This window comes from Oncorhynchus mykiss, chromosome 9, assembly GCF_013265735.2.
Source record: "Oncorhynchus mykiss isolate Arlee chromosome 9, USDA_OmykA_1.1, whole genome shotgun sequence".
Taxonomy (NCBI): domain Eukaryota; kingdom Metazoa; phylum Chordata; class Actinopteri; order Salmoniformes; family Salmonidae; genus Oncorhynchus; species Oncorhynchus mykiss.
In genome coordinates this window covers 55,155,003-55,225,763 of record NC_048573.1, presented here as the reverse complement: position 1 = coordinate 55,225,763, position 70,761 = coordinate 55,155,003, and the positions used below count along the sequence as shown (strand labels likewise).

Genomic DNA, 70,761 nt, shown 5'->3' with positions numbered 1-70,761 from the left:
GGCCAGCATCGCTTTGGAACACTTTTGACACCTTGTAGAGTCCATGTCCGACAAATTTAGGCTGTTCTGAGGGCAAAAGGGAGTGCGACTCAAATTAGGAAGCTGTTCCTAATGTTTTGTACACTCAGTGAAGTAAAATAACACATTAAAACTCAGTGACATTTCAATTATGTATATCTTGAACCAGGGATTGAGATTAAATTCTGAAAGGCACTTGCCGATCAAGCAAATCAGGATTCTTTTTTTGCTTGCCTGATTTTAATCATAATTTACCCAAAAATGTAAATTAGTTATGTACACGCAGAAGTGCCATATATTGCCATATACAGTGAGGTCCAGAATTATTGGCACCCTTGATAAAGATGAGCAGAAAAGACTGTATAAAATAATACAAATACTGAGCTACAAGGCATTTTGTTTAACAAGTAATATTTTTCTCTCTCAAAGAGGGGTAAAAAATGATTGCCACCTATTTTCAATACCTTTCAATAACTCACCTTGAGAGAATAACTGCACTGAGCCTTTTTCTAAAAATGTATACATTTAGAGAACACATTTGGAAGGATCTTTACACCATTCCTCAATGCAGAATCTTTCCAGATCCTTGAAATCCTTTGTCTGCTCTTATGGACTGCCCTCTTCAATTCAAACCGCAGGTCTTCAATGGGGTTCAAGTCCAGAGACTAATATTACATTAGACATTTTGGATAAAATGTCCTGGTACAGGGTAAAGTTCATGATGTTTGTTGACCTTAAGGGCCCCATGAACAGTGGAAGCAAATGAAGCTTCCACTGGTCCTGGATCTTCCACCAAAACAATAACCCAAGTCGAAAAATATCTGCCGCTATTGTTGCAACTCCTATTACTAGCCTGTTTAACCTCTCTTTCGTATCATCTGAGATCCCTAAAGATTGGAAAGCTGCCGCAGTCATCCCCCTCTTCAAAGGGAGAGACACTCTAGACCCAAACTGTTACAGACCCATATCTATCCTGCCCCGCCTTTCTAACGACTTCAAATGCCAAGTTAACAAACCGTTTTGAATCCCACCGTACCTTCTCCGCTACACAATCTGGTTTCCGAGCTGCTCATGGGTGCACCTCAGCAACGCTCAAGGTCCGAAACGATACCATAACCGCCATCGATAAAAGACAGTATTGTGCAGCCGTCTTAATCGACCTGGCCAATCAGAAAGATCAGTATTGGAATTCTTTGTATTTTGTTTGTAAAAATAGACGCAGGTTCAACTTGCCCGACAGTCAAATTGTCTGTCTTTCACTTATTAAACAACGGGATGGAACTAGAAATATCTGTTTTACGCTAATGGAAATCTTTGCAGTTTGTTTTCACCTTATTTTTATCATCATCATCATCATCATCAACTACCCCATATAGCAATGTTTTTATTCTTCAAAAAAACAAATTTGATACAAAAGACATGCTTGATAAACCACTCGGACTGGTACAAGTAATTATTTTCACCACTGAATTTGTGGAAAAAAAAGCTCATTTTGTAATGTTGCTACAAAACAAAGTGCTGAACAACATGAAATTGACTGCAGAGTTAAATTCCCTTAAGCACTTTTAACACAGTGGCTGAAATCTCAAGTACAGTAAGTAGCCTGACAGCCCCAAATAGTAGTAATCCACAATTTACTGTTAGGAAATGCAAATGTAACACTTTCATTCAAAAACCTCAATTATAGACACAGAATAACACCTGAATTGCATCCATCCAACACTTTTATGTTGTTGTTGTAAGGCACTGCATACGACCTGCAGAAAAGGAGCTGTGATAAGGTTCATGATAATGACAAACTGTGATATAATGTATGACTGACAATCAACCAAATGTAAAGCCTGGTAAAACAATATTCAAACTGTAGATCAATATGGACAGGTTTTAAAAGAGATCATATTTTCTTATTGGTAATTATATTACCAAACAGATCTAATCAATGTTAAAGGAAATGTTTGAATGTTTGAATATGTTTTTGTGCATCTCAAGATTGAAAAGACAATAGCTTAGATAGACATGAAAACATGAAAGGACCCCAGGAATCGATAGAACATCGCTCAGAGATGCACAAAAACGATATAACATTCAAAATGGGTGAATCTTTCCTTTAAGGTACTGGTTCTCAATCCTGGTCCTGGGGACCAGGATGATTTGAATCAGGTGTGTAGTGCTAGGGCAAAAACAAAAATGTGCACCCCTTTGGGTTCCCAGGACCAGGAATGAGAACCACTGCTTTAAGGCATGGCATCCCAACCCCCATCCCAAACTTCATCTATAAAAGGTCTCTTAACCTACATAGGCTATATCCTGCCATTACCATTGGCCAACATACTGTAAGACTTCTTAAAATGCATCTGAAACCCAACTCTTAGCGGAAAAGTCTGACTCTTCCTTACACCTGAGACTATGGCAAAAATGCCTACCTAATATAACAAATTCAGTATTAGCTTCCAAGCTGATAAGTCCATATCCCACAAGTACACCTTCTCAAGCCACTTAGGGGAAGAAAAAAAAAAACATTCTTGGTACAAAAACATTATCTGTGTAGAAATAAATTAAATAGCCATCTAAAGCTAACCTCTTGCTAGACGACTTAAGTGCCATTACTGTCTGTGCTGAACAATTCTGTATTTTATCCACGTGGGAATACTTTTCTGAGGGGAAAAGGGTGTGTATTTCCATAGAGATACAACCTCATTCTTGTTCTGTGGGTGTTTCTCTCCACCCCAACTCTAGTGGGGTGAAGTCTCCAAAGTCAGAGTCAAACAGTTCAGTGATGCCCTCATGCTCCTCTAGGCCAAAGTGGTAGCTGTGGCTTTGTGGAGGGGACAGGTTGATGAACCCATCCAGTGGGTTACCAAGGCCCTCCCCACTGAGGAAGTCAGAGGATGACAAGGGTGAAAGGTCCAATTCTGGCAGCACTCCCAAGTTAGTGAACGGGTAACATTCCAGGACTGCTCCTGTAAAAAATAAAATAAAAATAAAAATGGAAATGCAGTTTTAGTGACCACAGCCAATAGCCATTGAGGAATGTTAAAGAGCGACTGAATGCACTGATTCTGTATGGGTTTCTCTGTTGCTCATTAAGAAAAACAAGATTTCAGTCTTTGGGGGTGTGGTTCAATGTGGCAGTTACTGATGTTTGTCCCCCATGAGACACAATAGGAACAAAGCCAGTATCACTTCCTCAAAATAGTCAGAATGAATCGACAGTGCATTTGGAATGTATTCAGACGCCTTGACTTTTTCCACATTTTGTTACAGCCCTATTCTAAAGTTGATTCAATAGTCGTCGTCGTCCCCTCAAATCTCCAGAAAATACCCCATAATGACAAAACAAAATGTATTCAAAATAAAACTGAAAAATCACATTTACATAAGTATTCAGACACTTTACTCAGTACTTTGTTGAAGCACCTTTGGCAGAGATTACAGCCTCGAGTCTTCTTGGGCAGGACGCTACACGCTTGGCCCACCTGTATTTGGGGAGTTTCTCCCATTCTTCTCTGCAAATCCTCTCAGGCTCTGTCAAGTTGAATGGGGAGCATCGCTGCACACTTATTTTCAGGTCTCTCCAAAGATGTTAGATCGGGTTCAAGTACAGGACATTCATCGACTTGCCCCGAAGCCACTCCTGCGTCATCTTGGCTGTGTGCTTAGGGTCGTGGTCCTATTGGAAGGTGAACCTTTGCCCCGGTCTAAGGTCCTGAGCACTTTGGAATAGGTTGTCATCAAGGATCTCTCTGTACTCTGCTCCGTTCATCTTTCCCTCGGTCCCAAATAGTCTCCCAGCAACTGCCGCTGAAAAACATCACCACGGCATGATGCTGCCACCATCACGCTTTACCGTAGTGATCGTGCCAGGTTATCTCCAGACGTGACGCTTGGCATTCAGGCCAAATAGTTTCATCTTGGTTTCATCAGACCAGAGAGTCTTGTTTCTCATGGTCAGAGTCCTTTAGGTGCCTTTTGGCAAACTCCAAGCGGGCCGTCATGTGCCTTTTACTGAGGAGTGGCTTCCTTCTGGCCACTCTACCAGAAAGGGCTGATTGGTGGAGTGCTACAGAGATGGTTGTGCTACACAAAGGTTGTCCCATCTGCACAGAAGAATTCTGGAGATCAGAGTGACCATTGGGTTCTTGGTCACCTCCCTGATCAAGGCCCTTTTCCCCCCCGATTGCTCAGTTTGGCTGGGCGGACAGCTCTAGGAAGAGTCATTTAATAATGATGGAGGCCACTGTTCTTGGAAAACTTCAATGCTGAAGACGTTTTTTTGGTACCCTTCCCCAGAATTGTGAGTCGACACAATCCTGTCTCTGAGCTCTACGAACAATTCCTTTGACCTCATGGCTTGGTTTTTGCTCTGACATGCACTGTCAACTGTGGGATCATAGACCGGTGTGCCTTTCCAAGTCATGTCCAATCAATTGAATTTACCACAGGTGAACTCCAATCAAGTTGTAGAAACATCTCATGGATGATCAAAGGAAACAGGATGCAACTGAGCTCAATTTCCAGTCTCATAGCAAATGCTTATGTAAATAAGGTATTTCAGTTTTGCATTTTTTATACATTTGCAAAAATGTCTAAAAACCTGTTTTTGCTTTGTCATTTTGGGGCATTGATGAGGGAAAAATAATATTCAATTTCAGGAATGGTAACGGGAAATAGGCTGTAAGGTCCTGGTAACGGGAATAAGGCTGTAAGGTCCTGGTAACGGGGAATAAGGCTGTAACGTAACAAAATGCACTGTAAGACAACTCAAGAGATCTGTAATTAACTGACATTATTGCATAGGTTTTGGTCGGGCAATTTAAATCTACCTAAGGTGTTTGGTGCAGTATTTCTCTTGTAAAAAAATGCGACGTGTGGTCTTATGTAAACAAAGTACAATACGCTACGCTGCTGGGTAGTCTGTCTCACCTTGTGTTTCGGACCAATATTGATTCCCATAAGCTGTTTTCTATCAGATAGGTTCAAGAATGTCAGGGATTTCTTTCAATAAATCCATTAAAGCACAACTCAAGGCAATAAACAACCTATCAGGGTGACAGTGTGACACTAGTGAGAGCAGCTTACCCGCTTCACGAAACAATGGCAGTGGAGAGGAGTTCTGTTGGGACGCAGCTGTTGACAATGTCATTTCCTGTGTGGAACTGCACTGTGGTTGTTCTGCAGGCTGGGGCATTATCTGGTATGTGGCCTTAGAAGGGCTGATGCCTGTCACTGGGCTGCAGACACCAGAAATATCCTCTGGGCACAGGAAGACATCAATGGGACCCTGGGTGCTCTTCAGGGAGACCTGATAGCCCTGCCAGAAGACAACAAAGGAATAATTTATTGAAACAGAGAGGATACAATTCAATAGTTGTGGTTGGTATGTAAACCACATTAGCTGGAATACAGTATTTGGTCCAGAAGAGAGTCTTGAGCAAGCGTCCATTGGTCTATTATCCTCCACATACCTCACTGGGCTCTGACACTTGCATCTGGGTCTCTGGAGGGGCTCTGATGACCATCACCAGCTGGTCAGGAGAGTCAAAAGTCTTCCGTAGATCCTGGCACATCAAATAACCCAGCGTGCAATTATGTTAAAGAAAAAACACTGACCTATAATGCATATTCAAATACATACAGTAGATAGAAAAGGCACAGAAACACAAACAGAAAGACAGACAAGACACAAGAGGATATTTCTTGTTCTGGGTATCCTCAGTGAGGAGTCTGAGCTGGAGGTTACACTTGGTAATAAGCTCATCCAGTTTCTCCTCAGCCTGTGTCAAATCAGAGACCTCTTTCTGTAGGTCCTGGTAACGGGAAACAGACGCTCCATCAATGTGGTTCCCCCTGTGACAAACAGAATGTTAGGATACTGTTTTTTTTGTGTTTTTTTTTAGCTAATACACATATCCTGTGGAATCACTGATGATGGTTTATTGTATGTATTAAATAATATCTGTAGAGGCACGCACAATAAGGATTATAAGCCAGGAAGGCCAGAACACACTTTTGATATTGTCATACTGTACAGTACGAGAATCCAGACTTACAGCCATTGTATGTTGTTCTTTGATTTCTTGGAGATGAGCTGGATACCCTCCAAGACATTGGTGATGTCATAGATGCGTCTCTTCTGCACTTCCAGGACCTGTGAGGCCCAGTTGAGGTCCACCACCCCGTCAGGAGACTGGGCTAGCAGGTCTAAGAAGCGCTTGGTGGTCAGGTTCAAAGATGTGTCATAGCGAGACTTCTCTGTCGAAGGCTTTGGAACTGAGAACAGGACACAATAATGAAAATACTTTTAATTATTGTCTTTGGCCAAAATTATAATAGTTTCAACTGAATTCAAATGAATAGTTCTATTTGAATTGTGAACCGGGGGTCTGTACCTCTGGGTGGTGCTGGTGTGGACGTTGGGGCCCTCCCAAGAGAAGGTGGGCGAGAGGTGCTGACATACTGGTGATCACTGTCCAAGTCCAGCTTCCTCTTCACCTGAAACAAGTTATTGGGGGGGGGGGGGGAGGGGAGGGAGACAAAGGTAAAAAGTTAGTGTGGATGCTACAGATCATTCTTTCTCACACATGCACACTTTCTGTAGTCATTGTACAGGGATACATTTACATCATATTCCCACCCCAGCCAACACCCATATGAAAATGGTCAACTAGCTACCTACCGGAGGTCGTCCCAGAGTTGGCCGTCGCTGGTCCTGGACCACATCCGCAGGGCCTTGGGGGGTAGCGAACAGGAGGATCTCTCCAGTGTTGCTGGGTACAGCTGAGTTTAAGCCCACATTGCCGGGGGTAGAAATTATGACTATCTGGTGGTTCTCTGATAAGTCAATACTCCCAGCATTCAAAAGAGACTCAAAGTCTGCCAAAAGGTCCTCCGACGTCTGACCTGATACGAGTGCCTCTGACATGGCACACACAGCCGGGGTGCTCTAGTCCCCTAAATTGTCTTTTGTGGCAAAATTCAAGTCCAAAGGCTTGATATGCTACTTTCAGCACCTTCTGACACAAGTAATCTCTAATTTGGGAGAATAATAGTGCAAACGTATTAGAAGAGTTGGTTTACAAATACTGAGGTTAAGCATGTCTAATATTAACATTAGCTTACTGACAGTCAAGCTTCAACAACTAAAACTCACAAAATCAAAAATGCATGGTAATGCTTCCTCACAATTAGCCAGCTATACAATAACCTTAGAGACTGTTGTTGCGCTTTCTGACAGCTGCAGACTGTAGTTACAGTCCGTAGCTATACAAGATAAATCGTTATATTGAATAATTTATCTATAGTTTACAAAAGTGAAATAAACATGCATCAATGTTAGCTAGCGTGCTAACTCGCTGCTAGCTTTTCTATGCAATCTATTGTTTTCATCTTTACAATGAGTGCGGTGAGGCCTGGCCACATCTATCAACTACTTTCCCTTTGTTAATTGCTAATTCGCTACCTAACGTTGGTAGACATCCAAATAACGTTCGTTTGGTACAGTTTGTAAACACAACTCATAATTTGCTTACTGTGTTGCTAGCAAGCAGAGTTCCTTGAATACTGCAACGACCTAGAAAAACTTAGCTACTCTAGTTAGCTACCTAGCTGGTATTGTTAGCCAAGAAAAGTGGTTGTGTTCGCTTCAGGGTTAGGATGGGACAGAAGACACAAGCCAATTCAGTTTCAGACTAAATGTACCAGCAACATATTAGCTACAAACAAATCAGGAACCTAAATAGTTTGTATTCTTCCTAACGCAATATTGCACTAACCTGAACTTTTAGTTCAGCTACCTTGGACGAATAACTGGATTTATTACGCATCCTTTCAAATGACAATTAGGGCACCTTAGAATGCTAGCTAAGCTTGCTGCAGTAACGTTACCAGCCAACTCAGTTCTTCACCATCTCGTTTGGTCAGCATACCGAGGAACCAATCCGACAAAACCAAAATAATGACAAATAATTCCACTACAAAAAAATCTACATATCCTATAAACAAATTATATGGATCATCTTGTTGATCACCTTGACTGAAGTCCATCCATAAAAGTTATAATCTGAGCGCCAAACCGACTGTGTTATTGTTGTTATTGTTCCAGCTGATCAGAACAAGTGTTAAGGTTTACGCGCCAAATATTTTTGCCGCGAAACATGCACGTGCATGAAAATCACGATTTCAATTGGTTGGGCGAATGCGTCCCTCTAACGTCAGAATTTCCGAGACTTGTCATTGGCTCCCATGAAATGCCACTCTCTGTGATGCCACGCTTTTCATTGTTATGAATGGGAAAACATGTTTTTGGCTTATAGATAAACTGTGAGAAAGTGTACCTTTGAATATGTCATAAGTGATTTGATTAGCTTATTCTTTGGTAACTATTTTGTGAAGCAAATCGAGAGGGGTGATGAATGAGTTAACGTCTGACTTGGGATCAGCCTTTCCTACCCGAATCCAAAACCAAAAACATGACAAAAACTGTTGAAACTGGCCCTGGACCAGCTGTTGGGCAGAGAGAATCCGCCTACAGAACTTTATCGGCTACGCAGTCATATTCATCGAAAGCCTACACACAGAAGAACTACAAGATGGCGCAGGCTATATTTGAAGTCCTGGAAGGTATCGACACGTTGATCATATACCACGCTTTTAATTTAACAACATATGAATGTGTTGTAAGACAACTTTTTCTCGAAAAAGTGAGGTTATTTTGGGTTATCTGGGAGGTGTAATTATGGTAATGTATATGGTAAAGCACAATTTGTATTATAATAATCGATGCCAGAGAGCTAGCTAGTTAGCATTTCGTTGAGTAAATTTGGATAATTTTGCATTTGTTCTTTAAATTTGCTTATGGTGATGTATAGCTATTTCTTTTGTTTGGGGATTTTTTTGAGAAGAGGGAGTATGTCGCATTGAAACAACAGCCACTTGCGCTAGCTTCAACCCACTGAGAGGCTGCTTGTTGTCAAAATAGCAGTAGCGCACCAATCCTATTTTATTTTGTTCCTGTCGTACTATGGTATATCATCACCATGATCTGCACCGTTCTGACCTCCAGATCTATTATTATCTTCTAGGGATGGACAACCAGACAGTCCTGGCTGTCCAGTCTCTGTTGGATGGCCAGGGAGGTGTCCCTGACCCAAACAACCAGAACATCTCAGGCTCATCTACCATTCAGGCAATGGGTGTGTACTTCCCTTTTATCCACTTAATTGTTGTCTCACTGCAATTTCTATTGTGTTGATCGGAGAACTAGGTACTACAGTAACTCAAAACAAGGACCCATTCTGTATCTCCACTGATTGCAGTTTAAATATGGAAGGGTGGATACAGTGCCTTCAGAAATTATTCATACTCTTGATTCCACATTTTGTTGTGTTAAAGCTTGAATTCAAAGTATATGTTTTGTCTCACTCATCTACACACAAAACCCCATAATGACAGTGAAAATGAAATACAGAAATCTAATTTTACATAAGTATTCAGAGTCAATACATGTTAGAATCACATTTGGCAGTGTTTACAGCTGAGTCTTTCTGGGTAAGTCTTTAAGAGCTTTGCACACCTGGATTGTACAATATTTGCACATTATTCTTTAAAAAATTCTTCAAGCTCTGCCAAGTTGGTTGCTAGACATCTGTTTTCAATTCTTGCCATAGATTATTCAAGAAGATTTTAAGTCAAAACTGTAACTAGGCTCCTCTGGGACATTTAGTGTAATCTCCAGTTTATAATTAGCCTTGTATTTTAGGTTATTGTCTACCAATGTCTGTTGGAAAGTAAATTGAACCAGCTATTCCTCTAGGATTTTGCCTGTGCTTAGCTCTTCTGTTTCTTTTTAGCATAAAAAACTCCCTAGTTCTTGCCGGTAACAAGCATACCTATTACATGATGCAGCCACTACCATGAAAATATGGAGATTGGTACTCGTTGTGTTGGATTTGCCCCAAACATAATGCTTTGTATTCAGGACAAAGTTAATTTCTTGGCCAATTTTTTTCCAGTTTTACTTTAGTGCCCTATTGCAAACAGGATGTATGTTTCGGAATCTTTTTTTATTCTGTATGTAACAGTATAGCTTCCGTCCCTCTCCTCGCCCCTATCTGGGCTCGAACCAGCCACCCTCGAAGCATTCTTACCCATCGCTCCACAAAAGCCACGGCCCTTGCAGAGCAAGGGGAACAACTACTTCAAGGTCTCAGAGCGAGTGACGTCACCGATTGAAACGCTATTAGCGCGCACCACCGCTAACTAGCTAGCCATTTCGCATCGGTTACTTGTACACACTTCCATATTTTCACTCTGTCATTTAGGTTAGTATTGTGGAGTAACTACAATGTTGTTGATCCATCCTCAATTTTCTTCTATCACAGCCATTAAACTCTAACTGTTTTATAATCCCTGAGCGGGTTCCTTTTTCTCCAGCAACTGAGTTAGGAAGGACGCCTGTATCTTTGTAGTGACTGGGTGTATTGATACACCATCCAAAATGTAATTAATAACTTTACCATGCTCAAAGAGATATTAAATGTCGGGTTTATATATATATATTTATTCATTTATATATTTATTAATTCATTCATTCATACATACATACATACATACATACATACATACATACATACATACATATACACACATCCACCAATAGGTGTGAGGCTTTGGCAAACCACCCTGGTCTTTGTGGTTGAATCTGTGTTTGAAATTCACTGCTTGACTGGGGGACCTTACAGATAGTTAGTTATATGTGTGGGGTACAGAGATGAGGTAGTCATTCAAATCATGTTAAACAATATTATTGCACACATTGAGTCCGTGCAACTTGTTATGTGACTTGTTAATCATATTTTTACTCCGGGACATAATTCCACTTTGACATTATGGGGTATAGTGTGTAGGCTAGTGTCTTAACATCTACATTTAATCCATTTTAAATTCAGGCTGTAATGTATCAAAATATGGAGAAAGTCAAGGGGTGTGGATACTTTCTGAAGGTACTGTATATTCCCAATTGTCCTCTACAGATGATGAAGATGTCTTTCTTTGTGGGAAGTGCAAGAAACAGTTCAACTCATTGCCTGCCTTTATGACCCACAAGCGAGAGCAGTGCCAGTCCAATGCCCCTTCCCTGTCTACAGTATCACTGGCATCTAGTAACGCCTACACCCCTGTGCCCTCCATTACCTCTGTGCCACAGACCCCCAACAGACAGGTGGGTACAGCACTACTGGCTTATGACGTATGGTTTTGATTGATAACTAAGATGTTTTTTGTTGTCGATCACTTAGTCTTTTCCCACACCATGAGTCTGGCAAGATAAACTAGTTACCTATCTCCTGTACTTACTCCCCAGCCCATACAGTATCATAGCATGCACCAGAACAATAATTCACTTGCAATGTAAATGCAATAATGCAGCCTTCCTTTTTTCTTTGTTTTGCTATCCACATCAGGTATCCACATACACCACAGTGCCTCCATCTCCTCTTACTCACACACTGGTCCAAGGCAATGTTTTAGTGAGCGACGATGTTCTGATGTCTGCCATCTCCGCCTTCACATCCATTGACCAACCCATGGCAGCAATGCAGCCACCTATTCAGGTAAGTTGTTTTCATTCAATTAAGTATAGGGTTGCACAATTCCAGTAACTTTCCCAAGATTCCCTGGTTTTCCAGAAATCCCGTTTTGGAGGATTCTGGATTTCCTTGCTTATTGCCTAACTTGGATGGGAAGCTTTCCGGAATTGTTAATGGAACTTTGCATCCCGAATTAAGCTATTCTTCTCAATAAGTATATTCCTTTATTCACTGCATATCATGTTTATCTTTCCTTCTCAGAGCAACCTGAGTATGCACACAGGTGCAGCCTACCTTCAGCACCATCAGCAGTCCTCCCACTCTCTCCCACCCGGACAGTCTCAGCCTCTGTCTTCCCAGGTGCCACCCAGTATCAGCAACTCAGTGGTCCAGGTCTACAGCACAATGCCTCAAATGTCTGGGAGTGGTAATGCAGAGATTCACACCTTGGGCTTGCAGCTGTTCCAATCTGTACAGGTGAGCTTTAACTAATGCAATCTGTGATTTGCAGAGAATGAGGAGGATGACAGACTTGTACTCTGCAGTCTTTGGGCAACTTCCTAAAGAGTTTGGCTCAGTAGTTCACTAACACTATACATTTTTTCTGCCCACAGGTCCCGAGTCAGTGTGTGGAGAGCCAGTCATTCAACACTCCTCCAATATACAGCCCTGGGAAGCAAGGCACCAAGACCAAAACCTGCAGCATCACTGGAAACCTAACTGGGCTTGAGGAGTTTGACAAAGTGATCATTCCTAAACGACCCAAAAATGGAAAGAAAGGCCAGGATGGAGCAGTGGGTATGATTTTGAAAACAAATGTCAATATACAGTACATATTGGTCTGACCCTAACAATATATATTTTTACATTGTTTTCTCATCATTGGCTAAATAAAATAATGTTGTCCATTGTTAATATTCATTGGCTCTTCAGCAGAACAAATGAAAGGAAAGTCCCAGAAGCTGAAGTGCAATTTCTGTGACAAAGTCTTCTCCAAAAACTTTGATCTCCAGCAACATATCAGAAGGTGAGCTTAACAAACCAAATGTACCATTCAGCCCAAACAGAAAAGCAATATCCATATGCGTTGACATCTTTGATGTCTCTACAGTCATACAGGGGAGAAGCCTTTCCAGTGCATCGTATGTGGCCGGGCCTTTGCCCAGAAGTCTAATGTGAAGAAGCACATGCAGACACACAAAGTGTGGCCCTCGGGCGTGGCCAGTACAGTGTCCAGACTGCCCATCACAGTTAAGGTGGTCCCACTGTGTGCAGAGGAGGTCATGGAGCAACAGGAGGAACAGCAGCATGAGGAGGAGGAGCAGCCAGGTAATCATCTCACTGTGGAATATTTTTCTCTATAGGCCATTCAGACCTTTTGTGGATGACATAGTGGTAATGATATCCAAAATCAATGAAGTATGTCATAATGAATGTATTATTAAGGGCCTAAGTATGTATTATAAATGTAGATTGTGTGTTCAGAAGCCCCAGGTAAGCCTGAGGAGAGAGACTGTGACTCCCAGACTGATGTAGACAGCCTGGTTGATGGTGAAGGCAAGCACAATGGCCAGCAGGCTCAGACCAAGCAGATAATCCTGATCGACAGCTCTTACCAGTGCCAGTTCTGTGCTGGCAAGTTCAGCACCTACTTCCAGCTCAAATCTCACATGACCCAGCACAAAGGAGAGCAGGTGAGTCCACATGGCCAGAGGGAAGGATCTACCCAGAACAATAATGAAGAACGAGCATTATTAAGCACAGGGGGCAATCGGTGTTCATATTATTTGGAAAACCTTTTTGTTCTCCTTTGAACAGGTATTCAAATATAAATGTTATTCTGTCAGATGTCTTCCTTAAGAGCTCTGTCCTCACCACTCATCCTTCTAATGTTCCTTCCCGCTGTGTTTCAGGTATATAAGTGTGTGGTGAAGACCTGTTCCCAGACGTTCCAGAAGCTAGATCTGTTCCTGGAGCACACCCGGATGCACCAGGAGCAGCTCACCTACCGCTGCCACCTGTGTAGCAAGGTGTTCCCCTCGCTGTTTGAGCTGGGGGTGCACCAGTACTCCCACTGCTTCTGTCCCCAGCAGAACCCACGCAAGGAGACAACTTTCTATAGGTTAGCGTCACAAACTCCAGTCTCCTAATTAGGTCATACTAATGCTTACAAAGTTCAGTCAGTTGCTTTCTTTTCAGTGTGATCACAGCTTCTCTCTGTGTTTTATATGGCCTTTAGTTTGACCCCACGGTTACGGGTTTCACCAGTGTTTCTGTCACACTCAGGTGCATGAAATGCCAAAGCCGGTACTCTACGCAAGAGGCCTTGGAGCAGCATTTGTTAACCGCCTCACATAACTTCCCCTGCCCACATTGCCAAAAGGTATGCTCTAGAAAAAATGAATGTCACTCGCTGCTATGTTAGAATTAAGTCACTCTAAATAATGCATTTATTTTTAACAGGTTTTTCCTTGTGAGAGGTATTTCCGGCGGCACCTGCCCACACATGGTATCGGAGGAAGGTTCAAATGTCAGATATGTACAAAGTTCTTCAAAACAGAGCACTACCTCAAACTGCACACTCGCATCCACTCAGGTGAGGCATGCAGACACATTACCCTATGGTGCAAATAACTTTCACTCGATTCTCTCTGCTGTGCTTATGGCAACACTGTCATTTCATTGCAGGAGAAAAGCCATACCAATGTTCTGTTTGTGAGGCCATGTTCAACAGGAAGGACAAGGTGAAGAGGCACATGCTCATTCATGAGCCCTTTAAGAAATACAAATGTCCATTTAGGTAAGTGAGGTGTATATTTATCTAACAGATCATATGTGAGCCTATTTGGAAACCTGAGCCACAAAAGATTCCAATAAAAACCTGGGGATATGTCAATGTAACAGAAAGTTGGGTTTTTATTGGTGTATTCAAAGCATTGTTTTGTGCTTTCAGGACACATGTTGGCTGCATTAAAGAGTTTAACAGACCAGACAAGCTGAAGGCACACATACTGTCTCATTCTGGTGAGTATTTCCTGTCTATTGTAGTAAATTATTAATATACCAGTCACAACTGTAAACATAATTTACCTTGTTGCAGCTCTTGAAGGCCATTTAAAGTGATGATTCAAAACCATTTAGAGCCATACTTTTGTTTCTGTTGTCTCAAGGTATCAAGCCCTATAAATGTGGGTACTGCCAGAAAGCTTTCAGCAGAAGAGCCCACATGCTTGAGCACCAACGCTCCCACACAAACAACTATCGTTTCCGATGTGCCACCTGCAAAAAGGGCTTCACCCGACAGAAGTATTACAGTGACCACAAGTGCCCCATGGCAGGGGCTGTGGTGGAGAAGGACAGGGCGGAGAAAAGAGTGACGAGGCAGGGACACGGAACAGAGGGGTCAAAGGGGAACGAGGAGTCAGATATGGAACAGAGCAGGGGAGAGGTGGATGAAAAGGAGGGCGACGAGGAGGATGATGATGAAGAGGAGAGGATCGAGGACCCTCAGGCAGTCAGTTGTCCCAGTTGAGGATCTGAGGCAGAGCTAGAGGAACACTTTGGAGACTGCTGAGTGAGACTGGCTGGTTACAGCAGAGCACCCATGTTCATAGAGACAGTGGATTGAGGCCTGAGTTAGCCTAGGTCTGTTTAGCTAACATTCCACACCATGTCTCCTTGTCAAATGCCAAAGTTTTGCATGACAGGAGTAGAATGATAGCTAAACAGACTGGTGCCAAGACTAGGCCTGAGTTATTCAAGCAGAATCTTGAAAAGATTGTCCTGAGACTACCTTTGCATATGGAAGGGATTTGAATCTCACTATATCCCTCCAATTAAATTAAAGGGGGTTTATTTGTTTTATATTAAAACATTGAAGCTTGGCACTTTCTTTCATTGATGATTGTTATTCAGAACAGTGAGTTAGTGTCTTCAGAAAGTATACACACCCCTTGACCTTTTCCATATTGTGTTACAGCTTGAGTTTAAAATGGTAAAAAAAAAAAAATTGACTGACCTACACACAATACCCCATGTTGTCAAAGTGGATTTTTTTTTAAATGAAAAGCTAAAATGTCTTTAGTTAATAAGTATTCAACCCCTTTGTATGGCAAGCCTAAATAAGTTCAGGAGTAAAAATGTGCTTAAGTCAAGTTCCATGGACTAACTCTGTGCAATAAGTGTTTAACATGAGGTTGTCATACAAAAAAAATCTCTTTACCCCACACATAGATAATTGTAAGGTCGAGCAGTGAATTTCAATCACAGAATTGCAAAATTATTCAGCCCCTTTACTTTCAGTGCAGCAAACTCTCTCCAGAAGTTCAGTGAGGATCTCTGAATGATCCAATGTTGACCTAAATGACTAATGATGATAAATACAATCCACCTGTGTGTAATCAAGTCTCCGTATAAATGCACCTGCACTGTGATAGTCTCAGAGGTCCGTTAAAAGCGCATGAAGAACAAGGAACACACCAGGCAGGTCCGAGATACTGTTGTGAAGAAGTTTAAAGCCGGATTTGGACACAAAAAGATTTCCCAAGCTTTAAACATCCCAAGGAGCACTGTGCAAGCGATAATATTGAAATGGAAGGAGTATCAGACCACTGCAAATCTACCAAGACCTGGCCGTCCCTCAACTTTCAGCTCATACAAGGAGAAGACTGATCAGAGATGCAGCCAAGAGGCCCATGATCACTCTGGATAAACTGCAGAGATCTACAGCTGAGGTGGGAGACTCTGTCCATAGGACAACAATCAGTCGTATATTGCACAAATCTGGCCTTTATGGAAGAGTGGCAAGAAGAAAGACATTTCTTAAAGATATCCATAAAAAGTGTCATTTAAAGTTTGCCACAAGCCACCTGGGAGACACACCAAACATGTGGAAGAAGGTGCTCTGGTCAGATGAAACCAAAATTGAACTTTTTGGCAACAATGCAAAACGTTATGTTTGGCGTAAAAGCAACACAGCTGAACACACCATCCCCACTGTCAAACATGGTGGTGGCAGCATCATGGTTTGGGCCTGCTTTTCTTCAGCAGGGACAGGGAAGATGGTTAAAATTGATGGGAAGATGGATGGAGCCAAATACAGGACCATTCTGGAAGAAAACCTGATGGAGTCTGCAAAAGACCTGAGACTGGGACGGAGATTTGTCTTCCAACAAGACAATGATCCAAAACATAAAGCAAAATCTACAATGGAATGGTTCAAAAATAAACATATCCAGGTGTTAGAATGGCCAAGTCAAAGTCCAGACCTGAATCCAATCGAGAATCTGTGGAAAGAACTGAAAACTGCTGTTCACAAATGCTCTCCATCCAACCTCACTGAGCTCGAGCTGTTTTGCAAGGAGGAATGGGAAAAAATTTCAGTCTCTCAATGTGCAAAACTGATAGACATACCCCAAGCAACTTACAGCTGTAATCGCAGCAAAAGGTGGCGCTACAAAGTATTAACTTAAGGGGGCTGAATAATTTTGCACGCCCACTTTTTCAGTTTTTGATTTGTTAAAAAAGTTTGAAATATCCAATAAATGTCATTCCACTTCATGATTGTGTCCCACTTGTTGTTGATTCTTCACAAAAAATACAGTTTTATATCTTCATGTTTGAAGCCTGAAATGTGGCAAAAGGTCGCAAAGTTCAAGGGGGCCGAATACTTTCGCAAGGCACTGTAATTGACAGTGAAAAGGAAGCCTGTACAGAATACAAATATTACAAAACATGAATGCTTCCTGCAACAAGGCACTAAAGTAATACTGCATAAAAATTGTCAATAATTCATTGAATATAAAGTGGTATGTTTGAGGTAAATCAAATAACACATTACTGAGTATCACTCAGCTGCACGTTATGTGTATGTGTTTGAGTTTCAGGATTAAAAAGACAGAATGGAGCTTAGCACTGGCAAAATCCTAGATTCAGTCTGCTTTCCAAGACACTGGAAGATGAATTCACCTTTCAGCAGGATAACCTAAACACACATGGCCAAATCTACACTTGAGTTTCTTACCAAGAAGACAGAGAATGTTGAGTGGCTGAGTTACAATTGACTTAAATCTACTCGAAAATATATGGCAAGACCTGGAAATGTTTGTATAGCAATGATCAATAACCATTTTGACGGAGCTTGAAGTATGTTGAAAAGAATAATGGGCAAACGCTGCACAATCATGTGTGAAAAGCTCTTAATGTCTTACCCAGAAAGACTCCGCTATAATCACTGCTAAAGGTGCTTCTACAAAGTAATGACTTAGTGGTCTGAATACTTAGGTCATTTTGATTTTTCGGTATTTCATTTTTAATAAATTAGGAAAAATCTATAAAAACATGTTTTTACTTTGTCATGGGGTATTGTATGTAGATGCGTAAGAAAAACATTCGACCCATTTTGAATTCAGGCTGTAACACAAAATGTGGTAAAGTCAAGGGGTATAAATACTTTCTGAAGGCACTGCATCTCATCCATGGGCAGATGTTTTCTTTCACCTGCCGCATGTACAGTAAATCTATCGTGCAGATTCCTGACTTCCTTTGGAGGTAACAATTCTATTTTTGTATATAACATTCTATGAATGAATCTTAAGGCATGCACTCTATGATACACTGCATTTAGCTAAAATGAAAATGAAACTATTCAAAATGGATAGCCATGATTTGAAGCCCTTTCACTCGTTTAACTAGATGGTTTAGATTTCTTCACTGACGTCACTACCACAGTAACGCCACAAAAGGAAAAACACTAAACCCATTGAATTAATTTGATATTTTTTTTTTATATATATATTTTTTTTTTACACAAATTCATAATGTACATAAATCAAAACAGGGGAAAAATCTTTCAAATGGCGTTTCACAACACACCCCTTATTACTAAACACTTTATTTTACAAAATGAAATTAATTTGTTATTAACACAATTTACAACATGGTTTCATATACAGGGAGAGCAGTTTAAGTTGCATTAAGGATACATCTGGAGACAAAAATAGGAGCCAACTTTTTATTTTCAATGCACCATAAATCATTATTTACACATTAACTACCCTAGGATTTCCATTCAAAATCAACCCAGAAAAACAAACTAAATGTATTCTCACCGACGTTCCCATGCCTTTGCCACGGCTAGAAAAACATCTCCCATTAATATAAAATGGATAAATCAGTTTGTTAAAAATCTCTTTTAAAAGCTACCTGTTTAGTCTTCACAGGCACAACCTCAGCACACAACTTGGTTAAATCGCAAATCAGCCAAGACATCAAGGCAATATTCTGGACACAAACATTTCACACTTCCTATTCCCCAGAATACTTAAAGAGATTACATTTTATCATGTCACAATGCCCTATAAAACTAGGGTCATAGTAGAGCCACATCCATGTACCTTTATAAATATAGGGGCCAATATTGTCCCGTGCAATATTTTATTGATTCACAGATAAATGCTAAGGAACCTTGAACAGAAGAACTGTTCTATTTTAAAGCATGTGCAGTGAACCTTCTTGATCTGGCCATTGTCTTATCAGACGTAACAATTTTCCTTAAAGTCAGTGTTGGGATAGTCAGAAATAGTGTTGGGACCGATGCTGCTGATAACCCTGTCCCATATATGATATGATGTTATTGAGGGTGAGTTTCCAGCGTTAATACATGATGGGGGGAGGGGCACACATTCTATGAGACAGGAGCAGTTTACTCTTGTGGATCAATAACCACCTCTAATATGCTTCCAATATTTTAGAGCAAGGTCTCTCCCTTCAACAGCACGCACGCACAAACACGCTTACACAGATGCCAGTCTTCGAGATGCTCCCTGGCTTAAACACTGACAAACGAAGACCACACTCCTGTGTCTATCGATCAGTTGCTAGATCACTCCTGCCCAAAGCCCTCAGTCTCTTCAATCGCAAACATCAATTTCTCCTTCAGCTGCTCATAGCTTTTGTAAGGAGGCAGATCCAATCGATTGAAGCTAGAAAAGGGGGAAAGAGGGGCAGGTTCGTTATCTGTCGAATGAAGCCTTTACTCTGTTTTAACCTTGACTCTTCCATACAGTACTCACCAGGTGTGACTTCTGGGCAGCCAGTTCTCCTTTCCCACCTTCTCAATGCAGAACTTCTGCGGGCCATTGCTCCCTACAAAACCAAATATGGAAGTCACTAACCCATCTACTTACAGGTAAAAAGGGCACAATGTTATGTTTCATTATCTTTTACCTCTACAGATTGCATTTGTCATCCACCCATGAGGGGAAGGAACAGCCTCAAACTTACCCAATAGGTCAGAAAAGCCTCCAACGGGAAGGCGACAGGTGCCTGTGACGAACTGGAGGAGTCTCATCCGCTTCTCGTTGTCCATCTCTTTGATGAGCTGGAAGGAAAGTACAGGAGGGTACAGTATGTCCAGGCATGTTCTTTAGTGCGTGATCTGAATGGAATGATACTGAGGAGATGTGGCATCTGACTGTAGCACAGATGAGGAGTAACACTGACCTGCCAGAACCAGAGGACCTGCTTGCTGCTGCGTGCGTAGTGTCTGTAGATGGTGTTCCTCTGCCAGTCTGTCAGGTCAATCTCCTGCATCCCACACAGCATCACCTGCAGGAAGTGGACATGTCACAATTGGTTCAATAGAACAACTGATCTTTACCAGAGTGAATATTGGGAATCTGGTGTAAATAAGTATGCTAAACTAAGACTCATACCTCCAGTTCTTTGGCGTCAAAGTACTGCAGGTACTGCTGTGGGAGGACCTCGTTGAAACCCTCAAAGAAGGCCTGGGTCTGCTCCTCCACACCTCTGGACAACCTCCACTCTGCTACAAGCCTGGGGGAGAAACACAGACCATCAAGGCACCACACACCAGGACAGTAGTGAAAAGGGGTCAGAGGTACCAAGAGGGGAGAAGGCGGCCATACGCTGAGACAGACCTAATATACTCCCCCTTGTTCTCCTCAGTGACCAGGACCTCGCCACCGTCCGGCTTGAGCTCATGAGTGGTGATTTCACCCAGAATCTCTTTGTCCACAGAGAAGTACATCTCCAGGCCACACTCCTCAATGTCATTCTCCCTAAAGTATACAAAAAGATGACAAAGACGTGTCAGCGACTTAATGAAAGTTGTTGTTTTCTGTGTTAAGAAAAATGGGACCAAAATACTGAACAAACATTAACATCCGTTACAACCAAAGTTAATATCAGTACAGCTTCCGCAGAAGACTCACTTAATCCAGATAAGAGAATTGTAGAATTCTGTGTCAATGGACTCAAGATCTTTCAGTGCCCATGGCTTGTTCAGCATGCGCTTGTAGAACGGCAGCGAGAAGCCTGTGTCAATGAACTTCCCATGGAAAAGAGCCTGGGAAAAGAGATCAGGAGGTTAACATCTAAAAAATATAGAACTGCATCAGATCTTTGCACTTGCAAACATATCACATTGCAGTAAAAGTTGAACTTAATGACTCAAAATAGTTACCATAGCGATGAAGCGTCCAATGAATTTAAAGTATTTAAGGTGGTCAGGGTTGATGTATGAGGCAGGGTTGATCTGCAGGCAGTAGTTGTCCTTCCCAGCATATTCAAATAGGCAGTACATGGGGTTCAGCACCTCGTGAGACAGCAGGAAAAACCACTCCCTACAGAGGAAGAAATTGATAACTCATCACAATACCTCTCTGCAAGCATCCAACGAACACCATACTTTATAACGTGGTCAAATAACTGGTAGACAACCACTTATCTAGGATATGTTACAAGGCAATTCAAAAAGCTGAAACCTTGACCAAAGGCAACTTCATCACTACGACGACATATGATTTATTGGAGTGCAATGACTGTACAAGAGCACAGAGTTTTACCTTGCCACCCCACCATAGTCGAGGCCTTCTTCCCCAGGGAATATGATCCATAGTCTCCTGCGGAGGTCCTGTGCATTGAAGCTCATTATCTACAACGGAAAGAGTCAAATTAATATGGACAACATGTCAGTGTCAGCATGATAATTTGGGAGGATGTTTACTCACTTGTTGGAACGAGTCCTCAAACAGGGTTTTGCGGGTGACAGTGATCTTGATGTGCTGAGGCATTGACAATTGCTGGACAAGAAGAAGAGGAAATCATAAGTGATTTTGAAGCATGTGACTTTTTTCAGAATGGGCCAACAGAAATAACAAGTCATCATTTTCATTTAATTGGGTCACTGTATTGGAATTCATGTGGTTCTGTTGATCATAAAAACAATGACAATGTTTAACCACTCAAACTCAGAAGGCATGACACCTACCTGGCACCAGAATCTGAAGTACTGGACTTTGGCTTTAAAGTCTCGAACGTAAGTAATCTGGGGCCCATTTTCACTGTTTTATAGTAAGCGGGAAGGAACAAGGCACACATTGTCACACATCATGGCCAAAACACAAATCAGCCTTGTCAGATTACCTGGCTTTTACTATAGTTAATGAGAAATACACAATACTGTCAAATCATAGACCCCAGACAGACAATGGTATGTGTTCACTACTCTTCAGAAATAATAAATGGCTAGATAATGACAATTGTTTCAGCCAAAACATGCTACATGTGAGCAGACAAACAGCTAGAGGGGAAATATCAATAACCTCAGTCCTGTGAAAAGGCACCAAACAGGTAATTCCTGTTAGTTGGGGAATAGAGGTAAGCAAAGTCACTGCCTCACAGAGAACAGTCATGTTGACAGTACACCATCATCCTTCAGGTGTGGCTCATTACAATACTAAAAGATAGACAGTACAGTATCGGTTCAGCCCATTTTAGTCATCCTTATTTGACATTTTTAGAACATAAAGGGCTGTTATTAGTAGCAACACTTCCATCACCAGTCTGTTTTAGGTCAAAACTAGTCTCAAACAGAACCGTGTTTGCTACATACAGTCTAGTTTTATTCTAAAATATGGCCTCAAGAAAAATGATTTAGTCAGAGTGGGAGCCCAATGCTTTTATATCAAGTGAATGGAATGTTGTGACGTACAGTGAGGATGTTCCAGTGCGAGGGTCGATGTATGTAGTGGCTCTCCTGTTGTGGTCCACAAAGTACGGGATGCCGTCGACAGTGAACCTCATCTCCCAGCCCTCTGGAAGAGGCTTTTCATTCAGCAGCCTGAGAGAGAGTGTGTCTGTCATTACTTGGACCAAGAGTCAGACACAGATCTGCACAATGTCTGAATTAACACTTCAGTTCCAGCACATGGGCATGTGGAGAGTACTAGAACCAGGGGCTGAGCTAATCTTGCAAGGATAGCCCCCACGGAGGTTAAAAGTAGCTGTTAGAATACATATCTGCACTAAGAGTAGCACAGATGAACTTCTCACCCCTGAGTGCGAGGGTCCTCCCACTGTGTAGTCCGTGTGGTGTGTTGGACAAAGTACACTCTCTCGTTGCTGTCAGTTCTTTTCTCTGAGGACGTAAAGCAATTCATGAAAAATTCTAGAAAACATTTAATGAATCTGTGCGATGTGAGGTAGTGAGATATTACCCCATCCATGTGGCAGCGGGCCCAGGGGATCAAACTGCTTATTCTCAGTGGCTGGAACCTGGTCCTGGAGCTTCAGTGCACCAGAGAAAATAAGGAATAATATTTGAACAAAGTTTTAAAAATTCAACTGATCAAGATTGGTTAAATATCACCAACTGAAAGAGGGGAAACTGTTTACAGCACAATATGTAAAGAATTAAGAGAAGCAGACAAACTGATAAGGCTGACAAACACTAATAGATTGTCTGGACACAACAGCAAGGCCCAATTAATTACATTTCATAGTTAGAGCAGTTATAGGAAGATAATATCATGTCTGGCTTGCCAGCTAGCTCATTTGGCTAAATAAAGCCAGGGGTGGGGTAGCATCCTCCTTTAGTTCTTTAGTTCCTAATAAACTTCCTGTAAATTACCCAATCCATTTGATGGCATTATCATTTCACAGAGTGCAAATAGCAGATTTCCCCATTTATTTAAAATCTTCATCTCTTGAGTGTTTCACAACTGTTCAGTACTGTTATTGAAGGAACTGAGCACTTGATTTGACCAGTCAGAGTTCCCACTTACCCCATTCACCCCAAATATGAAGCGCTGGTTGAACTGCTGCATGGCACCCTGTAGCTGGTTGCGTTGGTGCTGCCACTGTTCATAGTTCCGTACCGTCTCCATGGTGGGCCGTTGCCAGGTGGTAGTTCTGGTGATGTGGTCTACAAAGTAGACCCTGCCCATGGGGTCCACTCGCCGCTCCCACCTACACACAGGGCAAAGAGGAACAGGGGAGACCAGTATAAGAGCTTTGGCCATTTAGTATCTTCTAGTAACAAAGACACCATTCTCTGTGTTAGTATAGAGGTAGGAAAAATGCATTTGAATACTGTATGTAGAATGTATATTGTAGTTGGAGTATCAGTTGAGTATGAAGATACAGGATATGTAAGGGGAGTTACCCAGAAGGTAGAGGCTCAGGCCGCTCCCACGTCGTTCTCTTTTCCACATGATCTACAAAATACAGCCTTCCGTTCTGATCCACCCTCTGCTCCCATCTTCACAGCAACACAAAGAAAATGTTTACACTTAAAAAAAACAGTCCACCAGCTAAAAAAGCTAGAATCCAAATCACATCAGGTAGTGTGGAGTTACAGTATAAAAATGATGAGACTAAGTAACCCTGGAGCAATAGTAACAGGTAATTGCAGTTGGTAAGCAGTCGCAGCAGACATATTTCAAACAGCTCGCTTGCTCACATCTTCAGTTTAACAGAACATGTCAGATGAACTCCTGAGTTGTATTGACACCACTAACTGAGAGTTACTGCCAGACCGATCAACATGGATGGCTTGACCCTTACCCAGGAAGCAGTGGGCCTGCAGCGACAGTGGGGACTCTGGGGGGGCCTGGAGCAACACTGGCTGCTTGTCTGGCTGCTATTGCTTGGCTCTGGTCGTGTGTAGGGGGTGGGGCATTGGGGTCTGCGGCTGGTACTGCAGGTGCAGGCATACGGACTGGGGTTTCTGAGCTGGGGCCATCGCTTCCTTCAGTTGGTATGGAACTATTAGAGGATGCTGCCGAAAACCAGTGAATGAGAAAAAAGATTGGATGAGTTTGAGAAAACGACACTAAATGGTTGTTTTCTGCCACATTATCTGACAAATGCATACAAAACTAAGCCATCGCAAAACTGGGGCCATCGCTTCCTTCAGTTGGTATGGAACTATTAGAGGATGCTGCCGAGGATGCTGCATAAAGCAAAACACCATGCCATAAAATCCCCAGGAGCATTAGTGTTGGTTTAAGATGGGCTAAGAGGTTGACCCACTCACCTGGAGAGGAGGTTGGTCTGCGTGGGGTGGGTGGTGGGGGTCGGGAGGGCCTGGGGGGCCGTAGAGGATTCCCCTTGGAGCCACCTGCTGACAGAGCGGGAGACCCTGTGCCGTTCACTGCGACCACACGCCCAGTTGGGGAAGCTCTGTGCTCCAAACCATCCACAGAAGGAGAGCCATCTCTACTCCTCCTGCCACAAGGTCAACTATTAACTCTGTTCATAAGCAAGAACATCATTACCACAGTAACCAGGAATAATAGGCTTACCTCACATCATGATCCCCGTTGTGTTGCGATTCCCCATTTGACATACCTGAGATCAGAAACACAAACAGAGTTGTGAACTGAACATACTGACGGGAAGCTGGAGCTTATTTTCTGGGCAGGTTGGGAAAACCATAACTCTCCCATAAATCAATACAGATAACAGTGCGGATAACATTGCACAGAGCAGACGCACTTCGGCTGTTGGCCTCGACAGCAGAGGCAAACATCTCTGGGTCGACCTGCATGCCGTCCAGACAGACAGACAGGTCCCCCACCACATCGGTCTGGTCTTTGTCTGTACTCAGCTGCAGGGTCTGCACCACCTCAGAGACTGAAGGGAAAACACCATGGAACAAAATCATTGGTTATCAGAGATGGGGGAAAGAACCTAGTTACAAATCAGGATATTATTTTTCACAAAATATCATATTGTCAATAAGCTGAATATTATGTTTGCGCTAGTTGGCTGTATCTGCACCAAAACTATAGTATTTTTCCTTCATAGCTTGTTCTCCATCTTCTTTTTAAATAGGGAGCCAATTTGTTTTCAGGACTTTAATTTCCATAACTGATCAAAACTTATTTTCTCATGTCTCTCTCTCTTGTCCCTCTGCATCAGACATATAGTGAGCAATATGTTTGGAACATCGAGTTGCAATAAAATCACATTATCCAATCGCAATACATATATCAGCACCTAAGTATCACGATAATGTCGTATCGTGAGGTCCCTGGCAATTCCCAGCACTATTGGTTATGTAATAAAAAGCTTCCTTCCACTCAGTTCCTTGTCTGTCAAAAGCCTTTATCAGCACTTTGAGTCATCCTGCCACTTTGCACCAGGATGATAACCTTGAGTTTGAGACACAAGAGGGACATTAACGAACTGCTTGGATAGTATACCGCATAGGCTATGATCAATGATTATCTCGGTTGTCACCTTATGAAATATATCTTCAACAAACTAGTGGGAAAAAAAGTCATGGAGAGATCATTCCCGTAAAAGGAATACAAGGAGAGTCAAACAAATATACAGCCATAAGAAACAGAGTAATTACCCTACTCTAAAACTAAGCTGTCATTGTTTACTGCTTTGTCAAAATAGGAGACTGAACATATCACACCAATCTAGTTTGTCTTAAACTGTATTTGGCAAAATTGGCAGGGGACTGAATGAACTCTTTATGAAGGGGAAGTAATCTCATCTGCCTCTTATCTGTGACATCACACAGTCAAAGCAGAGGGAGGTGCTTGTGGCTGTGTTATGTAAGAGAGAGAGAGCACAGACACAGTACAGGCCCTTATCACACAGCCAAGCAAGGTATGCATAACATGATACAAGGAAGGCACTCACTATTCATGTCGTTGGATTTGAGTGTGTCGCTGACCTCCAGAGTTGCCATGCCTAACAATACGTCCGACTTCAAGGTCTGGTGACTCCATACCCGGAAGATGAGCTTGCTGAAAGGAGTGACAATTCTATTGCCGAGATAAAAGAAAAACATACAATGAAGATTACATTGGTTAATTCACTGGGAATATAGCATACATTTTAGGTGAGAGTTGATCAGACACGAAATAGTCAAAGATAATTATGATCAAATATCTGAAGACAAAACAAACAGCGTTAGCATGGAGGCAAATAGAAGCAAGTGTCCATGCCCACTATTACAGCTGCCTATTTAAACACTAAATATTTGCATGAAAAGACAGTTATGGAAGCGCATCAGCTTACTCAACCATAGTATAACTGCTCTGAATTCTCCACACCAAGACATACTGAAATTGGAGAGGGACTTTAAATTAAGAAGGGACTGCAGAGTAAGACTCCAGAGCTATATAAAGAAGGGATTGATTGTGTGGATGTGTTGGCACTTGGCACTACTAAATCATGAGTGGATCCTCAGTCAACCCTATACACTTGCGAGAGAATTTGTACTCGTTAAATTAATAGGCGGCTGTTCCTTGTGCTCAACAATAACACGATGACAACTTACACAGTGAGCAGCTGCTTCCATTTGGGACTGTGGGTGTTGTTGCATTTTTCGGTCTTTTTGGACTGGCCGTCAACTGCAACTTCAACATATGGACTGGGGCCAAACCAGTTCTTCTTGTTCTCTTTCAGTTTTGCTGATAGCACTGAGGAGATGAAGAGTGTTGTGAATTAGGGCAGAGCTAGAAGGAAAACTGACTGTTGGAAGTTTGACAGCAGCTCAGTTAGTAGTCGCGATGCTTGCAATGCCTGGGTAGTGGGTTCGATTTCGCCACCCATACATAACAATGTATGCACACATGACTAAATTACATATTTTACTATATTATAGGGCACTTCAGGTCAATTCTGTTTTATGAACATCGCCCACACCCTGAGAGAGCATTTCCTATGTTTGGTATGGACTAAGCCCTTCAACACTCAAAATAAATGACAAGGATCAGGATTAAGAACCTACCCATAATTTGCAGTTGTGCCTTCATGGGGTAGCCATTCCCAGGGCCTGGTTTAGCAATGCTGGAGGCCATGACATACCTGCAACAAAACACCACACTCAGTCAACCATTCAATGGACCAACGCACATTCCATGCAATGCAAGTTACAGCCTTTCTATCCTCTGTCTCACTGCATTGTGAGAGACGCTTTATGATATTACAGTGAGCTTATCTAAATGTGATGTTATCTGATTGTAATGAAACAAAATATCATGGTCAGCATTCTGTTAGTTACACTATTACCACCCAGCAACTAACACAGACCTCTTTTGAATGGTAATGAAATCTTATTGCTATTAGTTAAAAGGTGTAATACGGTTATGCTTGTACCTACCATTCTCTGACGAGGCTAGACTTCTCTATAAGTACATGGAAGTCGGTGTCAAACTTACCGAGCTCAGATGTATATTTATACGATTCTTAAGAGTCATTTAGGTAATTCCACAGTAACAGAGTGACAGATTCAGATGTGTCACTTTAAAATGCATGTCAAACAAAAACAATTGCAAAGTTAAAGAAACCATACAAATCCATGCACAAGGACTACTTTGAACAGTGCAGATCCAAATGTTCTTAACAGAATGAAGGTTTGTGCTGTTTGTGTCCTCATTCTATTACCCACCTTTGCATCTGCACTGTTCTTGAAGTGAATGTGTTTTTGTAAGAATCTCAGTGGAAATTGTTGAAGCTAGTCCTTATGCATAGTATGGTTTGTATAACTTGGCAATCATTGGTTTGTTTGAAATGTATTTTAAAGTGAAAAAGTCCCAGTGTCAGTCTGTTACTGTGGAATTGCCCATTTACAAATAACTGTTCTCTGGAAAATGCCTCGAGTGTGATACCATCCCACAAGTAACTTTCTAGGGAAAATCAAATTGGTGAAAGTAGCACCAAGAATCATAGCCTAGTCCTCATTCCTGGTTCTCATTGTGCATAATGTACACTAAAGTGCATTCAGACCCCTTGGCTTTTTTCATATTGCTACATTACAGCCTTATTCTTAAAGTGAAAAAACGATTTTATTTCCTCTTCAATCTACACACAATACCCCATAATGACAACACATAAACAGTTGTTTTAAACATTTTTTGTTGCAGATTAACTAAAAATAAAAAACAGTAATACCTTATTTACATTTGCTATGAGACTCGAAATTGAGCTCAGGCGCATCATGTTTCCATTAAACATCCTTGAGATTTTTCTCAGAGTCCAACTCTGGTAAATTCAATTGATTGGACATTATTTGGAAAGGCACACCTGTCTATATAAAAAGGTCCCACAGTTGACAGGATTGTGTTGAGGCACAGATTTGGGGAAGGTTACCAAAACATTTCTGCAGCATTGATGGTGACCAAGAACACAGTGGCCTCCATCATTCTGAAATGGAAGAGATTTGGAACCACCAAGACTCGTCCTAGACCTGGCTGGTCCGGCCAAACTGAGCAATCGGGGGAGAAGGGCCTTGGTCAGGGAGGTGACCAAGAACTGTCCCTCCTCTGTGGAGATGGGAGAACCTTCCATCTCTGCAACACTCCACCAATCAGGCCTTTAGGGTAGAGTGGCCAGACGGAAGCCACTCCACGGTAAAAGGCACATGACAGCCCCCTTGAAGTTTTTAAAACAAACGAGGAGAAAACAAGTTTCTCTGGTCTGATGAAACCAAGATTGAACTATTTGGCCTGAATGCCAAGCGTCTGGAGGAAACCTGGCTCCATCCCTACGATGAAGCATGGAGGCAGTAGGGATGTTTTCAGTGGCAGGGATTGGGAAACTAGTCACGATTGAGGGAAAGATGAACACTCCAGAGCGCTCAGGACAGTAGACCGGGGCAAAGGTTCCCCTTCCAACAGGACATAGACCCTAAGCACACAGCAAAGACAAGGCAGGAGTGGCTCTGGGACAAGTCTTAATGTCCTTGAGTGCCTGAGCCAGAGCCCAGACTTGAACACGATCCAACATCTTTGGAGAGACCTGAAAATAGCTGTGCGGTGACGCTTCTCATCGAACCTGACAGAGCTTGAGAGGATCTGCAGAGAAGCATTGGAGAAACTCCCCAAATACAGGTGCTAATCTTGTAGCGTCATATCCAAAAAGACTCGGGGTGTAATTGCTGCCAAAGGTGCTTTAACAAAGTACTGAGTAAAGGGTCTGAATACTTATGTAAATGTTTTATTTCAACATTTTGAATAAGTCGAGGGGTCTAAATACTTACCAAATGCACAGTACATGACCAAAAGTATGTGGACACCTGCTCGAACATATCATTCCAAAATTATGGCCGATTAGACCTGGCTCACAGTCGGCGTACCAATTCATCCCAACGGTGTTTGATGGGGTTGAGGTCAAAGCTCTGTGCAGGCCATTCCAAGTTCTTCCACACCGATCAACAAACCATTTCTGTATGGAACTTGTGTTGTGTACAGGGGCATTGTCATGCTGAAACAGGAAAGGGACTTCCCCAAACTGTTGCCACAAAGTTGGAAGCACAGAATCGTCTAGAATGTCATTGTATGCTTTAGCGTTAAGATTTCCCTTAATTGGAACTAAGGGGCCTAGGCCGAACCATGAAAAACAGCCCCAGACCATTATTCCTCCTCCCAAACTTTACAGTTGGCACTATGCATTGGGGCAGGTAGGGTTCTCCTGACATCCGCCAAACCCAGATTTGTCCTTCGGACTGCCAGATGGTGAAGCGTGATTCATCACTCCAGAGAACGCATTTCCACTGCTCCAGAGTCCAATGGCGGCAAGCTTTACATCACTCCAGCCGACACTTGGCATTGTGCATGGTGATCTTAGGCTTGTGTGCGGCTGCTCGGCCATGGAAGCCCAATTCATAAAGCTCCTGACAAAACAGTTATTATGCTGATGTAGCTTCCAGGGGCAGTTTGGAACTTGGTAGTGAGTGTTGTAAACGAGGACAGACAATTTTTACGCGCATCAGCACTCGCAGTTACCGTTCTGTGAGCTTCTGTGGCCTAACACTTCGCGGATGAGCCGATGTTGCCATTGGACGTTTTCACATCACAATAACAGCACTTACAGTTGACCGGGGCAGAAATTTTACAAACCGATGAAAGTTGACAGTGCCACGTTGAAAGTCACTGAGCTCTTCAGTAAGGCCATTCTACTGTTGATGTTTGTCTATGGAGATTGCATGGCTACGTGCTCAATTTTATACACCTGTCAGCAACAGGTGCAGCTGAAATAGCAGAATCCACTCATTTGAAGCAGTGTCTACATACACTATATTACACAAAGGTATGTTCCTTGCCTTTCTCCCCTATGCAAATGAGAGGAAAAGGCTCTTGACCAACTAACTTTGGTTGTACCCGGAGTCAATAATTTATTACTGCTGATCCTGGGCATACAGTGAGCGACTGCTTTTCTGACTAGTGAGTCACAAACTCATCAGCTACGACCAGGATCAGACTCACCTTAAGGCAATGATTACATCCCTCAGCTAAATATCAGATAATGCACAAATGAATAAAAAAAGTGGAAACACAGCCAAGGCTATTAGAGTTGATTACAGGTAACATTTGTAATGTTTCAATCTAGTCCTGCTTCAGGGCTAGAAGTAGGCTAGCGGATGGCAGTAGTCAAGTCAATAAACCATGAATCCTAATCAAGTATCAAGTCCCTAGGTTTCAAGTACGAGTCAGTCCTTTATACTCGAGTCACAAGGCCCTTGTCAGTGTTAAAAGCTGCAGTTCAACCATTTTTGTATCTACATTATGTTACATTGTTACACAATGCAAGACTAACTGGATAATACAGCTATGTAACATTTGCTGTTGTAGCTGGTATGTTGAATTATTCAAAAGAGAGATTTTCTAACAACAAAAGTCTTCTAAACTCCCATGGCTAGTTGCAGGGGGAAAGTTAGAAATTAGAAAATGCTCCTTAATTAAATTCAAATCCTTTTTTCTCCATGAAATAATCCAACAAGGTATACACCGCCATCTAGTCTTGTTGGATTACTTCATGCAGCAAAAACATATTTAATTTAATAACTGAGCATAAATAAATTCCAACTTTCCCCCTAAAGCTAGCCTTGGGAGTTTAGATACCGGTGACGTCCAAATCGAGAACGAATTAAGTATTGCCAAGGTTAGACGAAAAGATCCTGACTGAAGGCTAAATAGCAGCTTAAGCATCTGTACACGACCTCAGGAAAGCTCTGCCGCTGAGGTTCTTGTTGACAAGGCTAGTAGGCTACTATCTTTCCACATAAACTACTGTTTGGGTTAGGTTATGTCTTTGGGTTTAACTAACGCACTACCAAGTTAATAGTTAACATAAGAACTGACAAAATCAACTATACTGTACACAAATATAATTGTTGGTCCCATGTTTCATGGGCTGAAATAAAATATTTGTTTTAGAGAATTTGGCAGTACGTCCAACTAGCCTCACAACCGCAGACCACTTGTAACCACGCAAGCCCAGGACCTACCGATATGGCTTCTTCACTTGCGGGATCGTCTGAGACCTGCCACACGCCAGCTGATGAAACTGAGAAATATTTCTGTCTGTAATAAATGCCCTTTTGTGGAGGGGGGAAAAAAAACTAATTCTGATTGGCTGGGCTTAGATCCCCAGTGGGTGGGCCTATGCCCACCCAGGCCTCACCCCTGCCCAGTCATGTGAAATCCATAGATGAGGTCCTAATGGATGTATTTCAATTGAATGACTTCCTTTTATGAACTGTAACTCAGTAAAATCTTTTAAATTGTTGAATTTATATTGTTGTTCCGTATAATATTACACACAGGCATGTTTAACTTGTTTTTAAAGTATTGGTTAGAGTGCAACATTCCAGGAAGAGCTTTGTTTCTTGAAGAATACAACTTATAAATGCCAAACAACTTGCTTACCAATCATTACCCACAATGCATTGAGAAAGGTTAGCTACATTTACCCAGCCCCACCCCTCAGTTCAAACAAATTGGAGGGGTGGGGTTGTTGAAATTACAGTATGCTTTATGAACACATGTGACTGGATGACAGCAAGAGAACCCAACGTCATTTTACGCAATAACAATATGTCTGGAGAACATAAACATAGCTAACTTTGATAGCATTTTGTTTGCCATCGCTAGGATTAGATGTTAACCATCAGTCGCATGACATTAGCAAAAGGCAAAGTGTAGGTATCTCCGACATGTTTGACAATGAAGAAGGCTAACGCGTTTAGCCTAGTTAGCTGAGTGGCTAAATTAGATGTAGTCTTAACTCAAAACGAGTGAAATTACAACCTTGAAACTCCGCTATCTGGTAGCTAGCGAAATGTTATTTACGTTCTGCTCCGGGATACAGAGCTTGGATGCAATATTTGTGTTGTTTACGTGTTACATATCAGCTGGCAACTTATGAAGTTATACCATCTATGAATGGGTTACTCACAACTGCTCGTGACAACACAAGAGCACGAAATACAAAAAAATACATTAAATTAAAAGCTGGCAGGTTAGCCTGTGTCGTGGCTGGCTGACCCAGTGTTTAGGCTAAATATTGTGGTTGAGGACCTCCCACCTCGGATGTTATGCTTACCCGAATCCAAGGGCAGAAGAAGTTCAAGACGTGACAGGCAACTTTCCTTAATATCCCGGTCTGTTTTGGTTCTTTTGCGGCTTCACTTCAAGAAATACACTTCCACCATATTCGTAATCGTCTCACGTGACCGAAACAAGGTGGTGCGCACGCATACTTTTTCTGTGGTGTTTATCTGCGGTTGGCATCAAACTTTATGGTTTATTACCGCCACCTACTGTACTGGAATGTGGGCCAGAGACAGGGAGGTGGTAAATCCGTAGTTCCGGTTCTCTTAAAAATGTTGACACTCTTAATATGTTTTACTCCACATCCTTTCTCCTAAAGGTCTGTTTAGCTAGCACATCTACTTCCTCATTTCCTTTCACCCCCACATGGGCTGGGACCCAAGCAAAAACTTCTGGACACCCATCTGTCTCACCCGTGCATGAATTGGAGTACCGCATTTAGCTATATGAGCTAAGTGTTTGCATACTCATCAGCACAGTACATGAATCAGAGCATATATCTATTATGTTTGTCTTGACTTCCACCACTAACTGCAAGGCCAACAATACAGCCATCAGTTTTGCAATGCATACAGCCAGGTGGTCTGTAATAAGTTTCCTTACTGCAAAACCATTTCCCTGTACAGCAAAGGCTGACCCAGTGTGACATGTCCATGGATCTTTTGATCCATCTGTATATATGAGCATAAAATCTTGAAATACAGTGCCTTCGGAAAGTATTCAGACCCCTTGACTTTTTCCACATTTATTCTAAAATGGATTCAAATCAATCTACACACAATACCCCATAATGATGACGCAAAAAACAGGTTTTTAGACAATTTTGCAAATGTATAAAAAAATTATAACTGAAATACCTTATTTACTGTACATGTATTCAGACACTTTGCTTTGAGTCCTGAAATTGAGCTACGGTGCATCCTGTTTCCATTGATCATCCTTGAGATGTTTTCTAACTTGATTGGAGTCCACCTGTGGTAAATAAAATTGATTGGACATGATTTGGAAAGGCAAACACCTGTCTATATAAGGTCCCACGGTTTATGTCAGAGCAAAAACCAAGCCATGAGGTTGAAGGAATTGTCCGTAGAGCTCCGAGACAGAATTGTGTCGAGGCACAGATCTGGGGAAGGGTACCAAAAAATGTCTGCAGCATTGAAGGTCCCCAAGAACACAGTGGCCTCCATTATTCTTAAATGGAAGAAGTTTGGAACCCCCAAGACTTTTCCTAGAGCTGGCCGCCCCAGCCAAACTGAGCAATTGGGGGAGAAGGGCCTTGGTCAAGGAAGTGACCAAGAACTTGATGGTCACAGAGCTCTAGAGTTCCTCTGTGGAGATGATCCTCTGTGGAGATGGGAGAACCTTTCAGAAGGACAACCATCTATGCAGCACTCCAACAAATTAGGCCTTCATTGTAGAGTGGCCAGACGGAAGCCATTCCTCAGTAAAAGTCACATGACAGCCTGCTTGGTTTTTGCCAAAAAGGTAGCTAAAGACTCTCAGACCATGACAAACAAGATTCTCTGGTCTGATGAAACCAAGATAGAACTCTTTGGTCTGAATGCCAAGCGTCACGTCTGGAGGAAACCTGGCACCATCCCTATGGTGAATCATGGTGGTGGCAGCATCATGCGACTTGTCCGGATCGAGGCAAAGATGAATGGAGCAAAGTACAGAGAGATCCTTGATGAAAATCTGCTCCAGGTGACTCAGGACCTCAGACTGGGGTGAAGTTTCACCTTACAACAGGACAACGACCCTAAACACACACCCAAGACAACGCAGGAGTAGCTTCTCTGAACGTCCTTGATTGACACAGCCATAGAACGAACTTAAACCTGATCGAACATCTCTGGAGACCTGAGACCTAGATGTGCAGAGACGCTCCTCATCCAACCTGACAGAATTGAGAGGATCTGCAGAGAAAAATAGGAGAAACTTCCCAAATCAAAATGTGCTGACTACAACATCACCTTACAGTGAAATGCTTACTTACAAGCCCTAACCAACAAAGCAATTTAAAAACAAATAAAAATAGCTAAAAAAGAATAAGTAATAATAAAAAATTATATACAGGGGGTACCGATACAAAGCCAATGTCCAGGGGCACTTGTTAGTTGAGGTAATTGAGATCAAGTCTGGGTATACATTTGATTAGATGTTCAGGAGTCTTATGGATTGGGGGTAGAAGCTGTTTATGAGCCTCTTGGACCTAGACATGGCACTCCGGTACCTCTTGTCATGCGATAGCAGAGAGAACAGTCTATGACTAGGGTGGCTGGAGTCTTTGACAATTTTTAGGGCCTTCCTCTGATAACGCCTGGTGTGGAGGTCCAGCATGGCAGGAATATTTTTTTTAAATATTTTTTGTGCCCTCCTCACGACTTTCTTGGTGTGCTTGGACCATGTTAGTTTGTTGGTGATGTGGACACCAAGGAACTTGAAGCTCTCAACGTGCTCCACTACAGCCCCGTCGATGAGAATGGAGGCGTGCGCAGTCTTCTTTTTCCAATAGTCCAAGATCATCTCCTTTGTCTTGATCACATTGAGGGAGAGGTTGTTGTCCTGGCACCACACGGCCAGGACTCTGACCTCCTCCCTATAGGCTGTCTCCTCGTTGAAAGTCATCAGGCCTTACGTTGTGTCATCGGCAAACTTAATGGTGATGTTGGAGTTGTGCCTTGCCGCACAGTCATGCGTGAACAGGGAGTACAAGAGGGGTTTGAGCACGCACCACTGAGGGGCCCCAATGTTGAGGATAATCGTGGCGGATGTGTTGTTACCTACCCTTACCACCTGGGGCAGCCAGTCAGGAAGGCCAGGATCCAGTTACAGAGGGAGGTGTTTAGTCCCAGGGTCCTTAGCTTATCGATGAGCTTTTTTATTTTTATTTTTTTATTTTACCTTTATTTAACCAGGCAAGTCAGTTAAGAACAAATTCTTATTTTCAATGACGGCCTGGGAACAGTGGGTTAACTGCCTGTTCAGGGGCAGAACGACAGATTTGTACCTTGTCAGCTCGGGGGTTTGAACTCACAACCTTCCGGTTACTAGTCCAACGCTCTAACCACTAGGCTACCCTGCCGCCCCTTTGAGGGCACTTTGAGGGCACTATGGTGCTGAATGCCCATTTGGCCCATTCCTCCTGACAGAGCTGGTGTAACTGAGTCAGATTTGTAGGCCTCCTTGCTTGCACACGCTTTTTCAGTTCTGCCCACATATTTTCTATGGGATTGAGGTCAGGGCTTTGTGATGGTCACTCCAATAGCTTGACTTTGTTGTCCTTAATATATTTTTCCACAACTTTGGAAGTAGGGTTTCTGGGATAATGGTGTTGTATGCTTGGGGTCATTGTCCATTTGGAAGACCCATATGCGACCAAGCTTTAACTTCCTGACAGATGTCTTGAGATGTTGCTTCAATATATCCACATAATTTCCCACCCTCATAAAGCCATCTATTTAGTGAAGTGCACCAGTCCCTCCAGCAGCAAAGCACCCCCACAACATGATGCTGCCACCCCCGTGTTTCACGGTTGGGATGGTGTTCTTCGGCTTGCAATCCTCCCGCCTTTTCCTCCTAACATAACGATGGTCATTATGGCCAAACAGTTCTGTTTTTGTTTCATCAGACCAGAGGACATTTCTCCAAAAAGTACAATCTTTGTCCCCATGTGCAGTTGCAAACTGTAGTCTGGCTTTTTCATGGCGTTTTTGGAGCAGTGGCTTCTTCCTTGCTGAGCGGACTTTCAGCTTGTGTCGATATAGGACTCGTTTTATTTTGGACATAGATACTTTTGTACCTGTTTCCTCGAGCATCTTCAAAAGGTTCTTTGCTGTTGCTCTGGGATTGATTTGCACTTTTCGCACCAAAGTACGTTCATCTCTAGGAGACAGAACGCGTCTCCTTCCTGAGCGGAATGACGGCTGCGTGGTCCCATGGTGTTTATACTTGCGTACTTTTGTTTGTACAGATGAACATGGTACCTTCAGATGTTTGGAAATTGGTCCCAAGGATGAACCAGACTTGTGGAGGTCTACAATTTTTTTCTGAGGTCTTGGCTGATTTCTTTTGTTTTACCCATGATGTCAAGCAAATATTTTGAAGGTAGGCCTTGAAATACATCCACAGGTACACCTACAATTGACACAAATGATGTCAATTAGCCTATCATAAGCTTCTAAAGCCATGACATCATTTTCTGGAATTTTACAAGCTGTTTAAAAGCACAGTCAACTTAGTGTACATAAACTTCTGACCCACTGGAATTGTGATACAATGAATTATAAGTGAAATAATCTGTCTGTAAACAATTGTTGGAAAAATTACTTGTGTCATGCACAAAGTAGATGTCCTAACCGACATGCCAGAACTATAGTTTGTTAACAAGACATTTGTGGAGTGGTTGAAAAAACGAGTTTTAATGATATCTACCTAAGTGTATGTAAACTTCCGACTTCAACTGTAGGTGTTCCTTTTGTCCAGGTGGGAAAGGGTGTTGTGAAGTGCAATAGAGATTGCATCATCTGTGGATCTGTTAGGGCGGTATGCAAATTGGAGTAGGTCTAGGGTTTCTGGGATAATGGTGTTGATGTGTGCCATGACCAGCCTTTCAAAGCACTTCATGGCTACAGACGTGAGTGCTACGGGTCAGTAGTCATTTAGGCAGGTTACCTTAGTGTTCTTGGGCACAGGGACTATGGTCGTCTGCTTGAAACATGTTGGTATTGCAGATTCAGACAGGCAGAGGTTAAACATTTCAGTGAAGACACTTGCCAGTTGGTCAGCGCATGCTCGGAGTACACGTCATAGTAATCCGTCTGGCCCTGTGGCCTTTGTGAATTTTGACCTGTTTAAAGGTCTTACTCACATTGGCTGCGGAGAGCGTGATCACACAGTCGTCCAGCTGATTCTCTCATGCATGTTTCAGTGTTACTTGCCTCGAAGCGAGCATAGAAGTATCTGGTAGGCTTCTTATAAGCTTGCGAGTTAGAGTTCTGCTCCTTGAAAGAGTTATCTCTACCCATTAGCTCAGTGCAGATGTTGCCTGTAATCCATGGCTTCTGGTTGGGGTATGTACGTACAGTCACTGTGGGGATGACGTCATCAATGTACTTATTGATGAAGCCAGTGACTGATGTGGTGAACTCCTAAAGAATCCCGGAACATATTCCAGTCTGTGCTAGCGAAACAGTCCTGTAGCTTAGCATCTGCTTCATCTGATCACTTTTTTATTGACCGTGTCACTGGTGCTTCCCGCTTAAATTTTTGCTTGTAAGCAGGAATTAGGAGGATTACATTTCGGTCAGATTTGCCAAATGGAGGGCGAGGGAGAGCTTTGTACGTGTCTCTGTGTGGAGTAAAGGTGGTCTCGAGTTTTTTTCCCTCTGGTTGCACATTCTACATTCTGGTAGAAATGAGGTAAAACAGATTTAAGTGTCCCTGCATTAAAGTCCCAGCTTCTTCCAGTTCGTGGTGAATAATCGCTGTTCTGATGTCCAAAAGTAATTTTCGGTCATAAGAGACGGTAGCAGCAACATTATGTACAAAATAAGTTACAAAAAATGCAAAAAAATGAACAAAATAAGTTGGTTAGGAGCTCGTAAAACATTAGCCATCCTCTCTGGCGCCATTTCAGGTGAGCCAAGCTTGTAGCGTCATACTCCAAAAGACTCAATGCTGTAATCACTACCAAAGGTGCTTCAGAAATGTACCGACTAAAGGGTCTGAATAAATTTGCAAAATTTCTAAACCTGTTTTTGCTTTGTTATTATGGCATTGTGTGTAGATTGAGGGGGGGGGGGGAACTATTTCAAAAATTTTAGAGTAAGGCTGTAACTTAACATAATGTAGAAAAAGTCAAGGGGTCTGAATACTTTCCATATGTAATGTTCGTAAAACATAAGTAATATTAATATATTACCTTAAACTCAGGAACACCAAAAGCTGCACCTGTCCTCCCTGTTTTATGGTCCTTAGATCCATTTGTGAATATATTCAACAAAGCATGGTACTGTGTTCTTAAATGGTCACTTACAACTGAATCTACTCCTTCCTCAACATCTCTTACCCTCTCAAGCAACCCTACATCTATCACTTGCAGCGGGAGCAACCAAGGTGGGATAGCAGGAAGAACCACAGAGGAGCTAAACTTCTTCCTTAACCTCTCGCCATGCCATTGCCTATCCACCCAAAACTGGTATTCAGATTTCGTTCATGTTCCCAGCACTCCAAGAGTACCATTTTTGTAGGATGTGTAACCTTATGTCTTTGTAGATTTACCCAATGTGTCATGCTTAGTTGTTGTCTTCTTAACTTTAACAGCATCTCTCCCAACTCTACCTCCATCGCTATGGCGCTACCGATGCTGTCACATATGCTATAATGGCACAGATATAAAGATGAGTTCTATATCTATTTATATGTGTGATGGAGCCTGCCCCCACCGCTGGAAAAGGATACAGATAAAACATTATAGCTAAAAATGTAACACACTAGCTAGGTTTCCATCCAATTGGTGACAGATTTTCATGCGAATATCACCATAAAGAAAATATAGGTATTTTCCCACCAGTGTTTCCATCAAACGGACTTGTTGCAGATAACAGTCAGTACATGATGACATAGTGCACATAAAATGTCTTTTTTTTCCCGCCTACAGTGCTGATAGGTTCTACATGATGATATTATGGATAAAAGCTAGAATATTTTTATTTGTCAAAAGGCAGTCGAGATCATCATGTCACCAGAATAACACCCTCGATATTTATTGTAAGGAGCATCAACATGACCATGCATTTTCACAACTCTGTGAAGTTCATCATTTATTTAATCTGTAGACTAATTAACGGCATGGTTTCCCGAGTCATATACATATAAAGGATGTGTAACCTTATGTCCTACATTTCTTGCATAACTAATTTTAGACAAAAAAAGACCCCCCCCCCATGTCGAACTAACAAATGATCTGTCGGCATTCATAACATTTTACCGAAACTTCCTATTTCCATCACAGCTGTTGTGCTTTTTTTCATACTTTATGATAGAAATTGTGGATGGAAATGTGGTTACTGACAGTTATTTGTAGTTCTAGATTTCAGCTTCCATTTTGTAAATATAACATACAATGTATTTGTTTTTATCTGTAGGCTTAATGACATGATTACTTTTACTTGTTCATCATAATTTGTATAATTTTGTTGATCCGGTAACATTCATGCAAAAGACTGAACAGAATATATTCAGCAACAAAAAAAAAATGAGAAAATGGGAGTCCTAAATAGACATCAGAGGGCAGCATTACTCAGTAGCTACTGAGTGGCTACGTGTAATGTCTTTATGTCAGAGGGTGAAATCCTTATGTCTGTGCTCAGTACTCTTGAATATTAACTAGAATGTTAGATCATGAGAAATTGAGTGAGTTACCAAAATTCGGGTTGTGCAGAGTTTCCTTCTTTTTTTTTGACCATGCAAGGTCTATGTTTATAAATGTAACTGTGACTTCATTCAATTGAAACATCAACAAAAAATCACACACTTTTCAGCCAATTATTTTCTATTATTTTCTATTTAATGTGAGTGAAGCAGCAGCTTGCTATAGTCTAAAAGCCTCAAACAGCTGACCTGGCGTTAATGTCAACAGTCATGTGCAGTGGAAGGAGTAGTTGGTTGACTACATCACATAAGAGTGACTATAAAATATGTCTGAGAATGACTTCAACAATTGAAACACTGAATCAATCATGGAAATAACCAATTAAGCTCAGAAATGAAATGTAAAGCTGCAATATGTAACTTTTTGGGCTACGACCGAATTCACATAGAAATATGAGTTATAGATCTGTCATTCTCATTGAAAGCAAGTCTAAGAAGTGGTATATCTGTTCTTTGTGCACTATGCTTCCAGTTCTGAAGTTTCGTATTTGCTTCTTTTACTTTCGGTTTTGTACACCAGCTTCAAAAAGCATAAAATACAATATTTATGTTTATTGAAAATATATTTCACATAGGTTGAGATGGTACAATGAATATCTACATTGCTTGTTTGTCACATAAATTGAATTTAGTAGAACTTTTCGAATTTTAGCAACCAGGAAATGGTGGTGTGATTTTGTATATTGCACCTTTAATGTTGATAATAAAATCCACAAGAGCCTCATGCCCGTGAGATGGACCGCCCTCAATATCTGCGGTTATCAGTTCAATGCGTTGGTGCGGGCTGGACGCAGTGCCTGAAACATTTATACTGGAACATGTGAAGGTGGGAAGATTTGGAAAGTAGTTAGAGCATCCAACAAATTCTGAAGGTATTTTTGCATATTTTCCAAGAGTATGTCCATGTTAGATTTAAATGTTTTTGCTTGTAACATAAATATATTTTTAATTTTTTTAAACCAGTTACGGAATGTGACATCTATGTTACTGTGATTGTCTCACGATTTCAAATCATAGACAGGCTACGCGCGTAGCCTATCAGTAGCTTAATGCATGTATGCCCAGCGAAACTTCAAGAACTTAGTGTCTTTTTAAGTAAATGGAAAATTTTAGTTTCTAAACAAAATGTCAATTAGTAAAAACAATTAAAACACATTTGGTTATATTGGCACATTTGGGCATTAATGCACGGATAACTCCACCCAAACATGTTGAGTGAATAACAAGCCCAGACCAGTTAGTTGGTTGCCTTGTTTGGGAATTGGAGTGCATGAATTTAAAGTTGCAAAATCGAATTATGTGTACGTGTTTGTGCGCGTGCGTGTGGACGTAAGCGGTTATTGCAACAAATTAGCCTTTTAAGAACAAGTAATATACGTGAAATGAAATTTATTTCCTTGACAGTTGTGCCTTCATAACTACATGTGACTGTTTTATGTCACTCATATTATGAATAGGGATCACATCAAATGCTGGCAATAAGTAACTTGAGGTGTTTCCAGATCTGTTCCATTTATGCATATTGTTTTACTGGTTTTAAAGGGAAAGTTCGCCCAAATTACAAAATTGTATTTGGGTTTCCTTACATGACTGCCGTCCATGCTTTGATTTAGTTTCCCTGTCACGGTTTCCACATGCTAATGTTTTATCATTTGTGGCACAAATTCCATTCAAGTCATGGGACAAATATTATACATTTTCGTGCATCATGTTTAAAACATCTACAAGTGACTTTGTTGAGCTTCACAAATCAATTTTAGATACTTTAGGATGGTTTGAACATGATGTGTGAAAAATTACCATGACTTGGGGCTTGTGCCACAAATGCTAAAATGTTAGCATGTGGAAACAGACCAGGGAAATACTTTGAAGTACTACTTAAGTCGTTTTTTTTTGTTATCTCTACTTTACTATTTATATTTTTGATTACTTCTACTTTTAGTCCATTACATTCATAAAGAAAATAAGTATTTTTTACTCTTGTACATTTTCTCTGACACCCAAAAGTATTCTTCACATTTCGATTGCTTAGCAGGACAAGAAAATGGTCCAATTCACGTGGTCATCCCTAGTGCCTCTGATTTGGAAGACTCACTAAACACAAATGCTTCATTTGTAGATGATGTCTGAGTGTTGGAATGTGGCCCTGGCTATCTGAGAAATGTTAAACAAGAAATTGTGCTGTCTTGTTTGCTTAATATAATACATTTGAAATGATTTATAACATTTACTTAAGTATATTTTATTTAAAAAATGTGCATGTAAGCAATCCATTTTTCAAGATGTATAACTTTCAAAAGCATAAATACAGACAATATGATGCATTCATACCAGCTGTATTTATGTATTTTGAAAGTTATATCTTAAACTTGATTGCTTATATTCAAAACCTTTTGGGACTATATCAACAATGGACTAATGAAACAAATACCAAAATATAGTGTGTGGGTGGATCTTTCCTTTTAATTATATTTAAAACCAAATACTTTTAGACTTAAGTATTATTTTACTCTGTGACTTTCACTTTTACTTTTACTTTTACTAATCTTTACTATTATTCAACTATGACAATTGGGTACTTTTTCCACCACTGGAAACTAAACCAAAGCATGATTGTGGTCATGTCTTGTCTATAGACTGCTTACAGGTTAAGGAAACCAATGTGTCATTTTTTTATTTGGGTGAACTATTGCTTTTAATGGTGCTGTTCAGAAGTCCCCGCCCCCCAACATGTCTTTGCCCCAGAACATGCTGGACCTGCCAGGCAGCTGTTGAGTGGTATAAATAGGTTTTGTGTGCCTTGTACTTTAGTCCAAAACCCTTTTGCAATCATGCCAAGACACTGTACCTAACTAACCTCTGCTTTTTTGGGGTAGTGAAAGGAAATGGGGGCCAGGGTATCATGTTACCTATGTATTCTTTTTCTATTTTGAGAAACTGGATGGCATATAAACTGGTAGTTGCGGGGGCATCCTCCCAGTCCTACTGGCATCACGGTGATAAGTTATGGGAGTTGGGACAGTGTGTTGAGGTGCTGTTCTGGACAGTCTGTGCTGTCTTTCTTTCTCTCTATCGCTCTTTGCCTCCAGGAAAAATTGTGGCATGGCTCCAAGCTTGGAAAACTATTTTTGGATCCAGCTATGGGAAAATAAGCAAGTCCATAATCACTCACAAATAGACAGCTTTTTGAAAATCCCTAGAAAACAAAACAGTGATTTATGGAATCAGTCAGTAAAAGTAAAGAATCTTTTCCATGAAATACTCTACCATTTGTCAGATTAGACTTTGCACTGTGGTCCATACAGTAGTTGAGGTAGGTTTACACATTATGTACAGTATGCACTGACCCTATCTTGCACTGACTATGCACAATCACAAGACTATATACACTGAGTGTAGAAAACATTAAGAACACCTACTCTTTCCATGACAGACTGACCAGGGGTATTCAGGTGAAAGCTATAATCCCTTATTGATGTCACTTGTTAAATACATTTCAATCAGTGTAAATGAAGGTGAGGAGACAGGTTAAATACAGATTTTTAAGCCTTGAGACAATTGAGACCTGGATTGTGTATGTGTGCCTTTCAGAGGGTGAATGGGCAAGACAAAAAATGTAAGTTTCTTTAAACGGGGTATGGCAGTAGGTGCCAGGCGGACTGGTTTGTGTCAAGAACTGCCACACTGCTCGGCTTTCCACACTAAACAGATTCCCATGTGTATCAAGAATGGTCCACCAAAGGACATGCAGCCAACTTGACACAACTGTGGGAAGCATTGGAGTCAACATGGGCCAGCATCGCTTTGGACACCTTGTAGCGTCCATGTCCTGATGAATTGAGGCTGTTCTTGGGGCAAAAGGGTGGGTGGAACTCAATATTAGGAAGGTGTTCTTAATATTTTGTACACTAATTGTATACACACTCACTCCACACACACTACACTGCCACTCTCACACAAAACCAACACAAATTCACATACAGTACATATGCACACACATGCTTACAGACACAAGACAAACACACATATACACACACACACACACACACACACACACACACACACACACACAACTCTTATCTATCCTGACACCTAGTGACTTTACCCTGCCTTCATGTACATACAGAATCTACCTCAAATGCAGCATACAATGCTGTTAAGGTAAAGCTCACAAGTGAATATTGGTATAATATTGGGAAGATGAAATAATTAGTTATCATTAGTATTATGTTCCACACTTTGCCGTTATCTCGGTATCTTAAGGTCTTATTGTCCTCAGTGCTATTGCAGTTATTGTTCTTTCTCGCTGTCCTTTTTTCTTTTTCCATTAATTCCAAAAGAGGATGCACTTCTCATGGTCATGCCATAGTCTTACAGGGTTTTGGCTGGGCGCTTGAGGGGTGGTAGCATTGAAACAGGTTTCATGGGGCAGTACCAATTCTTTACTTTGGCCATGCCAATCGGTGGTTGAAGGTGTGCATTAAGACACTAAACGTGTGTTATGGGTACAGAGGTGGTATGATAGTATCAGGGACAATCTGGGATTGGGGAGACTTTCACAGGGAGGATATTGGAAGACAGCTGGAGGTCCACTTGGAGTCAGTTGCAGCTACAGTATGTTTAGCAGTGCATACATTTTAGTACAGCTACATGGATAGAGGTCATGTATTGATTCTTGTAGTATTGGTAAGTATGATACATTCAGGGTGTCTAGCAGCTTGATCATCATGGTATATTTCATTAGTAAGTTTACAGGCATGTATAATTGAAACTTGTATCTCATTATGAGTATAGCTAGTTATAATTGTAGTGGTTTAGCAGATTATACAAAAAGACAATGGGTCTTTCCTGTAAACAATAGATATTACTTATCTTTTAGCCAGGTAAACTCACTTTACAATTACAGATGAGGTTGTGTGGGGAAAGGACTGGGAGAGAGCAATATAGTTCTGTCATGGGCAAAGAAACTCAAAAGTGGTGATGATATTAAATGATCAATTGTCTTGATCTGAATGTCTGCAAACTGTCCAAACAAGGAATTCAACCTCATGGCTTGGTTTTTGCTCTGACATGCACTGTCAACTGTGGGACTTCATATAGACAATTTATTTTACAAAAAGGTGGACTCCAATCAAGTTGTAGAAACATCTCAATGATGATCAATGGAAATAGGATGCACTTGAGCTCAATTTCGAGTCTCATGGCAAAAGTTCTGAATTTATTTAACTAGGCAAGTCAGTTAAGAACAAATTCTTATTTTCAATGATGGCCTAACAGTGGGTTAACTACCTGTTCATGACAGATTTGTACCTTGGGGATATGAACTTGCAACCTTTCGGTTACTAGTCCAACACTCTAACCACTAGGCTACCCTGCCACCCCAGAATACTTATGTAAATTTAATATTTCTGTTTTTTATTTTTTATAAATTAACAAACATTTCAAAAACCTGTTTTTGCTTTGCCATTATGAAATTGATGAGGGGAGAAAAACATTTTAATCCATTTTAGAAGAAGGCTGTAACGTAACAATGTGGAAAAAGTCAAGGGGTCTGAATACTTTCCGAATGCACTGTACCAATAGCTGCCCTTCTTTGCAAAGCATTGGAAAGCCTCCCTGGTCTTTGATTGAATCTGTTTGAAATTCACTGTTCGACTGAGGGACCTTACAATTACAGTGCCTTGCGAAAGTATTCGGCCCCCTTGAACTTTGCGACCTTTTGCCACATTTCAGGCTTCAAACATAAAGATATAAAACTGTATTTTTGTGTGAAGAATCAACAACAAGTGGGACACAATCATGAAGTGGAATGACATTTATTGGATATTTCAATTTTTTTTAACAAATCAAAAACTGAAAAATTGGGCGTGCAAAATTATTCAGCCCCCTTAAGTTAATACTTTGTAGCGCCACCTTTTGCTGCGATTACAGCTGTAAGTCGCTTGGGGTATGTCTCTATCAGTTTTGCACATCGAGAGACTGACATTTTTTAACAAAGGGGTTTAATACTAATTGACTCAATACATTTCAGCTTTTCATTTATAATAAAGAATAAAAATAAATATATATATATATATATATATAAAACATAATTCCACTTTGACATTATGGGGTATTGTGTGTAGACAAGTGACATATCAATGTTTAATCAATTTTAAATTCAGGCTGTAACACAGCAAAATGTGGAAAAGGTCAAGATGTGCGAGTACTTTCTGAAGGCAAAATAAAAATAGTAAATAATGGTTACTTCTCAATGCATTGAACTGTCAAGGAGTTCAACAAGGTTGCCCATTGTCTTCGTATCTTTGTTTTGGCCATCTAAATGTTAACTATGAAAGTTAGCAAAAATGAACAGGATCTTGCAACCAGGGAGAGTGCCATACCTCTCCATTTACGGAAATCACACTGATATAACTCTAGTCATATCACAGTTCACATAATGACTTATGGCACGCTTACTCCAGACGAATAGTTTTTCAAATTATATGAGCAAAAAATAATTTTATTTGGAAGGGTAAGACAGACAAAATTAAATATGCCTATTTATATAATGAATAAGAGTTTGTGTCTAAAATTATTACACATTAAAGCATTAAACCTCTCACTAAAAGCTAAAGTAATACAAAGGTTATACTCAAACAAGCCATACAAAGCTGGTTGCAATTCCAGTTATCCCCCAGAAAAGACAGAATAAATATTATGGTTAAACACAAATATACTGATTGATTAACAAAATTCAAAAATCTTTATTAAAAAAAAAAAATCTTTGTTCATGATATTAGGAATGGTGGAGTTATGTCACAAGTGCAGTGAACAAAAATATGGAAATGTTTGATCTATCAAAATTACAACCAACTGATTGCATCATTAACCCTGGGGCGGCAGGGTAGCCTAGTGGTTAGAGCGTTGGACTAGTAACCGGAAGGTTGTGAGTTCAAACCCCCGAGCTGACAAGGTACAAATCTGTCGTTCTGCCCCTGAACAGGCAGTTAACCCACTGTTCCCAGGCCGTCATTGAAAATAAGAATTTGTTCTTAACTGACTTGCCTGGTTAAATAAAGGTAAAATAAAAAAAAAAATAAAAAAACCAACTGATTGCAGCATTAACCAACTGATTGCAGCATTAACCAACTGATTGCAGCGTTAACCAACTGATTGCAGCATTAACCAACTGATTGCAGCGTTAACCAACTGATTGCAGCGTTAACCAACTGATTGCAGCATTAACCAACTGATTGCAGCATTAACCAACTGATTGCAGCATTAACCAACTGATTGCAACGTTACTGCACAAATGAAGGAGGCAGGTGGAAGGGGGAGAAGGTTCTTGTGTGTCTGCCTTTTATTAATTCAAATACCAAAATTAGCAATTTTAGGGGGCCATAAAATAAACGCATATACCAGTTTCATCTGAGGACAAATGTTGACAGCGGCGGCGCAATACAGGTTGCAAAATAACTGGGAAAAGATTTTGCATGTTCCATGGCACATGGTTTATGAACTGATACACAAAACAACGCTTTATTCCAAACTTAAAGTTTTTCAATTAAAATTATTATTATTCTTGCCACCAATAGAATGTTGTGTAAAACCATCTCATCTCGGCAGATTTTGCTGAGAAGAAACAATCATTAGATCACTTATTCTGGTATTACCCCTGTGTAGCTTATTTCTGATCACAGGTTCAGGAGTGTCTGAAAAATCACATTTACCTAAAACTAGCCCTGCAAATAACACTGTTGGGAGATTTGGAAAGCCATTGTCAATCAACAATATAATAACTTATGTAAAAAAATACATATTTAACTTACAATCTGTAGATACTATGTGACTAGAAAGGTTCAGAATGTATGTGAATTATCCCAGCACAGTTGGAAAAATATATGGCACATACGTATAAAGGGGTGGTTTACGGAGATACTGTAGGTGGGATGGGCTGAGAGCAGCTCAGGGGTGGGTTTTAAAGCCCTTGATCTATAATATTTATGACTGCAAACACTATATATAATGTACAGTATACCGGATGTGTTTATGTACCATCTATCCAGATGTACACTGAACAAAAATCTCTTAAAGTCGTCTTAGAAAATTTGGTAGTACGTCCAACTTGCCTCACAACCGCAGACCATGTGGAGCTTCTGGGCTGGCGTGGTTACACATCTGGCTTCTTCACCTGCGGGAACGTCTGAGACCAGCCACCTGGACAGCTGATGAAACTCGGTTTGCACAACCGAAAAATGTCTGCACAGACTGTCTCAGGGAAGCTCATCTGCGTGCTCGTCATCCCCACCAGGGTCTAGACCTGACTGCAGTTTGGTGTAGTAACAGACTTCAGTGTGCAAAGTCTCACCTTAGTTGGCCACTGGCACGCTGGAGAAGTGTGCTCTTCATGGATGAATCCCGATGAACTGTACCGGGCAGATGGCGTCGTGTGGGCGAGAAGTTTGCTGATGTCAACATTGTGAACAGAGTGGCGGTGGGATTATGTTATGGGCAGGCATAAGCTACGGACAACGAACACAATTGCATTTTATTGATGTCAATTTGAATGCACAGAGATGCCGTGATGAGATCCTGAGGCCCATTGTCGTGCCTTTCATCTGCCGCCATCACCTCATGTTTCAGTGTGATAAGGCACACCCCATGGTCGCAAGACTATGTATACAATTCCTGGAAGCTGAAAATATTTTTTTACTCTGCATCATTGGTGAGGGCTCGTAAGCAAGCATTTTACGGTAATGTCTATATCCGTTGTATTCGCTGAATATGACGAATACATTTTAATTGACAGAACTGTTTTAGTTATAATAAAACATTTCGGGAATCATTTTCAGGCAGTTAAATGTAAAATAAATATATTACTGACACCAACAACCAATGTTGAAAGTTCAAATTTTCTTCCTTCTAAAACCCTCTGCCTTTGTGTAGGTGTAACAATGGCATATTTTTAACCCGTGGCTGTTGGGAGAGGGGGACGGAAGTGCCAGGACAACTAAGGAAGAGAGGCCTCCTCATACTTTATCCTTCCTGGGATTTGGAGAGGCTCTCTGCAGCCCCTTTGAAATACAAATAAACAGGCCTCTCCCCAGTGAGTAACAGTCAGTGAGCTATGACTGCCTGACCTACAATTAGCAAAAGAGAGGGGGAAATTGTGTAGAGGTCGTCCCTAAGCTCAACAAATGGTTTACCATTATTGCATAGAACTCCATTCCATCTCATATTGCTCAAATAAACAGCAAACCTGGTTTCAAAAAACAGATGAAGCAACACCTCACGGCACAACACCTCTCCCCTTATTTGACCTAGATAGTTTGTGTGTATGTATTGATATGTAGGCTACATGTGCCTTTTAAACCTTTTTTTAATGTAGTTCTGTCCTTGAGCTGTTCTTGTCTATTAATGTTCTGTATTATGTTATGTTTTGTGTGGACCCAGGAAGAGTAGGTGCTGCTTTTGCAACAGCTAATGGGGATCCTAATAAAATACCAAAACTACCAACGTCATGTGGCAAGAAAGAACTAATTGGCACCAGAGAGCCACCATTAGAATGTAACCCCTAAAGGACAGAAATAGATTCATTGCTCTCGGGGGTCATGGGGTCATCAAAAAGGAGCTGGGAAATCCAAATATTTTTCATAAAAACATGGAATGCATGATTAGCATCTCTCCTAGTCAAATGGGTTACAGATGCTTCTAACGCGTGGGTGGAAATATAGAGCCCAGACGTCATTAAGGTCTGATGTCTCAGAGGAATTTATAAAACTGACTGGATGAAAGTGAAATAAAACGGTAAACAGCTTAGGGTTAGGGTGGATGGTGCTTTGTGGAGACAAAAAAACACGAGAAAGGCTTTTCTGAGAGACCTTGGTTTTAGAATCACACCATAAGATGATATTGTATTGTCCGGTCAAAGACAGCCAGGTTAGACAAATCATAAAGAAGGGGTCTTCTTGCCATATGATGGGGGTAGTTGAGCCTTGGGATGATTATGCACATCATAACACAAAAAGGTTTCAGGACCTGGGTTGAAAATGACATTTACATGGCAATCCATTTTCACAAACGCGTCAGCCTATTTCCTATGGAAATCGTGGGAAACGTGTTGCTTCCCCTCCATCCACTTTGAGTTCCCTCGTAAAAGTCCAACACAATATAAACAGCTCCTCTTGCTGCTGTCGGTAATACTCAAGTTGTTCAATATACGGTGCGACCCACATTAAAAAAATACTATTGTATAAAAACTATATTTCCCGTAGTGTTTTTGTGGACTTTAGTCTGCAAAAACACTACACTGAAATACTGTAGTATTTAATGTAGTATTTACAGTTAACTCAACTAAATACTGTAGTAAATATACTTGTTTATAATTAATGTGGTGTATTTGCAGGCTGTAGTATTTACTGTATTGTTTTTGCAGACTAGTTTACTGTAATTTTTACTGTAGTGTTTTTGTGGACGTTACTGCAGTGTTTACTATAGTGTTTTTGTTTTATTATATTTTACATAAATGGAGGCTTTCTCCTTCAGGAAACATACTGGAGAAAAGAACACATTTTCCACAACTTGTAGATAGGTAAAACTGGGGTCCGAACAGTGCAGAAGCGCTGAACTATAACCTGTAGGGAACACAATATATGTTCAACACTTGGCGTTTAGGTTACTCACTAATGGGTGGCACAAATTGCAATACAAAGGAAGGGGAATGGGCAGGGTATATGCAAATTAAATACTGTAGTTTTTACTATAGTGAACAAACATTACTTTTATTTGCTATAGTGTGTATTTTTGCTAATATAGTATTTACTATATTATTCTATAGTATACTACAACATTCTATAGTAAGTATGATTGAGGGATACTAGTTTTTACAAGCATTATAAGCATTGCTACACCCCCAATAACATATGCTAAATATGTGTATGCAACCATTACAGTTTGATTTGATTTCTACAGTGTGTTGAATTGTATACTACATTTTACTATAGAAAACTGTAGTATTTTTTCATGTGGGAAGACACACTGCAGCCACATCTGTATTTTTCCAGTGGCAGGACTCTTTGGTAGAAAATAATGTAAGGAAGAGTGAACAAGAGAACGGCTTGTCTGAACCTACCCATACACTCCATGGTACATGGAGACATTTATGAAAGTGTAAATGGACATTTTCATGTATCTATGGAAGTGCACACGTGCTATATGTAACCCAAGAAGATAATCAAAACAAGTAAAAGTGCTTTGAAAACAGAATACATTCCTGTGAGTCAGACTTAAAAGACTTGGACTGGAATGAGTGAATTATTTGAGTGCTTATGAAGAGCCTCCTGAGTGGTTGTCAAGGGACAGTTTCTAGCAGTAATTACAATTTTTAAATAGTGATACCTGTAAATATGTCAGTGTGCAAACCAGTGAATAAATCAATGTAAATAGTGTAAATCAAAACTATTAATATAAGTACCAATTTGATCTTTAAATATGTTGATTACCTAGGATGCTGGACCAGGGATGTTGTTTTGAGTTGAAGTTCTGTTGAACCTAGATTAGGACTCAGAGTATGGGACCACTAGTGTTGGCCACAGACACATATCCAAACAGACTACTCTTCCCCTCCATGTCAGGGTAATGATAGGAGGCAGTGGCCTCTGGTAATGTCTTTCTCGTCCTTATACAAGTCAAGGGTGTTCACAATCACAGCATGGCCTCTATCTTTTGTTTTATGATTCTCTACATCAAAGCAACAAACACATAGAACAGTATAATAACAATAGACAAATGGGTCTCTACCCAAAGCTGTTGTAGCTCATGAGTCATGGCTTTGTTTCTGGCAACAAATGAAACAGCTTGATTAAGGCTTTCTTTTGCAGTTTCTTTCTTGGTCTTGATATTTTTCATAGCCTAATTAGGCCTATTTGTCTGGTATACAGGAATTCAAATGCTTTGATAGCAAACACTGCTTGTGATGGAATCAATACTTGTTCATTGGGGTAATTAAATGTGGCAAAGCATGGTGCCAAATGAAATTGAAAAGGAAAAAAATCCCGGACTTGTTAGACACTAATATTCAATGACACAATATCAGCTTTGTTCACAGACAAACTACAGTGGTGTTAACACTTTTTAAACTCCATTTACTCAACTAAGCATTGTATTTCGTACTTAAAACTGTAGTTGGCAGAAAATTCACTGACATTTACATTTTAGTCATTTAGCAGATGCTCTTATCCAGAGCAACTTAGTGAGTGCATCCATTTTCATCCCTTTTTCATACTGGTCCACTGTGGGAATCAAACCCAGAACCCTGGTGTTGCACACACCATGCTCTACCAACTGAGCTACACAGGATGCGTAAAAGGGTTCTTTGGCTATCCCCATAGGAGAACCCTTTTGAGTTACATGTAGAACCCTCTGTAGAAAGGTTTCTAGCTGGGACCCAAAAGGGTTCCTCTTGGAAAAAAACTGTTGTTGGCAGAAAATCTACTGACCACTATGCTAGAGCTATAGTGCATCAAAAGGGCAGTTGGAGGGACTATTTTCAGGTTGTTCTCCATCATCTAGGGTTGTGTGATCATGATGTTTGCTTATGACCTTTATCCTTCATAAAAGGAGAAAGTGAAGGGTGTCACTCACATGATAGACTGATCTAGGTCCCTCCATGGAAACACAACCCTAGATGATGGAGAACAACCTGAAAATAGTCCCTCCATGGAAAATATGTCCCTCCATGGAAACACAACCCTAGATGATGGAGAACAACCTGAAAATAGTCCCTCCATGGAAACATTTTCTGTTGGACATTCTTCCCCGCAGGCCTAGCAGTCTCTCTCTCTCATCTGATTAATTGGTGTCCTCAGAATGTAATATTCTGCTCATTACTACTCAGTTTATGATAACAACCAGACTGTTATTGCAGTTCTCATTACAGTTTGTTTTCCTTGGCATAGGACGCAAATAGTAGTTTTACAGATGTAAAGGGATTGGGAATGTGGCTTGATTGTGAAAGGGTGTTGTATAGTCTTGGATGAGAACACTATGGAACACGTGTGACACCATGTCCCTGTGTCTCCCTTTGGGACTTTGGTCAGGTGACAAGCCGTTGAAGAGAGAGGACCCGACAGTGCATTCGGAAAGTATTCAGACCCTTTGACTTTTTCCACATTTTATTACGTTACAGCCTTATTCTAAAATTGATTTATTAGTTTTTTCCCCCCTCACCAATCTACACACAATACACCATAATGAGTTTTTTTTTGCAAATGTATTACAAATAAAAAACTTTATAAGTATTTAGACCCTTTACTCAGTACTTTGTTGAAGTACCTTTTGGCAGCCGTTTACAGCCTCAAGTTGGTTGGGAGCGTCGCTGCAAAGCTATTTTCATGTCTCTCCAGAGGATGTTCGATCGGGTTCATGTCCGGGCACTGGCTGGGCCACTCAAGGACATTCAGAGACTTGTCCCAAAGCCACTCCTGCGTTGTCTTGGCTGTGTGCTCATTGTCCTGTTGGAAGGTGAACCTTGACCCCAGTCTGAGGTCCTAAGCGCTCGGGATCAGGATTTCGTTAAGGATCTCTCTCTGTACTTTGCTCTTTTCATCTTTCTGTCGATCCTGACTAGTCTCCTAGTATCTGCCGCTGAAAAACATCCCCACAGCATGATGCTGCCATCACCATGCTTCACTGTAGGGATGGTGCCAGATTTCCTCCAGACGTGACGCTTGGCATTCAGGCCAAATAGTTAAATCTTGGGTTCATCAGACCAGATAATCTTGTTTCTCATGTTCTTTTGGTGCCCCTTGGCAAACTCCAAATGGGCTGTTGTGCCTTTTATTGAGGACTTGCTTCCATCCGGCCACTCTACCATCAAGGCCTGATTGGTGGAGTGCTGCAGAGATGGTTGTCCTTCTGAAAGTTCTCCCATCTCCACAGAGGAATTCTGGAGTGACCATCAGGTTCTTGGTCACCTCCCTGACCAAGGCCCTTCTCCCCCGATTGCTTAGTTTGGCCGGGCGGCCAGCTCTAGGAAGAGTCTTGGTGGTTACAAACTTCTTCCAATTAAGAATGATGGAGGCCACTGTGTTCTTAGGGACTTTCAATGCTGCAGAAAATGTTTAGTACCCTTCCCCAAATCTGTGCCTCGACACAAACCTGTCTCGGAGCTCTAGGACAAATCCTTTGACCTCATGGCTTGGTTTTTGCTCTGACATGCACTCTCAACTGTGGGACCTTACATGGTGTGCCTTTCCAAATCATGTCCAATCAATTGAATTTACCACAGGTGAACTCCAATCAATTTGTAGAAATATCTCAAGGATGATCAATGGAAACAGGATGCACCTGAGCTCAATTTTGAATCTCCTATCAAATAGTCTGAATAAGGTTGTTTTTTTGCTTTGTCATTATGGGGTATTTTGTTTAGATTGATGAAAAACAATCAATTTTAGAATAAGGCTGTAACGTAACAAAATGTGGAAAGTCGAGGAGTCTGAATAGTTTCCGAATGCACTGTATATACACACTTAGAAAAAAGGGTTATTTGGCTTTCCCTATAGAAAGGGTTGTACATGGAACCCAAAAGGGTTCTACGTACAATCAAAAATGGTTCTTCAAAGGGTTCTCCAATGGAGACAGCCGAAGAACCCTTTATGGTTCTAGATAGCACTTTTTTTAAAGAGTGTATAGACTACACCAGTGTATTGTATTTCTGGGCCAACCATAAGCCTCTGTGGATTGTCCTTGGTCTTCACCCAAAGCTCCACAGTGTTCCATATTCTATCCTCTCTTTTCCTCCTGTCTTTCTCTCCCTTTGCTCATGTTTTACACTCATAATTTTCATGTCTCATACAACAACAAAAAATCACTATACTTAAATGTTCCTGTTAAATTTAACAGGAAGGTTACTGTGCTTTAAACTGGGTTAGTCAATTAACATTTGGATTTCATGATGGGACACTAGTGTTATACTTCACGTTTTTTCCAGTTTCAAATTTCAACCATAATCAAATAAACATCCTGCTTGGTATTGTAAATATGCATGTTCCCTGACCCTGAGTGGAACGACTGCGGTGCTGTGACCTCCTATTGAGAGTGGACATCCTGTTCTGAGACATTTGTACACACTGCGCTGCGTGTTCAGCGAGTGCAAAGACAGACAGTAGAATCATGAACAAACAAGTATTTTTGTTGTTTCCTCATAGTATGGCCAATTACTGTTGAGTGGTCCATTCAAAAGAGAGCTGTTGCTGCAATTAATCCCCACTGTCCCCACCCAAATCCCCACCCAAATTAATCCCCACTGTGAACCAAACCGCATGAAGTATATCGTTAGAAATACAGCCACTCACTCCTCTATATTATTTCCATGCTTGTGATTCCTCTCGCCATAGTTCACTGATGCTCACTGGCAACACCTCTCTTTGTCCCATATAGAACCATGTGGAGGATCCTAGCACTATGGCTTCCGGTGCTACTCCTGGGAGTTGAGGTGAGAGAGCTCGACTACTCTCTGTGTGTGTGTGTGATGTCTTTGTCATATTAGAAACTGAAAAGGGGCCCTTAAACATATCCAATAGGTGTGCCACTGTGAAGATGTGCTGGAATCAGAAGAGGTGCCTATCAACCCTGTGTCAACCACAGTGACCCGCAGCCAGATCCTCTCAGCTCAGTTTGAGTGCTACCTAAAGATTCTCCATGACCCACCACACAATGAAGATGGTGAGGCACTATACACATGCACCCCCACACACCATGCACCTGTGGAGGCTCTAATAAAAACTATAATAAAAATATATTCACAAGTCACCAAATAGCTGATTAAAACACACTGTTTTGCAATGAAGGTCTACAGTAGCCTCAACAGCACTCTGTAGGGTAGCACCATGGTGTAGCTGGAGGACAGCTAGCTTCCATCCTCATCTGGGTACATTGACTTCAATACTTAACCTAGTAGGCTCATTGTTCTCACCCCCTTCCATAGACTTACACAGCAATTATGATTACTTCCGGATGATGGCCTCCAACCTATCAGAGCTCTTGCAGCATGAACTGACATGTTGTCCATCCAATCAAAAGATCAGATAATTCTTCCAGTACTGAAAGCATAAGCTGCAACTAGCTAGCACTGTAGGGCATAATGTGTGGTAAGTAGTTGACTCAAAGAGAGAGAAAGACAATAGTTGAACAGTTTAGAACAAATTCCTTTATTCAAAAATTAAGGAAAAGCAGCAAACAGAGAGCTAGTTAAATTGTTTTGTTCTTCTTAGTTTACCTTTCACTTACTTAGCTAGCTAATGCAGCAAATTTAGCCTACTCAACAACCTGACGTTAACAGAGAGGAATTCTATTAAAATGTTAGCTAGCTGGCTAAGGCTATCCAACACTGCAACGCAGTGGCAATTTTTTATTAATTTATTGCCACTGGGCCCCAACGTTGTAACTGCTGAACTGCTTGCTGTACACTGTACTGCGTGATAGTAAACCTACAACCCAATCCATGTGTACAAACGTGTTAGTTCCACTGTTGACTATGATGTTAGCTAATATGGTGACAACGATGTAGGTTGTGTAGAGGTAGGGTTGGGGAGTAACTGATTGCATGTCATCAGTTATTAAAAAGAAACTAACTGTAGTCAGTTACTTAACCCATAAAAATATTGTAATCAGATTGCAGATACTTTTGAAAAACCTAGATTACTTTTAAATTCAGAAAGGATGTTAGCGAAAAAAGAAAAAGTACATTATGATACCTTTGTTCTCTCAATAACATTCAATTCAGCATTGAAAAAAGGCACAAGTTTAAGTTTGTTCCACCGGAAGTGAGAGACCAATGTGATGACGCACTAAATGCGTTTGATGGATCCTTTTTACTTTCCCCTAAGATTCATTAAAAGAAAACAATCTAAAAGTAACTGAGTAATCACATTACTGAGTTTGGGTAATCCAAAAGTTATGTTACTGATTACAATTTTGGACTGGTATCTAGTAACTAACGGATTACATTTAGAAATTATTATAATTATTTTTAATCCCAGTCCCCTTCCCCGCAGGAGGTCTTTTGCCTTTTGGTAGGCCGTCATTGTAAACAAGAATTTGTTCTTAACTGACTTGCCTTGTTAAATAAATAAAGAACGCAACCCTTCCCAACCCTGTGTAGCAGTTATGGTATGAAAGTAATCCGTTAGCATCCAGAACTTTCCTAGTAATCCTATTTTATTTATGTAAATAAAATCCACTGGGACAGACATGCTTGACCCATGCCCTGGGGTGGCAGGGTAGCCTAGTGGTTAGAGTGGTTGGACTAGCAACCGGAAGGTTGCAAGTTCAAAATCCCCAAACTGACAAGTCTGTTGTTTGGCCCCTGAACAGGCAGTTAACCCACTGTTCCTAGGCTGTCATTGAAAATAAGAATTTGTTCTTAATTAACTGACTTGCCTAGTTAAATGAAGGTAAAATAAAAATGCCTGTTTCTGGAGCCCTTGACATGTTTTTAATCTAGCTATTCTCTTGGGTATTATTCCCAAAGTGTGGAAATTGGCCCTTTTTGTTCTCCCGCTCCACAAAGGTGGTGATTATTCCCAAAGTGTGGAAATTGGCCCTTTTTGTTCTCCCGCTCCACAAAGGTGGTGATCCCTGCGATCTTAATAATTATTGCCAGACCTCAAAACGTTCACGTCTAGCGACAATATTAGAACTTTTGGTAAATTCTCAAATGCGGTCCTTTTTAGAAAATGTATTCTGAATGCTCACCAGTCAGGCTTTAGGCCAGGTCGCAGCACCATCTCCCTGCTTCTCCAGTCTTAAATTACATAAACACACCAGACAGGAAAGAGTACTGCGCGCTGCCCTTTTTATTGATCTGTCGAAAGTATCCGATATAGTTTATCATGCCTGCTATCCAAAGTTGGTCTGGACCAAGAGACATGCAGCTGGTTAAAAAATGACCTGCACGACAGAAGTCGGTTTATATCTGATGGAGTTCAGTCTAATTTTCTTAACATAACCAAAGGAGTGCTACAAGGCTCAGTACTAGGCCCTTACTGTTCCCCATTTACATTCATCATTTTGGTTTGTCCCACAACAACAACTAGGGCTTACATCTCTGTGGATGACAGTAACTTATTCCCGTCCCCTCAGTGTAGCAGGCCATTCACAACTTTCAGCTTGGCTTTGATTAAATTCAATCTTAAATTAGTGCTAAAATGTTGATAAAACAAAGTTTATATTTTTCTCCAGGCCTCATAAAATGTATCCTAAAGACCTGCATATATATGTACATTAAAAGGAGTCCAAATTGAGCTAGGCCCCCATTATAATTATCTAGGTATTTGATTGACGATAAGCCAGCCTTTTAAAAAACACATTGATAAGCTGACAAAGTTGCGAGTATAGAAATAAATCCTGTCTCACTTTTGAAAATAGGAGAAAGACACTCCTCCCTATAATTGACTATGGCGACACAATCTACATGCACCCGGCAGCCTGTTAAACCTCTGGATTCAGTCTACCACTCAGCCTTGCGTTTTATCACTGGTGAGAATTTCGTACGCATCATGTCTCTTATATATTTCTGTTGGCTCAGAGTCTCTGACTAACAGAAGACCCCAACATTGGTTATTATTCGTATATAAAGCACTTCTCCAGGAACTCCCTTATTACCTCACTTCTAAATTGGAAATCTAGTAACTATAAAACTCGCTCTCAAGACTGGTTGGTACTAAAGGTTCCAGTGTCTCCTTTGAGTTAGGGAAGACAGCTTTCAGTTACTATGCGTCTCTGTCCTGGAATGACCTACAGGTCACTCTAAAACTAAATTATTTGGTCCCAAAAGGTGAATTCAGGGCTCTGATTAAAAAAAATCCGACCAATGAAATCTGTACTTGTTTTGATTGACTGTATATAAACTCAGCAAAAAAATAGACGTCCTCTCACTGTCAACTGTGTTTATTTTCAGCAAACTTTACATGTAAATATTTGTTTGAACATAAGATTCAACAACTGAGACGTAAACTGAACAAGTTCCAGAGACATGTGACTAACAGAAATTGAATAATGTGTCCCTGAACAAAGGGGGGGGGGGGGGTTAAAATCAAAAGTAACAGTCAGTATCTGGTGTGGCCACCAGCTGCATTAAGTACTGCAGTGCATCTCCTCCCATGGACTGCACCAGATTTGCCAGTTCTTGCTGTGAGGTGTTACCCCTCTCTTCCACCAAGGCACCTGCAAGTTCCCGCACATTTCTGGGGGGAATGGCCCTAGCCCTCACCCTCCGATCCAACAGGTCCCAGACGTGCTCAATGGGATTGAGATCCAGGCTCTTCGCTGGCCATGGCAGAACACTGACATTCCTGTCTTGCAGGACATCATGCACAGAACGAGCAGTATGGCTGGTGGCATTGTCATGCTGGAGGGTCATGTCAGGATGAGCCTGCAGGAAGGGTACCACATGAGGGAGGAGGATGTCTTCCCTGTAACGCACAGCGTTGAGATTGCCTATAAAGCTCAGTCCGATGATGCTGTGACACACTGCCCCAGACCATGACGGACCCTCTACCTCCAAATCGATTCCGCTCCAGAATACAGGCCTTGGTGTAGCGCTCATTTAATCGACGATAAATGCGAATCCGACCATCACCCCTGGTGAGACAAAACCGCGACTCGTCAGTGAAGAGCACTTTTTGCCAGTCCTGTCTGGTCCAGCAAAGGTGGGTTTGTGCCCATAGGCGACGTTGTTGCCAGTGATGTCTGGTCAGGACCTGCCAGGACCTACAACAGGCCCACAAGCCCTCAGTCCAGCCTCTCGCGGACAGTCTGAGCACTGATGGCGGGATTGTGCATTCCTGGTGTATCTCGGGCAGTTGTTGTTGCCATCCTGTACCTGTCCCGCAGGTGTGATGTTCAGATGTACCGATCCTGTGCAGGTGTTGTTGCACGTGGTCTGCCACTGCGAGGACGATCAGCTTTCCGTCCGGTCTCCCTGTAGCGCTGTCTTAGGCGTCTCACAGTACGGCCATTGCAATTTATTGCCCTGGCCACATCTGTAGTCCTCATGCCCCCTTGCAGCATACCTAAGGCACGTTCACGCAGATGAGCAGTGACCCTGGGCATCTTTCTTTTTGTGATTTTCAGAGTCAGTAGAACGGCCTCTTTAGTGTCCTACGTTTTCATAAGTGTGACCTTAATTGCCTACCGTCTGTAAGCTGTTAGTGTCTTAACGACCGTTCCACAGGTGCATGTTCATTAATTGTTTAAACCCTTTACAATGAAGATCTGAAGTTATTTGTTTTTTTATGAATTATCTTTGAAGGACAGGGCCCTGAAAAAGGGACATTTCTTTTTTTGCTGAGTTTATTTGCTTCTACTGTCCTTTTGAACAAAACGTAGTTTATTTGACATGTTTTAACTGTAATTTTGTAGTGATCATGCTTGAATTGTTGCTCACTGTTGTTCTCAGGGCACCATTGGAAATGAGACCCTGGTCTCAATGGGTTCTCTTGGTTAAATACAGTCTAATAATCAAAATAAATGGCACTGACCGCCACTGACATGCAGCCACAGACACACTCATCATAATAAGAGTGGAGGAGTAGTGCAGGTCAGGAGAGAAATAGGGAGAAGGGAAGTGACTACCCTCAGGTCTGAAAGGAGGGAAGTGTTCTTTGTCTCCAAGCTGCCCCCGTTACTGGAGCTCAGTAAATAACGGCCTTTGAAATGCTATTTTGCGCTCTGTTTCCCTACATGCAACAACCTGGACACAGACTTCCTTGTATTGTTTACTAGGAATGTATTTAAAGTGATATGTGTGTTTGCATATGTAGCTGTTTCTCTCAGCTGTTTTAATGTACAGTATTGATACAATGTTCAATGTTTTATATCAATCATCTGTTTTTCGTTTCTCTGTTGGCTTTTGCGTCACATTCACAGGAAATAATAGACTGTTGTTTTCAGTTTGTCTTAGAAAACGACCCAACACAGTATTTTAAAATGAGTGTGAAAGATTTATACCTAGGTTATTAGAACTGTTCTTTGATTACTAATACCAGATGTCACTCTACCTGTATATGTTCATAATATAATACACAGTTCAGAGTTCACTAATGCAATGAACCTAAACTTTTTAAAACATGAAATGGTTGCATTACTATAATACACTGCAAACAGCTGCTTCTCCCTCTTTGCCCCCTGCAGGCACATTCTGTAACCGCACATGGGATGGATGGCTATGTTGGAGTGACTCTGCCCCTGGCACGGCCATGCAGCTCTGCCCTGATTACTTCCAGGACTTTGACCCCTCAGGTGAGCCAGCCAGTCAGCCACACATCTCACTCAATCACAATTCAACTGACTTGATCTTTACTGATGATGCCCTACCTGAAATGTTTTGTGACATCCATATTCTCCCTGTGTCCATTCAAACAGAGAAAGCGACCAAAGTGTGCAACTTGGATGGACAGTGGTTTCGTCACCCTGAGAGCAACCGTATTTGGTCCAATTACACCCAGTGTCAGATGTACACCAAGGATAAACTGATGGTATACTTCTAAGCCAAGTAGTTTATCAATTCTGACAGTGGCTAAACTATTTTTATTAGAGTCCATTTAGTGATTGTTGTTGTCAACATCTCTATTGTGTCCACTTAGTTAAAGAAGTGAATTAATGCTTCCTCTTGTATCCTCATTCCCTTCTTGCCCAGTTTGCTTTCAGCTTGTACTACTTGGCCATTCTGGGACATGGATTGTCTGTGGTATCCCTCATCATCTCACTCTGCATCTTCTCCTACTTCAAGTAAGTCATTCATGGTTTCCTCCATGGACCCATTGAGGCAGATATTCAGAGCACAACGGTAGACTGTCACATTAGTGTACTTTTTCACTTTACATCCTTGAATCAAAGTGATTCTGTTGGTGTTGCTCTTCCTGCATACCGAGCTCTCTATTCTAAAACAGAAGTACAGTGCCTTGCGAAAGTATTCGGCCCCCTTGAACTTTGCAACCTTTTGCCACATTTCAGGCTTCAAACATAAAGATATAAAACTGTATTTTTTTGTGAAGAATCAACAACAAGTGGGACACAATCATGAAGTGGAACGACATTTATTGGATATTTCAAACTTTTTTAACAAATCAAAAACTGAAAAATTGGGCGTGCAAAATTATTCAGACCCCTTAAGTTAATACTTTGTAGCGCCACCTTTTGCTGCGATTACAGCTGTAAGTCGCTTGGGGTATGTCTCTATCAGTTTTGCACATCGAGAGACTGACATTTTTTCCCATTCCTCCTTGCAAAACAGCTCGAGCTCAGTGAGGTTGGATGGAGAGCATTTGTGAACAGCAGTTTTCAGTTCTTTCCACAGATTCTCGATTGGATTCAGGTCTGGACTTTGACTTGGCCATTCTAACACCTGGATATGTTTATTTTTGAACCATTCCATTGTAGATTTTGCTTTATGTTTTGCATCATTGTCTTGTTGGAAGACAAATCTCCGTCCCAGTCTCAGGTCTTTTGCAGACTCCATCAGGTTTTCTTCCAGAATGGTCCTGTATTTGGCTCCATCCATCTTCCCATCAATTTTAACCATCTTCCCTGTCCCTGCTGAAGAAAAGCAGGCCCAAACCATGATGCTGCCACCACCATGTTTGACAGTGGGGATGGTGTGTTCAGCTGTGTTGCTTTTACGCCAAACATAACGTTTTGCATTGTTGCCAAAAAGTTCAATTTTGGTTTCATCTGACCAGAGCACCTTCTTCCACATGTTTGGTGTGTCTCCCAGGTGGCTTGTGGCAAACTTTAAACAACACTTTTTATGGATATCTTTAAGAAATGGCTTTCTTCTTTCCACTCTTCCATAAAGGCCAGATTTGTGCAATATACGACTGATTGTTGTCCTATGGACAGAGTCTCCCACCTCAGCTGTAGATCTCTGCAGTTCATCCAGAGTGATCATGGGCCTCTTGGCTGCATCTCTGATCAGTCTTCTCCTTGTATGAGCTGAAAGTTTAGAGGGACGGCCAGGTCTTGGTAGATTTGCAGTGGTCTGATACTCCTTCCATTTCAATATTATCGCTTGCACAGTGCTCCTTGGGATGTTTAAAGCTTGGGAAATATTTTTGTATCCAAATCCGGCTTTAAACTTCTTCACAACAGTATCTCGGACCTGCCTGGTGTGTTCCTTGTTCTTCATGAATAATTTTGCACGCCCAATTTTTCAGTTTTTGATTTGTTAAAAAAGTTTGAAATATCCAATAAATGTCGTTCCACTTCATGATTGTGTCCCACTTGTTGTTGATTCTTCACAAAAAAATACAGTTTTATATCTTTATGTTTGAAGCCTGAAATGTGGCAAAAGGTCGCAAAGTTCAAGGGGGCCGAATACTTTCACAAGGCACTGTATTTGGTTCTAACTACACACTGAGCTCTCTATTCTAAAACAGAAGTATTTGGTTCTAACTACACACTGAGCCCTCTATTCTAAAACAGAGGTATTTGGTTCTTCCTACATTGCCAACTTGAATTCACAACATTTGACTACTAGTGCTAAACCATGAAGTGGAAAAGTGAAAAATAAGAAAGTTATCCTATGATCTACACTTTTTTTTTTTACAAATAAAAGTAATCACCATACCACACCACTTGTTTCTTGAGTTGTGTCCCTCTGTTCTAATCCTCCCATTAGGAGTCTAAGCTGCCAGAGGATCTCCCTCCATAAGAACATGTTCCTGTCCTTTATCTTCAACTCCATCTGCACCGTCATCTGGATCTCTGCTGTAGCCAAAAACCAGCAGCTGGGAGCCAGCTACCCTGTAAGTAATGTACACCTCTGCCATCAGGGGGATTACTCTGAACATGAATGGCTACTGGTTGAACTAATGAAGTTGGTGAAGATGCAATTTTGAGGTGCTACACTCCACAATGTGTGGCAATGAGTGACAACTTCAGAAAGTTGTCCCTGTGCTGTTCTCAGATTGGATGCAAGATCCTGACAGTCCTGAACCAGTATACATTTGGCTCCAACTACTTCTGGATGCTGTGTGAGGGGATCTACCTGCACACTCTCATCGTCGTTTCTGTGTTTGTGGGAGAGCAGCAGCTGGGCTGGTATTATGTCCTTGGTTGGGGTGAGTGACTGACTGCATCTTTGTCACACTGCTGTATGTTCTGCTCCGCTATCTGAAATTCATTGTTGTTTCAGCATCCTGTTCCCCTAGCACAATGTTGAATATGCCTTCTATGGTTTCATATCTCTATATTATGCATCATGTCATCTAAGAAGGCCTTATGGAAGCTCATGACAGTCTTGGGCTGCAGTCCAAACACTTTCATTTTACCCCCTCAGCCCTTGCGCTTGCCACTTTCCCTTGGGAGAATCCCCGTCAAAACCAGATGCAGTTTGATTGCCGACATAAGTGGAGGTTAAATTCAAACGTTGCCCCCTCGGACCTCGATTTAGCTTGAGGGAGCAAGTGAAGAACTTTAATCACTTGTGGGTTTGACCAACTGTAGCCACGTGTCAAACTCCGGTGCCCACGAAGTGTCAAATTTAATCAACAAAATTATTAAGCTCGGTTGCTAAAAATATACACTGCTCAAAAAAATAAAGGGAACACTTAAACAACACAATGTAACTCCAAGTCAATCACACTTCTGTGAAATCAAACTGTCCACTTAGGAAGCAACACTGATTGACAATACATTTCACATGCTGTTGTGCAAGTGGAATAGACAACAGGTGGAAATGATAGGCAATTAGCAAGACACCCCCAATAAAGGAGTGGTTCTGCAGGTGGTGACCACAGACCACTTCTCAGTTCCTATGCTTCCTGGCTGATGTTTTGGTCACTTTTGAATGCTGGCGGTGCTTTCACTATAGTGGTAGCATGAGACGGAGTCTACAACCCACACAAGTGGCTCAGGTAGTGCAGCTCATCCAGGATGGCACATCAATGCGAGCTGTGGCAAGAAAATTTGCTGTGTCGGTCAGCGTAGTGTCTAGAGCATGGAGGCGCTACCAGGGAACAGGCCAGTACATCAGGAGACGTGGAGGAGGCCGTAGGAGGGCAACAACCCAGCAGCAGGACCGCTACCTCCGCCTTTGTGCAAGGAGGAGCAGGAGGAGCACTGCCAGAGCCCTGCAAAATGACCTCCAGCAGGCCACAAATGTGCATGTGCCTGCTCAAACAGTCAGAAACAGACTCCATGAGAGTGGTATGAGGGCCCGACGTCCACAGGTGGGGTTGTCGTTTGGCATTTGCCAGAGAACACCAAGATTGGCAAATTCGCCACTGGCGCCCTGTGCTCTTCACAGATGAAAGCAGGTTCACACTGAGCACATGTGACAGACGTGACAGAGTCTGGAGACGCCGTGGAGAACATTCTGCTGCCTGCAACATCCTCCAGCACGACCGGTTTGGCAGTGGGTCAGTCATGGTGTGGGGTGGCATTTCTTTGGGGGGGCTGCACAGCCTTCCATGTGCTCGCCAGAGGTAGCCTGACTGCCATTAGGTACCGAGATGAGATCCTCAGACCCCTTGAGAGACCATATGCTGGTGCGGTTGGCCCTTGGTTCCTCCTAAGAGGAAGGCATTGATGCTATGGACTGGCCCGCCCGTTCCCCAGACCTGAATCCAATTGAGCACATCTGGAACATCATGTCTCGCTCCATGCACCAACGCCACGTTGCACCACAGACTGTCCAGGAGTTGGCGGATGCTTTAGTCCAGGTCTGGAGATCCCTCAGGAGACCATCCGCCACCTCATCAGGAGCATGCCCAGATGTTGTAGGGAGGTCACACACACTACTGAGCCTCATTTTGACTTGTTTTAAGGACATTACATCAAAGTTGGATCAGACTGTAGTGTGGTTTTCCACTTTAATTTTGAGTGTGACTCCAAATCCAGACCTCCATGGGTTGATACATTTGATTTCCATTGATCATTTTTGTGTGATTTTGTTGTCAGCACATTCAACTATGTAAAGAAAAAAGTATTTAATAAGAATATTTCATTTATTCAGATCTAGGATGTGTTATTTTAGTGTTCCCTTTATTTTTTTGAGCAGTGTATATACAGATGATATTGTGACCTGTAGCGACCCGTAGCACTCACTTCTGTAGCCTTGAAGTGCTTTGAAAGGCTGGTCATGGCTCACATCGACACCATTATCCCAGAAACCCTAGACCCACTCCAATTTGCATACCGCCCCAACAGATCCACAGATGACGCAATCTCTATTGCACTGCCCTTTCCCACCTGGACAAAAGGAACACCTACGTGAGAATGCTATTCATAGTACACTCAAAGCTCATCACTAAGCTAAGGACCCTGGGATTAAACACCTCCCTCTGCAACTGGATCCTGGGCTTCCTGACGGGCCGGCCCCAGGTGGTTAGGGTAGGCAACAACAAATCTGACACGCTGATCCTCAACACGGGGGCCCCTCAGGGGTCCGTACTCAGTCCCCTCCTGTACTCCCTGTTCACCCATGACTCCATGGCCAAGCACGACTCCAACACCATCATTAAGTTTTCCGACGACACAACAGTGGTAGTCCTGATCACCAACAACAACGAGACGGCCTATAGGGAGGAGGCCAGAGACCTGGCAGTGTGGTGCCAGGATAACAACTTCTCCCTCAATGTGATCAAGACAAAGGAGATGATCATGGACGACATCGACAGGGCTGTAGTGGAGCAGTTTGAGAGCTTCAAGTTACTTGGTGTCCACATCACCAACAAACTATCATGGTCCAAACACTCCAAGACAGTCGTGTAGAGGGCACGACAATGCCAGGAGACTGAAAAGATTTGGCATGGGTCCTCAAATCCTCAAATTCTACAGCTGCACCATTGATAGCATCCGGACTAGTTGCGTCACTGCCTGGTATGGCAACTGCTGTATACCTGTTGTATTCGGGCATGTGACAAATACAATTTGATTTGATTTTAGCTTTGGCAAATGGGAATAACGCTCAAATTGGCTTAGGCTCCTCACCATGAGACTGTAAAATGTAGCTAGCTTCATAAACATTTTTTGGAATTGTGAAAATGATTTGGAATAAATTACCAAACTATAAACCTAGCTAGCCAGCTATGGGTAACTGTAGCTAGCTACCTGGCAGGAGTGCTAGCTAGTTATGTTAGCTTGCTAGCTACATTAATAGCTTTAGGTTGGTTGTTTTTAAGCTCAACTTCAAGATTTTCACCAAGGACATTGCCTCTCTCTCCCTCGCTTGGGCAAGGGACATTTAAGGTACACTCTGATGTGACGATGTAAAACGTCATTCAAGGGCTGAGGTTTTAGGGCTGAGGGCTGTCTACTTTGCGTTTGAACTGCAGCCATGGACTCCTCTATCTCTCTCTCAGGCTTCCCCATCATTCCTGCCATTACACATGCTGTGGCCCGCGGGGTCTTCTATGATGACAGGTAATGTGTCAACTCCTCCCTCTGAATAAAATGCTACTGTGCACAATAGTAGCAGAGGTTGACAGTGCACTGCACGCTGCATTAGTACGCTGCATCCTGTCAGTTACAATACTTATGTCCCAGTAAAGCTCAGGATCTTATTTGACTGTCTCAGCTGACTTTAGCATCGTCTCTCCTTGTCTCCCAGATGCTGGATCAGTTCCGACACACACCTGCTCTACATCATCCATGGTCCTTTCCAAGCTGCCCTGCTGGTGAGTCTGCACTACCAAAACAAAAATATCTACAAAAATAGAAACCAAAGTGGACAGTGTGCTCAAACTCAATCCCTCCTCCTCTGCTTCCCTCTGGCTGTTTCCAGGTGAACCTGTTCTTCCTACTCAACATAGTGCGTGTGCTGATCACCAAGCTGCAGGTGACCCACAGTGCGCAGTCCAATGCCTATATGAAGGCTGTGCGAGCCACTCTAATCCTGATACCTCTGCTGGGAGCCCAGTTCATCCTGGTTCCTTGGAGGCCAGAGGGACATAAGGCCAGGGCCATCTATGAGTTCACCATGAACATCTTCACACATTTCCAGGTATGGGTGTTTTTTTATTAAAAGCAAATCTGATAACCTTTCAACACCCAATATCCACAAGTGATATAAGGCCATTACAGAATGTTTAATCTGGAGGAATATTTACTGAATAATTATTCCTGTATAGGGACTCCTGGTCGCAATTATATTCTGCTTTTGCAATGCAGAGGTAAGTGCCAGTATTTCTTAAATAGCTGATGATTACCCTCAGTCTATCTTTTCATTTAGAAGTAGAATCATTGTCATTCAGGAATTCTATATATATTTGTTTGCCAGTATTTACTGATAAGGTTCAAGCTTGCATTTATGTTGCTCTTAAACCACTCTGTCTTTGGTTCCACAGGTGCAGGCGTGTCTTAGAAGGAAATGGGCCCAGACCAAACTCGTGTGGAAATGGACAGATTCCTACTCCCACTACAACACCAACTCCTCTGTGACCGAGACGAGTCGCGCTACAGTCAGCCTGGAGCTCACGGCTTCTGAGGAGGACACCATCACTAAGCCAGGTGGCAGTGTGCACTACCGAGCCAATGGACAGAGCAACGGCAAGCGCTGCACCAATAGGGAGATGGACACGCCAAGGATCCTGGAAACCACTGACATCTGAGAGCATTGCATTGTCCCTTCCCATAGGTGTCATCACATTATGCTGGTCACAAACAGGCTCACTTAGCTCACAGCGTGGCCACAGACAATTGGTCAGAGCAGAAAAAGAGGATCACACACACACACACACACACACACACACACACACACACACACACACACACACACACACACACACACACACACACACTGTAAGAATATACACACAAATGTGTACAAGATACACATGCAAGCACAAACACACAACACAGACAAAGACACACACATTTGATAATGAATGATCCGTTTACAGGGTCCAGTTGAAACCTTGCAGACAAGTATATACATTTCACTGTAGCTTCTCACTGTTGCTCATGTTGGCCTTATGGAACAAATCCAGTGATACAAGGACCCAATGAAGATGGATATCTCTGGTAATGTTTAATCTTGGGAATTAGTGTCTGATATAATAATTTTCTGTAGGCCTATTGTACCATTTGTACAGTATATAAGCACTCTTATATTTGATGAGTTTATTAAACTCTGACACTCCTTTTATATTGTTAAAATTAGGATCTGTCTTTTTGATGTCACTTTAATGATGTGGAACTTATTATTTAATTGTGTTGCATACGCTTGCCTTTTTAGAACCATGAAATTACTTGGCATAGTTCTGACTGCTGAATGTTGAGTTCTCAGAGGCAAGGAAGATGACTGACAGTGAATAAGGCATACAACACAATGAGGAATAGTGTGTCTGTGTGCTTTGACACTCTAATGGGAGAACCTATGATTCAGTGATGTGGGGTTGCCCTATGTCTGACAACACCCAAAAGTCACTTTTTTTTATCCAAGTGTTATTTTCTTACGGTTTTACAAGTCTTGTTTATTGAGTTGCTTTTCACCATATCAAAAATCTAAGGATACATGTATACTCACTGAGCTGCAGTTGAACTATTTATACATGCATACATATGTGTGTAGTGGGGAGAATTTGAAATGCTGCAGTTTATGAAAAACATTCCACTTTGACGTCAGAATAAATGCCTAACTGAATACACTACTTTATAAACCTATTTAATTGTGTAACAATGGTATTAAAATAAACTTTTATAATTGAGGTTTTCGCTTGTTATTTTCTATTTAAGTATAACTTTTTTGTAATGTAGATGTGACTCACTCAGAATGTGATCTCTTCAAAGGCAGAGGTATTAAAAGAAAGACCACCAGGAGTGAAAAGCTTTTGTTAAACTCACTCACTCTACTCACTCACTCTACTCACTCTGCTCACTCACTCTGCTCACTCACTCTACTCACTCACTCTAGTCACTCACTCTACTCACTCTGCTCACTCACTCTGCTCACTCACTCACTCTACTCACTCACTCACTCACTCTACTCACTCTACTCACTCTCACTACTCACTACTCACTACTCATTCACTCTACTCACTCACTCTACTCACTCTACTCTACTCTACTCTACTCACTCACTC

At 41.6% G+C, this 70,761-nt stretch overlaps 4 protein-coding genes across 13 annotated transcripts; 2 read left to right on the top strand and 2 right to left on the bottom strand.

The window, feature by feature from the left end:
• Window positions 1–1,391: 1,391 nt before the first annotated feature.
• On the bottom strand, window positions 1,392–8,158 carry LOC110532406 (transcription factor E2F1). Of its 3 annotated transcripts, XM_036988353.1 has the most exons (8): window positions 8,046–8,158; window positions 6,695–7,047; window positions 6,408–6,510; window positions 6,069–6,288; window positions 5,713–5,865; window positions 5,484–5,598; window positions 5,098–5,329; window positions 1,392–2,978 (listed from the first exon to the last, which is right to left on the bottom strand). In XM_036988353.1, the coding sequence occupies exons 2-8, from the start codon at window positions 6,938–6,940 to the stop codon at window positions 2,713–2,715; spliced, it is 1,335 nt and encodes a 444-aa protein (XP_036844248.1). In that variant the 5' UTR covers window positions 6,941–7,047; window positions 8,046–8,158; the 3' UTR covers window positions 1,392–2,712. The 3 variants fall into 3 exon arrangements, with proteins under 3 accessions (XP_036844248.1, XP_036844247.1, XP_036844249.1); XM_036988352.1 differs by having other exon boundaries at window positions 6,695–8,143; XM_036988354.1 differs by having other exon boundaries at window positions 5,484–5,576; window positions 5,811–5,865; window positions 6,695–8,143.
• Window positions 8,159–8,344: 186 nt separating this feature from the next.
• On the top strand, window positions 8,345–15,490 carry LOC110532405 (zinc finger protein 341). 7 transcript variants are annotated; one of them, XM_036988350.1, is made up of 15 exons: window positions 8,345–8,717; window positions 9,099–9,209; window positions 11,123–11,236; window positions 11,478–11,627; window positions 11,865–12,080; window positions 12,218–12,401; window positions 12,540–12,630; window positions 12,715–12,932; window positions 13,089–13,297; window positions 13,517–13,725; window positions 13,890–13,986; window positions 14,067–14,199; window positions 14,292–14,403; window positions 14,557–14,627; window positions 14,774–15,490. In XM_036988350.1, exons 1-15 carry the CDS (start codon window positions 8,487–8,489, stop codon window positions 15,133–15,135), a joined length of 2,508 nt encoding a protein of 835 aa, XP_036844245.1. In that variant the 5' UTR covers window positions 8,345–8,486; the 3' UTR covers window positions 15,136–15,490. The 7 variants fall into 7 exon arrangements, with proteins under 7 accessions (XP_036844245.1, XP_021471962.2, XP_021471961.2 ...); XM_021616287.2 differs by having other exon boundaries at window positions 8,346–8,717; window positions 12,537–12,630; XM_021616286.2 differs by having other exon boundaries at window positions 8,349–8,637; window positions 12,537–12,630.
• Window positions 15,491–18,398: 2,908 nt separating this feature from the next.
• LOC110532404 (E3 ubiquitin-protein ligase Itchy) lies at window positions 18,399–33,411 on the bottom strand. 2 transcript variants are annotated; one of them, XM_021616281.2, is made up of 24 exons: window positions 33,255–33,411; window positions 27,661–27,737; window positions 27,208–27,349; window positions 26,565–26,689; window positions 25,404–25,541; window positions 25,211–25,256; window positions 24,943–25,133; window positions 24,471–24,684; window positions 24,070–24,165; window positions 23,690–23,873; window positions 23,123–23,192; window positions 22,959–23,043; window positions 22,618–22,746; window positions 21,895–21,967; window positions 21,635–21,706; window positions 21,470–21,558; window positions 21,088–21,247; window positions 20,837–20,970; window positions 20,543–20,683; window positions 20,318–20,438; window positions 20,106–20,210; window positions 19,887–19,983; window positions 19,676–19,748; window positions 18,399–19,585 (listed from the first exon to the last, which is right to left on the bottom strand). In XM_021616281.2, exons 2-24 carry the CDS (start codon window positions 27,728–27,730, stop codon window positions 19,486–19,488), a joined length of 2,655 nt encoding a protein of 884 aa, XP_021471956.1. In that variant the 5' UTR covers window positions 27,731–27,737; window positions 33,255–33,411; the 3' UTR covers window positions 18,399–19,485. The 2 variants fall into 2 exon arrangements, with proteins under 2 accessions (XP_021471956.1, XP_036844244.1); XM_036988349.1 differs by lacking the exon at window positions 33,255–33,411 and adding an exon at window positions 32,158–32,210.
• Window positions 33,412–41,430: 8,019 nt separating this feature from the next.
• Window positions 41,431–70,387, top strand: LOC110532403 (calcitonin gene-related peptide type 1 receptor). Its single transcript, XM_021616280.2, has 13 exons — window positions 41,431–41,568; window positions 56,117–56,171; window positions 56,260–56,401; window positions 61,871–61,978; window positions 62,102–62,214; window positions 62,376–62,467; window positions 64,356–64,482; window positions 64,644–64,797; window positions 68,041–68,101; window positions 68,289–68,355; window positions 68,463–68,681; window positions 68,809–68,850; window positions 69,025–70,387. The coding sequence occupies exons 2-13, from the start codon at window positions 56,121–56,123 to the stop codon at window positions 69,286–69,288; spliced, it is 1,440 nt and encodes a 479-aa protein (XP_021471955.2). The 5' UTR covers window positions 41,431–41,568; window positions 56,117–56,120; the 3' UTR covers window positions 69,289–70,387.
• The last annotated feature ends 374 nt before the right edge of the window (window positions 70,388–70,761 follow it).

What these genes read in the sequence shown, in the direction of transcription:
- LOC110532403 (XM_021616280.2), top strand. Translation starts at nt 56,121, where the DNA reads ATGTGGAGGATCCTAGCACTATGGCTTCCGGTGCTACTCCTGGGAGTT. An exon ending in TGCTACTCCTGGGAGTTGAG is followed by an intron (nt 56,172 to 56,259) that starts GTGAGAGAGCTC and finishes CATATCCAATAG; the next exon opens with GTGTGCCACTGTGAAGATGT. An exon ending in CCAGGACTTTGACCCCTCAG is followed by an intron (nt 61,979 to 62,101) that starts GTGAGCCAGCCA and finishes CCATTCAAACAG; the next exon opens with AGAAAGCGACCAAAGTGTGC.
- LOC110532406 (XM_036988353.1), bottom strand. Translation starts at nt 6,940, where the DNA reads ATGTCAGAGGCACTCGTATCAGGTCAGACGTCGGAGGACCTTTTGGCA. An exon ending in CAACTCTGGGACGACCTCCG is followed by an intron (nt 6,511 to 6,694) that starts GTAGGTAGCTAG and finishes AACTTGTTTCAG; the next exon opens with GTGAAGAGGAAGCTGGACTT. An exon ending in GCCATTGTTTCGTGAAGCGG is followed by an intron (nt 2,979 to 5,097) that starts GTAAGCTGCTCT and finishes TATTTTTTACAG; the next exon opens with GAGCAGTCCTGGAATGTTAC.
- LOC110532405 (XM_021616287.2), top strand. Translation starts at nt 8,487, where the DNA reads ATGACAAAAACTGTTGAAACTGGCCCTGGACCAGCTGTTGGGCAGAGA. An exon ending in CACAGACCCCCAACAGACAG is followed by an intron (nt 11,237 to 11,477) that starts GTGGGTACAGCA and finishes TATCCACATCAG; the next exon opens with GTATCCACATACACCACAGT. An exon ending in CAATGCAGCCACCTATTCAG is followed by an intron (nt 11,628 to 11,864) that starts GTAAGTTGTTTT and finishes TTTCCTTCTCAG; the next exon opens with AGCAACCTGAGTATGCACAC.
- LOC110532404 (XM_021616281.2), bottom strand. Translation starts at nt 27,730, where the DNA reads ATGGCCTCCAGCATTGCTAAACCAGGCCCTGGGAATGGCTACCCCATG. An exon ending in CCTGAGCCTCTACCTTCTGG is followed by an intron (nt 23,874 to 24,069) that starts GTAACTCCCCTT and finishes CCCTGTGTGTAG; the next exon opens with GTGGGAGCGGCGAGTGGACC. An exon ending in CGCACTGGAACATCCTCACT is followed by an intron (nt 21,968 to 22,617) that starts GTACGTCACAAC and finishes ACTATAAAACAG; the next exon opens with TGAAAATGGGCCCCAGATTA.